Below are 72,089 nucleotides of genomic sequence, written 5' to 3'. Positions count from 1 at the left end.
TGTCAAAGAGTATGAACAATTTAATAATATTTCTCATGATTCCAAATGGTTTTCTTGACCAGTTGTAGTAATTCACAATTCAACCAGCATTGAATGTGCATTAACAAACAAAAATTGACTGATATGTTGACAATGACAAGGTAAAGATTTGACAATTATGAATATTGCTTCTTCACTGAATAATTTCTTCACATTTTCAGTAAAATTCCTATATTTTTGGTTTTCACTCTCTTTTGCTCAATGATCATGCATGCTTTTCCATAATCTAAGATTCATAATTTTTGTTAAAATATCCTTTAGCTTTTGTTTTATTTTATACTTCCTTTTTTTAATTAGAAGATAATATACTCACAAAGCAACATTTATGCTCTGGTAATAATAATATTCATTGGCCAGTTGTGAACCACTGTGTGGTTTATGAATAATAAATGAATTCATACTGAATTCAATTCACTAAGCATTATTAAGCACCTATTCTATGCCAGACTCTGTGTAATTCATTGGTGAAATATGGACAAAAACAGACCCTAACCTTCAAGGGGCTTATATTTTAATGAAAGCCATCTTTCTCTACAAAGATCGTTAAAATCTTGCTCCATTTTTTTTGGTTTTTTTCCCAAAAAATACTTAATACCTTCTTCAGGTTTTGAACAAAAAGATATCACATAATTTGGGTCTCTCAGACATTGTTGGAAGATTTCTGACCATTGAATATTTTCATGCCCATTTGACTTCTTATTTGTTTTGTTTTCTTTTAAATGCCATTTGGAGGTATACAAATTTCTAAAAATAAAGGTGCTTAAAATAAATTTATGGTATATATCAAATCAGAAAAATAAATGGGTTGTGGGTTCATCATTTAAGGCAAGAGATCTGTGAAGACATTTTTAAAATGGCTGCCAATACATAAATACATTGTAGAAAGGGAACTTCTTTAATGGGGAAATCCCCACTACTAACATCACCCAGAAATCTTTGAATAATTTAGAGTCTTACAGAGTTGTCTGGGAGCACTGAGATGTTAATACATTTTGGGAGTCACATAGCCAATATGGGTCAGGGGAAAGACTTAAAGCCAAGCCTACGTGATTCCAACACAACCTCTATCCACTATGCTGGGCTACCTCTAGTGTATTATCTTACACATAACAATCCTTTGGATATAACAGATTTGTCCTCTAGTTGGAATAAACCATTGCTACGTAAATATTTTCCAAATATCTGATCCATCGGAACCTATGTCTACAAAACATCAGCATGCTAGTTTTGATATTTAACCCGTCTCTCTGGTCACTCTACAACATATATACAGATTGCTTCATTCAGCTAATGTTTCCACTGTCTGATGTTGGTTCTTTTGTGTCTATTGCTTCTAGAACTACTCTGTCCTGGATATGAGACCACCTCCTACAGTAATCCCTCTGAATAATTCCATGTACTGGCAGGAATTCGAAGATACTTGTGTCTATGAGTGTCTGGATGGCAAAGACTGTCAAAGCTTCTTCTGTTGCTATGAAGAGTGTAAATCGGGCTCCTGGCGGAAAGGACGGATTCACATAGACATCTCAGAGCTGGACTCGTATTCCCGAGTCTTTTTCCCAACCTCTTTCCTGCTCTTTAACCTCGTCTACTGGGTTGGATACCTCTATCTTTAAATATAACCAGTAGTGGTGAAGACTGAAGGGTTTTCACTCTTTTTCTTTCTTCAGCATTGGCAAATATTCAGTAGCAAAGGAGGACTCTGGTCAGTTTCATTCCTAATTACAAAAAAACTCATTATCTATGATTATTACAGGACCTCACCAAGGTTTTATTATGTACGTGCCTGGGGTATGTGTGTGTGTGTGTGTGTGTGTGTGTGTGTGTGTTGGAGAATACCTAGTTACTTTTCAACATCCAGTTCTCACCAAATTCTATTCAGTTTCGTATCATTTTTAGAGATTGGGATAGCTGTTGATTCATCTCAACAGAGAAATCTCTAAGACCTACAGGCAGATACATTTATAGATTCCTCCAGAATTTCCTTATCTGTCTTTTCTCCTTGCATCTCCAAGCACTAGCATTCACTGGTGCCGAACCACATTTCTGGGTTAGAAGTGTTTGAAAAGCTGGAAGGACCGACTCTGCAACTGGACCTTTATTGTGAGTTGCAGTGTGGTTGGGGTCCTGGGATTTCTCTTTATAACCATTGAAAAAGCCAACCAAGCTTCTGTAATCCTAATAACTGTTCAGTAACTATGAAACCTTAAAGAGGTGGCAGAACTGGGAAGGGTATATATATATATATATATATATATATATATATATATATATATGAGTATGTGTACATGTGTGTCTGCCCTGGTGTACATGAGTTGGGGATATTATTTTGAGAAGGAAAAAATATAGTTTTCTTAATCCTTTATTTGTTGAAATCAAAGAAGTAGATAATCTAAATGTATTTTAAAGGCTTTGTTTTCCTTTTTGAACTAAAGGAATACCAGTTTATCACAAAGACAAAAGTTTTATTGAAATTGGCCTGTACTCTTCCACAGAGCAAAGAGTCACTATCATAAGTTAGCACAAGGTACCTTCTTCATCTTGCTAAAACAGGGCACACACCCACATACACACATCCCTTTCAAATTTTATTTTATAATGGGTGGGAAATAAGGGTTCCATCTCCAAATATGCTCAATCACTACTGAATATTTTTTTTAATTAAAATATTACCTATTCAAAAAACAAAACTAAACTAAAACAAAGATGTGTAATTGCTAAGCATCAAACAAGTATATTCTTTGGCTAAGAAAAAGTATTTTATACTTTTGAAACAGTCAAGCAGCAACATCCCAAAGAGAATTCTAGTATTTGTAACTGTTTTGTACAAGATAAACAACTTTATTTTGGCATTGTTATCTAACTCTTTCTTTGTTTCTGACCACCAGTATTTCTCAAGACACTTTTCAAGTGTTCTCTTTTCAAAAAGAAAGTCTTGTCAGTTGGTAATGATCTCCTAAATAAAACAGTATATCCCCAAAACACTGTGGGCCTACCCTAATCACCTGAGATGTGAATTAAAACCAGTGTAAAAGCATGAGATATTTTAAAAGAAACTGGAGGGAAATAGCTGTCAACAGGACAAATCTGGTCAGTAAAACAGCCCAGGTAGCATAGGTCAGTAAAAATAAAATGTCTGGGCTGGTAAAAGTTTGATTCTTATTTGCATGTCTGCTTAGAAACATCAGAGATATTTCTAGTATAATGCAAGATGGGTATGTAGATAAAGCATGAATGTTTTTCAGGAATTGGTTAACTAGTTTGAAGAATTTTCGGGAATATTGTTTTTCTTCCCTTTTCCAGTTTCTTCCCTCATGGCTTTCTAGTTGTTTGTAAGCAAAGCATACAATTTGTAATTTGTTTTTTATTCTAATAGAAAGTTTGGTGGAAAGTAGGCTATATATTGGTTTAAGTGAAGCTTATTAATTTTCTGTTTAATTCCCTTATCTATATTATCACTCCCTCCCAAAATCTAGAATAGTAGAGATGTAATTCTACATAAAGGACAATGCTAATTTGATTTTAGGATATCATGATTCAAGATTTGCTTTATTACATTAACATAGACTTTCATAAAGTAAGTGGTTCCTTCTTAGCAACTCATCAAACCACTGTTTCCACTGATGAGAGCTCACTCTTTATAACGAGAAGAGAAATACCAAGTCTGCTCTAGTTGAAAAGGAATCTTGTGATGTTAGGATTCCGAGGTGGAGTTCTCCACTGTGGAAAAACACTTACCTGAAAACTCTTTAACCTAGAAATCAAGAATTTTTTCCCAGAATCCTACCCTATCATCAACATGATTTGAATTAATGATCATATTTCATAATATGAAGTAGTTTGGTAGAATCTTATCGTAAAATGGGACTGAAGAGGAAGGGATGCCAAGAAAATAAACAACTAATGGATGATGAATAGATGAGATGATGTATATTCACGGTAACTTTACAAAGTCCTGCCAGTTGATCTAAGATCCAGAAAAAGGTTGTCACATGATAAGCCCCCTTTTCTGGGAGGTGAGTCTAAAGAATGATTAGATTTTCAATAGGTGAAAGCACTGGTAGATTTTACACCACACACATCTGCTTCTACTATCTTCTTCATTTAATTTTTATTTTCAACTTTTCCCAGCTGTAAGCATCTAGTACCCTCAGTACCCTCAAGCTTCTCTTTGAAAGATTGATTATACATTTATAAATTTGTTCCCTTTACCTTTATTTACTGAGAACATAAACAGATCTCAACCATCTAAAACATTTTTTCCTTTCCTCATATGACCATGAGTCTCCAGACCAAATCACAGTGTTAATATCTTTGAATGAGCCACTAATCTCTCTTGCAAAATATAATTCTAGTCACAGAGTTACCAATCTCTAGACTAGTTAAAATGCGTCTTACTCCTGAATCAAAACAGCTACGTGAATCCTTTAAGCCAGACTTTGTCCATCTGTCTCCAGTCCTCTATGGAGTTTACTATACAGTACATATGAGTTGTTTCATGTGTTGAAATTAGTCTTGTGTTTTTTGTTATTACAGAGGCCTATGGAATACACAATTAAGCTTCTAGCTGTCCTTTCGGATGACAAATAATGGGTGAGGGAAAGCTGAGAGTGGGATAAAGTCCCACTCAATTGAATTATTCACTTTTGCTCGGTTAAGATTGACTGTTGAATTGATCTATTGTACATGCAGCTGCAAGATAGTAGCTCCCAGAATAGATTTTCCTTACTGCAGTCTCCTGATCTCCAAAGCCCAAAGGCTACAGTTGGAAGGAAGTATGTTAGGTGGCAGTCCTGCACTTGTTAAGACATTTCCTAGGTGCTTGGCATCATAAAGATACACTGTCTTTATCTCTCTTTCAGAGTCAGCCTTACTGCCTAGACCAGGTTTTGCCATTGCTATTGCCACTGCCTTAAGCAACTAGGGGGAGAGGTAAAGAGAGAAGATGGAACACACAGGCCAAAGTTTAACTAAACTAAGACCACTACTACACATGACATCATTGGCAACTGCTAAGTGCTCACTTAAGTAGACTATAGGAAGAAACTTTCAAATGGATAAAATATTTCTTTAATGACTAAGAAGTAAAACTTCTACATAGTTCCACTGTCAGTAACCAGAATAATATAGACCTTTTGGAAACTGACCTGCTAATGGTTGCTATGAAGCAACACCATTTCTAAATCTATTCAAAAGTTTTACTTAAGACTATAGCTCTATAGAATTTAGGACTAGAAAGTAGCAGATACATATTGATCACAACCTCTACCACCCTTGAACAGATGAGGAAACTGAGGCTCAGAAAGGAGAAATAACTTGCCTATAATTGACCATTTATTAAGTGACAAACCCTAGATTTGAACCCAATTTTTCTGACTCTAAATGATGTTTCTTTCTCCCTTAAAATAATTAACTACCAAAGGCAAGTATTGTTTCCTAAAGAAACAACCTTGATTCCATTTTCAAGATACCAGTCTAAACACACACACACTCTTATATACATGCATCTTATGGATGTCAAGGTTTAATTCAATCAATCAAACATTATGTACTTCATGTAATAGGACATGGGAATACAAAATCATTTTTTAAACCCTTGCCCTCAAGGAGCTTACATTCGATTTTATTGCAAAATAGATCTAAATCAGTCTTCATTTGCCATAAAAATCAGTTATAAATAATATGTCCCATTAGTTGCCAGACAAGGAAAAATAAAGATTCTTCTATCATCTATGTTGCACTAAAAGCAATTGGTTGGTTGGGGGTGGGGGGGGCGGGGAGGGGAGAGATTCAATAGCTAATGGTCTAGAAAACAAGTGTTTTGATAACGTTTCTCCTTTAAAGCAAGCAAAGACTTCAGATTTTCAGGCCACATTGGGGGAAATTTGGTGTTATAAAAGACAAACCAGCCAACAAAATTGATCCACATCCTGCAGATGATATGCAGACTGATACGGAGTGTTTACCTTGACGCTATATTAATCTGAATAATCTTGCAGCCTTGATACAAATCAAATATCTCAAGTCTTTTTCTTTTCCAAAAATTCAAGACAAATTCAATGGAGTGTTGGGAGAGTTTTCCAGCTTGAGTTTCATGATATCCTCAGGAGATTCACACCCACGACGAAGTCTGTAAGAATAGGGGGATCAAAAAGTGAGTAGACAAACCGAACCGAAAAGGCAAAATAATAAGATTTAGTAAATACCGAAAAGAAGTACTCAGAATGACAACAATTTCAGCTTCTCAGGATGCAGACCTGGGTCTTGTTGCTTTTTTATGATTGCTCGAGGCGTATAACCAATCACAGTCAATCAGCGGCATCTTTGGCCAAAAAAGAAATGGGGGAAGTGTACAAGTCTTGGGGTTCCAGGAGTTGATAAAGATGAGATGGGAGCCTCCTGTAGAGCAACATATTCCTCTGTAGTTAACAATCTCTAAGACAGGGAGACACTTCTTCTAAATATTATTAATCAGGCTTATTTTGTTTCCACTAAAGAAAGGAATAAAGTACAGCCTGAGCAACTCTTACTAATGGAGAAGAATATTGCTATTTCTTTGTCCTGGATGTTTCTTTATCTGGGAAGAAGATGGTTCCCCAAAACCCTAATACTCAGTACTCATAAGATGAGTTCATCATCCTCTGCCACAATAGTTTATTAAACAGTAGGAAATATACAACAGCCAAACCTTTCACAGCTTGAAGATGGACTGCAATTCCACTAATAATGTTTCACCCTAGAATGGTCAGCCCATTTTAAGTGCTCAAACAAAATAGAAAAGGGCTAAGTTAATATTGACTCAATGATTAATTATATCTAAATTTGTGACAAAAAAGAAAACATTATATTCTATTGTAGAGAAGTGCTGAAATAGAGGGTCTTTAAATCAAGTAGTACCAGCCTTAGAAGTTAATGTTCCATGTTTGTGTGGTCTTAGCTTAATGAACTTGACACAGTGTTCTGTTGTTATGATTTTCTGAGAGTTTGCTGACAATGTCATAGTGAAAATTTATCTTGGAGACTGGGAATAAGGAGTGAGTAAATGATTTCAGATGTGTAGTCAGATATAGATTTATGTCTGCAAATCTGAGGCTACTTTTACATTAAAATTCCTAAATTTACTCTTTAGGTCCCAAATTCAATGCCCTGTTTGTAGCAGGGCATTGAAAACTTGGGTTTTATGTCATGTTCAAGGTGACTTGAATCTTGAAGAAAACAGAAAGAAATATGATTCCTGGAGGAGAAATGGCCATGGTGTAATATGCCAAATACTTCCAGAGACTTGGTGTCTATTTAAACATTTTTGAAATCAAGGAAGCAAGTTCAGATTTCCAGGACTGTTTTTGGCAAATCAGAAACAACCCCCATGCCCTTCAAATGGCATAGAAGATCACAGGATCTTAACATGACAGTTTGAAGAGACCTTAGGAATTACCTAGTATTCTTTCAATTCAAGCTAAATAAGCAAGCACCTTAAAATATGAACAAATAAAAATATGAAAGTCAGTGTGCTAAATCTTAGGAGTACAAAGATACACCCACATCCTACACCACTAACTCTAATGGTCCCTGTTCACCCCTTCCCCCAACTCTCTTTGTGTTTCTCTCTCCTCCCCTCACACACACACACACACACACACACACACACACACACACAAAATAATTATAACCAAAATGAATATAAGGTAATTGGAGGAGAAAGCTCTAATACCTAGGGATGGGATTTTCCAGAAAGATCTAATGCAGACGGTCATAGTTGAACTGAACATTTAAGAAACCAAGAGATTCTAAGAAGTAGAGATGAGACAAGAAGGGTATATTCCAGAATTGGGGGGGGGGGTGCGCAACCTGTAGAAAGGCACACGGATAATGATAATGGTACCAGACCATATGACCTTCTATCCCAAATCTTAAAACTCTATAGAAAAGGGATTGTTGTTTATGTTTTTATTTATTTGAGGAGTATTAATTTCAAGGAAAAATTTTTTATACCCCAGAAAAATATTTTGGTCGATGTTTGCTTTTGTGCTGTTGTTCATTTGTTTCACTTGTGTCTGATTTTTTTTTTTTTTTGCTACCCCATTTGGGATTTTCTTGGCAATGATACTGGAGCAGTTTGTCATTTTATTCTCCGGATGAGGAAGTTGAGCAAACAGGGTTAAGTGACTTGTCCAGGGTCACACAGCTATGAAGCGTCTGAGGCCAGATTTGAAGTCAGCGCTCTTAGTGACTGTGCCACCTCGCTGCCCTAACTTACTTTAGCAGCTCTTTACAAAGTCGTATCTTATTATCTAAGACTGATAGGTGAAAATTGTTTATTTTTCTTAGTCTAGCTCTCGGAAAATAAAAAGTTAAACAGTGAACATTAACTGCTAACTGTGTCATATAGCAAATCTAACATTCTTCTGTGATTGATTGTGCAGTTTCTTCCATGGAACTCACAAGAATGGTTATTAGTTTAGGGCACTGATTTCCTCATCTCAATTTGGCTGATCTTTCATCATAGGAATATATTTCTATCAGCAGAAGAGAAAAGCATGTTTGCCTTGATATCCTTGCTCAGGCTCTGGGATGATAGACAGGAGACAAAGAAGTCAGGTATTTCATTATTTCTGGTAGAAATATAAACACAGATAACTCTTTAAAAAAAAAAACTTCTATTACTTGTAAAGGTTCTGACATTTTCACTCATTCATTCTTGATTATAAGAGATCATGTGTTTCAGATTGTATGGTCTTAATAGGACTTGGTTTCATGCCATATTCTTTGTAAAATTTCCTCTATGGTGTTCTCATATATAGAATGATAGAAAAAGACCATTTGTTTTCTATTGTCATTAAAAAAAAACTGCTATTACGTGTATTTATACTCTTTCCCGACCAGGGCCTTCCTCCTCAACCTCACCAGTTAAAAGAACCAAACAAACAAAAAACACATTGTCTTATGAAAAATAATCATTATTATTGTGTCCTTAGGACACTTAGACTGCATACAAACCATTTAAATAATTGCAGTAACAAAACAGTGGTAAAGCTCAGAATACTAGTTACTACCAAGTATAATGGATTAAGAGCTTGAAGAAATTTAGACAAAATCTAATCCCATCATTTAACAGTTGAAGAAACTGAGGCACAGGTGTCAGGCACCATAATTCATTCTATTAATGCAATGACCTAATGAAACAGGTCTTGTCTTCAAGGAAATTATGTGCCCATAAAACTTAATGAACAAAGAAAAGTCACTAAATGATCTTAGATGTCAACACTGAAGTCCCACCAAAAGGAGCCAGGAAAATAAGGGAACAAATCCCTCTTAGGCTTTAACTTCTATCCTACAGTACTTTTTTTAAATTTTATTTTATTTCTCAATTAGTAAGCATTCCTTTATTCTACCTCCTACCTTCACCCAAATTAAAAGAAAAAAAATATGCACAATGGATCTCCACATTGGCCATGCCCCCAAAATCTGTGTTTCAGTCTGCAGCTTGAATCTATCCCTTTTTGGTCAGAAGGAGGACAGCAGAAATCATTATCAGTTCTCTAGAATCACAGTCATTGCATTGATCAGAAATCTTGTTTTATTGTTGTATCTTTCCAGTATTGTTGGTATTATGTAAACCGACCTTGCTCTGCTCACACAGCCTTTGTTTCCCCTTAACTTTTCCTTGAGCACTGTTTTCTTTGTATTTTGGTGTTGTCTTTGTGTTCTTGAAGTTTCCTGCACAAAACAGACTTTCTGTCTTACACAGTATAGCAGTCCATTTTGTTCTCAGTTCCTCAAGTTGTAAATGAAAAGAAATCTATAGATCGTTTTTTTTTTTTGAGAAATCCAAACCTAGTAATTGTCATCTGTGTGGACTCAATTTGAAACATTCTAATCCTATAGCCTGAAGCAAACTATTTTCCATCAGCAAACTGGAACGCCCTTAACTCTAAAGTAGCTAGTATTTTAATTTTCTTGCCAAGTAGCAAATATACTCATTTTGCCATGGTTTGCCACTTAGAGGGGGCTTATCTTTCAAGCTAGGGATGGAAGGAAAGAGTCACAAATTTCCATCAAAGATTCCTTGAATTCTATCTGCTAATAATAGTGATAAAGCTTTCCCCAAAGTAAGCCATGGAAAAGTCATAGTTTGAGACCCTTCTGCATAAGCATCATTTCAAAAAGTTGGAAATTAATCAGGCTTCCTGACTCTCCTATTAGGTACAGTGGCTCCAGAGCATATTAAACCAAAAGGTCAACATTCCAGGGTCATAAATAAATATGTACATTTACATTGAAAGGAAAACTTGAATGCTTTACCAAAGAGACTTTTTCATAGAAAACAAATCTAATCTTTAGTAAGCTCCCATATAGCTATCAGACTCTGAAAGACCAGTTTTTAACTCCCATTAACTTAACTGTCACCATAGATATTCCCAAAGGTAGATTGCTGTCCTTTGCAAGAATTTTACTTCACAGGCCAGCAATAGCCTTCAGGGGAATAAATGATTGGAACAGATTGAAACATGCTGTGACCATCGTGTAATTCACTTTTCAACTAAGTAGCACATGTACATTTCATGACAGGAGTGTGACCCTCCACTGTGCATTTCAGATTATTAAAAACTTGGAGTTTACTATTCCAAAAAGCTCTACTTAAAAGAATACAGATGTTATGAATTTTATTTTATTTTTGAGATATGGCTCATAATTTTGAACACACATACAACCAGCACAGATTTCAATATTAGCCATGTTAACAAAAAATGAAAGAAAAAATATGTTTTGATTGGTACCCAGAGTCTATGAGTTCTCTCTCTGGAGGTGAATAGTATGTTTCATAATGAGTCCTTTGGAATTCCGTTGTTATTTAGTCGTTCACAGTTGATTAGCCTTACACCATTGCTATCGGTGGACAGATCGTTCTCATGGTTCTGCTCACTACAATTTAGAACACTTCATATAGGTCTTCCCAGGTTTCTCTGGAATCTTCCCCTTCATCATTTGTTATAGCACAATAAAGCTCCATCACATTCTTATATCATAATTTATTTAGCCATTCCCCAGTTGATGGGCATCCCCTAAATTTCCAATTCTTTTCGACTGAAAAATCGCTGCTTCAATCATTTTTTGTGCATTACGCCTTTTCTTTTTTCTTTGATCTCTTTAAGGCATAGGCCCAGTAGTAACATTGCTAGGTCAAAGCGGATTTACTAGCCTTTTGGTGATAGTTTAAATTGCTTCCCAGAAAGATTGGAGGAGTTCATAGCCCCGCCAACAGCGCATTAGTGTGTTTGTTTTCCCACATCCACATCCTTTCCAGCACTTGTCATATTCCTTTTTTTGTCATCTCAGCCATTGATGGGTATGAGTTAGAACCTCAGAGATTTTTAATATGCATTTCTCTAATTATTAGTGATATCAAAGATTTTTATGTGGCTACTGATTGCTTTGATTTCTCCCTCTGAATCGCAGCAATTAACGTCCTTTAACTACATCAATTGGGGGATGATTCTTATTCTTGTAAATTTGACTCAGTTCCCCATCTATTTTATCTATTATATCAGAGAAACTTGCTGTAAAGATTTTTTCTCATTTCCTACCTTTTCTTCTAAGTTTTAGTGCATTTGTTTTGCTTATGAAAAAGAAAAACAACTTTTCATGCAATCATAACTAACCTTTTTTCCTCCTATAAACTTCCCTATCTCTTCTTTGATCTTGAACTCTTCTTCTATCCATAGATCTGACATGCAGCTAGGTGAATAAAGGAAGAGAGTACTGATTCTGAACTCAGGAAGACCGGAATTCAAATCCAGCTTCTGATATCTATTAGCTCTGTGTCTCTAGTCATCTCCCTTAAGTTTTGTCTCTCTCAGTTTCTTCAATGGTAAAATGGGGATAATAGCATCTACCTCACGTTTGTTGTGAGACATTTGCTGAGCACTTAGCAGTGTCCAGAAAATAATAAATGCTACATAAGTGTTTATTCTCTTCCTCTAATTTCTTACCTGCTTCACTAATTTGCTTATGATGTTACTTCTTAAATCATGCACCCATTTTGATCTATCTTGGAATATAGTGTGAGATGTCAGTCTATGCCCAGATTCTGCCAGACCACTGTATAGTTTACCTAACAATGTTTGTCAAATACTGAGTTCTTCTTCCTCCAATAGCTGACACCTTTCAGTTTAGCATCAAGAATTTTATAAAGGATTTAGTGAGGGAGGATATTGTAAATAAAAGCCCCTGATTTGAATTGGGATTTTTTCCTTTTAGCAGTAAGTGTTTATAGGATTATATAGTTAGAGCTGGAAGGGAATTCAAAGGCTATCTACTAAAACTCCATCATTTATAGGTGAAGAAACTAAAGCTTGAGAGGCTAAGTGACCTCCTTATAGCCACAAAGCTAATAAGTGTCAGACATCTGTGGCACCTGGACCCAGGTCTATCTGACCCTAAGTCCAGTGCTCTGAATACTATTATTGCTGTCATTGTTAAATCAAATACTAGGTTTCAGAGTCATAGATTGAAGAATAATAAATGAATAGTTCTTAATATGGCATCCATGGACCTCGGATGAAAAAAAATTAATCTTTATTTTCAGTAAACTCCAGCTGATATTTAGTATTTTCTTCAATTATTTAAAAAGCATTCTGAGAAAAGTTCACTAGGATTCACTAGACTACCAGAGGGGTCCATTATATTAAGAGAATCCTTGATCTAGTAGTCCAATGCCTCCTCTTTTTAAAGACACAGACCCAGAGAGATTAAATGATTTGCCCAAATTCACATTTCCTTTGTTATTTCAAGAGTTCAATTTGGTATTGTCAGGACTCATGAATTTTCATACAGATCAAAACATGAAGAAAATTCCATCTAAGAATTTTCTTCAGCATAAAGAAAGAATTGTTTTCACGCCTCCTTTTACCACTATTCTCAAAAACTTCATCTATTTATATAATTAGATAACTTGGAAAATTTGATGAAGAAAGAACAATCAAACCAGCTATTTAATTGTGTGTAGACAAGGTAAAGGAGGCAGCGGTGGCTCAATGCGTAGAGCACTGGGCCTGGTATCAGTAAGATCTGAGTTCAAATTTGTCCTCAGACATTTACTTATTAGCTATGTGGCTCTAAGCAAGTCACTTAATCTTTGTTTGCCTTAATTCACTGAAGAAGAAAATGGCAAACCGCTCCAGCCTCTTTGCCAAGAAAACCTCGATATGGTCCACGAAGTCAGGAGGAATGTGACATGACTGAATGAATGAACAAGAGACAATGTAGACCTACCGAGGAGTACTTATTGAAGACTTGCTTTATGAAAAGAAACATATTCAGTACTACAGAGCAGAGATGTCAGACATGCCACTGGCTACTGAATGCTGCCTGAACCATGTCAAAATACAGTTGGGAAAAAAGTTTAAATCGACATAAATAATGTTAATATGTAGTTTTCTACTTCAACATTTGGCCTGCAGGGACCCTTGTGTATGGTTCAGTGGCCCCATTTCTGTTTAACACTACTACTGTAAAGATTATTAAAACATATATAAATATTTTCTCTTGCCCCAAGGACCTTATAATCTTACTGGAGACAGAAACCATAACACATAAAAAAAAATACTTAACAATTCAAACAAATGGCTGATTCAATTTTAAAATTTTCAACCAGCTCTTGTGGCAATGCTCTGTAGAAATAATCCCCTTCTTTTTTCATGCAAGGACCCAGACCAGGCTTAGTACACAGTAAGTGCATAATAAATGTCAGTTGAATTGAATCCTAAAAATTACTTCCTCTTCTCTTATCACCTGAATAAATTTATTGTCTTTAATTTTTAATTCAACCAATTTTTTAGTTCCCTTTTTAAGTAACATTTTGAATGAGCCATAGATCTGTCTGTTTTCTTTCTGTGAATAGTCATAAGTCCTTTAGCTTTTATTCAAGTAGAGTTCAGTTCAGTTTAACTGATCAACCCCAACTTTCACCTCCAGCCATTTCCTCACCCTCCCAAGAGGCATAATACTCAGTACCTGGTTTGTGCTTGTTATTTTAGGGAAAGAGCCATGGTGATCTTTGAATAAGATACTAAAATTTTCTTCTGGTCCCAAACGTCCCATTCTAAAATTGCTGGCTATGTTTTTCCTTTTTAATTCTAAGTAATTCTACTCATATACTAAGGCACCCTTCAACTCTGATTTCTCTGGTGTTTACTACTTTCTTCCCAGACTAGATATCTGCTTTCCTGTCATTTCAAGGGAGAAGAAAAGGTCAGAGAAATGGCTGTCACCTTAATAGAATAATTGCCTTTCTATTTATGACAATGCTTTCCTTCTTTAAGTCATTCCTCTTTCCCCCTTCGGCAAATTTCCTTAACTTTTCCATAAACATTTGATCTGTTTAATCTTACTCTGCTTAAAAGAAATCATTGAATTTAGGAGGTTTGACTTTTGATTTTCCTTTGTCACGCTCTAATCCCATTTTTTATTTACTTTTATTTGGAGACTGGGTGCTCAATCACCTGTTTATTTCCACTTTTGCTGTTTTCCCATTTTGTTTTTCAACTTCTTGAGTTCATTGTCTTACTAAGGGTATATGATAATAACAATGATAGCTCACATTTATATTATATGCTAGGTTACAAACTCTATGAGTGGAGATACTATGTCTTTTAAAATATTCACATCTTCTCCCACACTTGGACCATCAACTTACACTCAGCAAGAAATCAGTCAGTGCTTGTTGGATTGAACTGAATATGTAGTATTTCACAGTTTCAGAATGACTTTCTTTATGATACTCCTGTAAGTAATGAAATTATCTTCATTTTACACATGGGGAACCTGAGGTTCACAGAGATTAATTGACTAATACAATCACACAGATACTGAATTTAAACTTGAATTCTCACCCAATGCAAAACCACTCTGATTTTACATTTAATTTTACTTCTTCTGTGCCTTGTGGTCATTTTTCATCCTTCTTTTAGTTCTAGTTTACTAATTTAGGTCTTTTCTTTTTATTTAAGAATAAATAGGCCCTATGCAGGGGGTAACTCACATTTGTAATATGTGTTACATCAATGCACCTATAGGGATTAATTTTCTCTTGGAAGCTTTTGCCCAATTTTGGGGGGCATTCCTTATATTAAATGATTCTTTTTGTCTTAGTGCCAACCAGTTCATTTAGTTTGGCTGTGCTACATCGTATTTGTTAGTAAACAAGCTAGCCACCTACCTTTGAATTCTTGGGCTTCTAGGAGAGTCAATAACCCAGTAGTAAACCTTTCATCTAAGTTACACTAGTTCCAAAAAATATATATATTTTTTTCTTTCTCTGCCAGAGTTATAAGGCAAGGAACAAAGGAGAAAATGACCTATTGCTGCTTATTTTACAGCAGTATTTCACTGATATAGGAGAGGAAATAAATAAAAATAAAGGTCAAACAAACTATGCCATCCAGGTTTTGAGAATATAATTTCGTGTTTCCCAGAATGTATGATGAAAAATATAGGACTATCTAGTGGCTTGGTACCTCCTCCACTATCTGCCCTCCCTTACTTTAGGAACTCAGTGGTAATGGTAGAGTAAGCAGCAAAAGTACCAGGGTTTGCTAGAAGAAACCAACTTACCTGTGGTAACATAACTCCTGAAACATACAGTTCCAGATAACCCTCCAAGAGAACATCCACTGTGTTGAGAATTTTCCTTAAGGTAGTATTTAAGCTCAAAAAGCATTTTATATCACATTCACAGGCAGTAATCTGTTAATTTCACTAGAAAAAAAATTCAAACATAATTTTAATATATTTAGGTCTTTGTCCACTTGTTAAGGGCTAGGGAAAAACATTTAGTCAATTTTCAGGTTAGTATGGCTAGACTAATTGGGAGGTCCATCACCCACACTGGCAACAGGTTAGTATAGTTCACTGGTGAAGAGGAACTGCAGCTCTCAAGAGTTCGTTTTTACACCTTCCTACAAGAAAGAGGCCATCTCCTCTTTGTATTTGCCATTATGTCTATGAGTTCGCTATTATAGGACCTTAAGTCCTGTCTCTCAGATTCTAGTGATTACTGAAAGAAACCCCCTCGGTAGAATAAAAATTTGATCCCTCATTGAAAATGAATACATTCACATGCAAAAGTTGAAAGTTTCCTTCTGACAGCTTATTGTTGAGCTACTTTTAGGACTGTTAAGAAAGCAGTTTATTCACTGAGATTTCTCAGCCATTGATAATTTTATTTGTTGGGGAGGGTAGGTTCTGGACAGGTCATTTCATCACAGGATGAAACTCCCTCCAATGCTACAGTCTCGAACCTGGGGCACTTAAGTGGTTTATATCACAGCTAATATGAGCAGGACTAAAACTCGGGTCTTCTTGACTATAAGGCCAATCTGAATTGTTCTTTTGTCTGCATTGCCCAATTAAGGTAAAAATTATTCCTATTACCAAAAAAATAAGTCATTTTTTTCTGAGAAAGCACATAAAACTATTATTTTCTGCTTTAGAAGTATTTTCTGGGAAGCCCTAAAAGTGTACATTCCCATCAGGAACACTCAAGTAAGATCAACATAGAGCTCATTATTATATTGGTAATTGGTCCTCTGAGAGACTATTTAGATAGGAACTTTCAGGCAAAAGCTGACAAAAAATCCAGTCTACTCAGTCCCATTGAACCATGGAGACTGGTCGTAGAAGGCAAATGGTTGCATGATAAAGGACTTTTTGCTTATACCTGAGGTGATGCAGTTAAGTAAAATATTGTGATATCCTAGAGAGAATTTTTTTTAATCTCAAAGCTGAGAAGAAAAATCAACCAGCAAGCAGTTACTAAGTGTTTACCATCCAGCGGGCACTGTGCCAAGCATCCTGGTGCAAGACCTGTCCATGTCAATGTTCTCCTCACAGTATCCTCTAGTGCATTAACATGAAACTAGTGATGACTGGGAACAGATTAAGAAAAATTCGAGTAGTTGTATAAGAAGAATGGGGGGAAGGGGATCATAGAACTTGAAAGCTTGGAGGGACACGAAAAATCACCTGGTTCAACCCCCTCATTTTAGAGATGAGGAAACTGAAATCTACAGTGGTAAAATGACTTATCTGAGGTCATACTAGTTAGTTAATGGCCTAGAACCCAGGTTGGCTAACCCCTGGGCCAGTGTTCTATCCCCGACACCATGCTGCCTCAAATAACATCTTTCTTATCCTTCACTGTATGTGAGGGATGTATGACTTCTTTGCTATGAGTCAAGTCTGGGTCATGAAACAAATTCTGTTGTTGATGATGCCAGATGGAACTTTTTCAAAGGATACCAATTATAATCTTCTTTTCCTTTCTGTTCTTTTGAGGATGTATGATTCCTTAGCTAGCAGTACAGCTTGTGGTGTTGTAGTAAAAATGGAAGTAAAATCCTGTGCCCAATGTGCCTTGACAATACAGGTAGTGCTAGTATGCCATTCTAGCCTAGATGCCCACCCTTGTAAAGCCCACTGCTCACTGCCCACCAAGTGATCCAGAAAACTCTCCTGCGTCACCCGCTTCATCTGCTCAACTTCTCCAAACTGCAACTTTCTCCCTTTGAAGAGATCTAGATTTCCACATGACTCTGTGTTAAGGAATAGGGCTGTACTCTAGGCCAATATTTGTATTTGTATTTTGATTCTAACATTTGTATTTCTGAATACAAATAAATGCACATGTTATCAGAAACTGTGTGGGTCTGAGTGGATATCTGGCTGATTTCTTGTTAAATAATGAGCACATACAGACATTCTCCACTTCCTAAAGTTGTGTTTAAAGGCCCATCAAGGGTGTCCACATGCACATACTCCCTCTTCCCCTTCCCTCATATGCCATACCTTTTTCTAATTCAGACAACCTGAGGAGTTAGCGTTTGACCTACAGAGGTACCTTCTGTGCAGATGTGGAAAGGTACCAGCTCTTCTGCAAGGTTAGAAAGTTACTTTCTCTTATGCACAAAAAAAAACAAAACATCAACAACAACAACAAAAAAAAACAGAATGAACAAATCACCACAGTGCCCAAGATAGACACCTCTTCTAGAACAAAGCCTCACTGCCCCTTACAGGTCAAAGTCACACCAAATGTCACCAATTAAATTGCTGCAAACCTGGTTCTCACTGTGATTTAGGGATGGGGGGTAGAGGAATAGGCAAAAGGAGGTATAAGGGGAGGAAGGTATGCTTGCTCAAGTGAGTTGGAAAACAAAACATGTGTTTCATACAATGCTATACCTCATATTTAGGGATTATTTTTATAGCTCACATTCATAGTATCTCAAGGTTTATGGAGGTTTATCTCACAACTCTTTGATATGGGAATTAATATTTTTCTCATTTTACAGAAGAGGAAACTGAGCTTAAAGGAATTAAGCAGTTTGCCCAGGGTCACATAGCTCAGAAATATAAGAAATAAGATTTACAGGATCATGGTATCATGATTTAGATCTGGATTTAGATGTGGAAAGGAATTATAGAGGTCATTTAGTCCTAGCCCATCAATTTACAGTTGAGAAACCTCAGGACCAGAAAAGTTAAATTGATGAGGATACAAATGATGTCCTAAGGTTTAAGAGTTGCTTTTCCCTAGTTTATTCTCTAATCTGAAGGCACCCTAAAGTCTCCTCCCCTTATCTTGAAATACCATAAAACTTCCCCCTCATGCTGGACCACAAAATTCCTCATCTCCCCCCATCCTGGGTCATACAATTTCCCTTGTCTTCTTTATCTTGGGTCTCCTATCCTATCATCCATCTTCCCCTTCCTGTCCCTAAACATTTAACCCCCCCAAAAAAAACCTCTAAAACTACATCACCATTCTTAAACCTCCAGATAAGTGTAACTCCCCAAAATATCCGGGTCTTACTTAGCTTTCTTGCTAGGAGACCCGTGCTGTTTTATGTAATAAAGCTCTCAATGTCTACAGGGAAGGTCTAAGTGAATTCTTTCACACCTGAACCTAGTTCTTCCAACTCTAAATATCAAAAAATGAGACTGGTTTTGAGTGTCGTTTGTGGTCTAAGTTTTCATTGCCACACCTTCAATTCTTTATTATGGCTAGTTAAAAGAAAGAGTTGTGGGGAGGAAGGGAAGGGGAAAAAGAGAGGTGAGGAGGGAGACAATGAAAATGAGGGGAAGAGGGAGAGGGGAAAAGGCAGAAGACCCAGATAAAGAAAAAGACTAGAAGGGAGGGTGACAGAGAAGCACAGAGAAGAGTGTTAATAAACCAAACATCTGTCAGCATACTGAACTCTTTATTCACCTCTCAACCTATTGAGTGCAATCACTTAGTATCACTGACTTTGAATTTCAAATTATCGACTCCAACACTATTTGCCCCACTTGACCCTAGAAATGTTGGAGCTGACCCCAGAATTGGACTGGCTGCACTGCTTAGGTTAAGATGTAACTACAATGATAAGAGTTTCCTGTAGGCAGGGACTGTTTAATTTCTTTGTCTTTTTACTCCCAGGATCAAGCATTGAACCTGACACTTGGTGCTACCTGTTTCCACAAAAGTCCTTAGAAGAAGCCCAAAATGACCTTAGCTTGCCTCCTTCTCAATGCCAAAAAATATTGAAAGGTCCCTCCTACTAAACACCATGATAGACCCATTCTCATAGATTATTGTGTACCTATGGCCTGATGGTCTTTTGATGAAAAAATCTATATAGTGAATAGAGGCTACCTTTTGTTATGCAGCTCCCACACATCCATCAGGTTAAATCTACTGCTGGTAGGCTTGAACTAAGTATGAGAGGTGGTGTGTAAGATTCCTTAGCTCTCTCAACTATAACTGCCCCACTGCTTGGTAAAGGATATGGCGAGCTAGCCCAATATCTTTGCCAAGAAAACCCTGAATGGATTCACAAAGAGGTGGACACCACTGAGATGCCTCAACAACAACACATCACTGCCATCATCCTGGGGAAACATTGCTATCCTCTCACTATAAAATACATCCCTCAAACATATAATGATGAGGACGCTTGGCACTTTAAAGTTTGCAAAGCACTGTACAAATATATATATTTTTAATTTAAACTCCCAATAACCATGGCAGGTAGATCCTATTATGATCACCATTTTACACATGAGGAAACTGAAGCAGATAGAGATTAAGTAATTTTCCCAGGATCATACAGTTACAAAATGTTAGAGACTGGATTTGAACTCTGGTTTTCCTGATACCAAATCCAGCACACTATCCACTGTACAATCTAGTTGCCTATATCAAATGTCAAAAATAAGAGAACCATAATGTCCACAATGTTCACAAAAAAGTCTTTCTGTATGTAAGAGACAGCATACCCTTACAGTCATATTGTAGGGATATTAACATATTATTAAGTAGTCTACAGTGTTTCCACTCTATTCTGCAAAACCACATCAGATATTCTCTAATTAAATCATCTAATTCAAGGGTTCTTAACTTAGTGTCCACATGAACTTCAGGGAGCTCATTTGTGTTTTCTTGGCAAAGATAATAGAATGGTTTGCCATTTCCTTCTCTAGCTCATTTTACAGATAAGGAAACTGAGGCAAGCAGGATTAAGTGATTTTCCTGAGGTCACACAGCTAGTAAGTGTCCTTGGCCATATTTGAACTCAGGAAAGGTAAGTCTTTCTGACCCCAGGTCTAGCACACTAGATGGCCTTCCAAAGAGAGACCTGATTGGGGGGCAGGGGAAGGGGATAAATATACATATTTCTATGTTCACTAATTTTTTTATATCCTTTGTAATCCAATATATTGTATTTTATGCATTTAAGGACATTATACTGAGAAGGTCACTAAACTGCCAAAATAAGCCATGACACACAAAGAAGTTAAGAACTCCAAATATAATTTATAGGTACTGCACATTGAGGTTTGACCTCAGGCCTGGGGTCAAAAAAAACTTATCTTACTGAGATCAAATCTTGTCTCAGATACTTACTATCATTGTGACCCTGGTCAAGTCACTTAACCCTGTCTCCTTGAGTTTCCTCATCTGTAAATTGAGTTGGAGAAGGAATTGGTAAACTACTCTTGTATCTCTGCCAAGAAAACACCAAAATGGGGTTACAAAGTGTCAGACATGACTGAAATATGACTGAACAATATAAAAATTATTATTAGGAAGCACTTTTGGGGGCAGGTAGGTGGCATAAGTGGTTAGAATGTCAGGGTTTGTCAGGAAGATTCATTTTCCTGAGTTCAAATTTGGCCTCAGATAGCTGTGTGACCCAGGGCAAATCACTTAACCCTGTTTGCCTCGATTTCCTCATATGTAAAATGAGCTGGAGAAGGAAATGGCAACCCACTCAAATATCGTTGCCAAGAAAACCTAACAACTGAATGTGACAGAACTGAAAATGATCAGAAAAGAGAAAAACAAAAGATTGTATTTGTGTGGGGAATTCCAGGTGAGAAAACTCAACCAATACAGATTGTAACCTTCCCTGCAACATAAATTCCTAAAGAGTAGCCTAATGCTGTAAGGGATTAAGTGATGCCCAAAGTCACATGGCCAGAGCATCACAGAGATGAGTTTGAATCTATCTTCCTGATTCCATAGCTAGCCCTCTAGGTACCATGCCAACCCTCCTCTTTGCTGATAGATATTAGAGAAAATGACATGGTCAAATAGTGTTTTATGCCTTCCACTGAGTGAAATCATAAGAACATTATAGAATGTGGAAGCTGGAAGGAACCATATAGTCTAACCTCCTTCTTTTAAAGAAACTGAAGCCTAAAGGTTTGAAGTGACTTGTCTCATTTCACAGAACTAGCTCATGGTAAAATGGAACTAGAAGCTGTGTTTTCTAAGTCTTAGTCCCTTGCTTTCCCCACAGCATCAGGTGGAAAGGTTTCCAATAGGTATTGTCTGCAATTTACTGATAGCCAGGCAATAAGGAAAATAGAAAAGAGAGTAAGAAATATAGGACACTAGAAATAATGAAGTTATTAAAATATGGCCAGATGGAAAATTAAGAAGATTGATTAATCAAGATGTCACAGGGGGGATTTTCAGATAACAAACTGCTTGTCAAAGGAACTCGACCCACTTCCACATCTCAGGGCTGAAAAAGAGACCCAAATGAACCAGAATGTACCCTCAGCAGACATAGATATGCAACGAGAGGGAGAGGGTGTGAAACCCTTGGACCCAATAAAACAATAGAACCTGAAATCAAAAGGCTAGCAAAAATAACTGTAAAAACCAAATCAAGAAACAAGTAAGAAGGAAAACAGCAAGGAGTCAAAACAGAAAAGTAATTGGGAAATGGTTCAATTATAGAAAGTCCAATGCTCAAGGCAAATTTTGATATAATCAGTCAGTATAACTAAAGGGAGAAAAAGGATAACGGAAAAAAATCAAAAGTCTTTTTTCAAAAGGAGAGTACAGTGAAGATAACTTCCTTCTAGTTCTTTAACTCTGGATGTGTCCTGACTAACTCAGAGGTGACCTAGAGAAAGAGTAGCAGGGCAGGGCGGGGCATCCGAAATTCAGTAATAGAAGAAAAAAAACCATTAACAATAGAAGGAAAAGGGACACCGAGCCAAACCAATTTAAAAGTGGGGAATTGTGGACAGAAAGCAAATGAAAAAGGACATTCAAATGCAAGCCTGATTCCTGCTGTCAGCACAAACATAGAACAGGAAGTGAATGATCCTAGTGAGTGTCCCACGAGGTCCTCAGTACCTGCCAATCTGAACAATTCCTGAAGTTGAAAAGACCAAATTCAGTCATGGGTGATTGCTTAGGCAGTTTCACAGATGAATTAAGAGCAGGTTTAAGCTACACAAGTAAGCAAATCGACTACAAGGAAAGCATAAAGTTGAGTGAGAATAGAAATATAAATAATTATAAAAGCAGTTAAATAGTCATTTTACTAATGCAATAATAGTAAATTACAAATCCTGGTTGCTTCTGAGAAATTTCCATTTGATGCCTTATGTCCTGACTGAGTTCTATTCTAAGAGCTGTATAAAATAGAAAATTAGGAATAAGTCTGTGGACAAATGATGTTTTCCATATAAGGTATACATATATTTATACACACATATATGCAGACACATATACCTTTATATGCATGTGTACGTATGTCTGTATGTGCATATATGCATTTGCCCATAGTTAATGTGTGTATATGGGCATATGCATGCACACTACCTGGAAGACTATTTTGTGTGTGTGTGTGTGTGTATTTTCTATATGCTATACATACTTTTACTATATTATATACAGTATATATTTACTTAGACTATACTAATATAATCAAATTAATCTAGGATTTTATTGATTTATAAACATCATCCAAAGGGAAGTTTATATGTTTGTGTATATACACATATGTATATACGCCCGTACATATATACACACATACATGCCTATTTTTTTTCAGGGCAGCTAAGTGGTGAATAAAGTACCGCCCCTGGAGTAAGGAGGACCTAAGTTCAAATTCGGCCTCAGACACTTGACACACTTACTACCTGTGTGACCTTGGACAAGTTACTTAACCCCAACTGTCTTGCCTTCCCCCTCTCCAAAATAAAAGATATATATATATTTTATAGGTATATTTGTTTATTAAGAATTTCTTGCCTGGATTACATCTATTATGAATTTAAGTGACAAGAGCTTTGTTTGGGATAAAATGAAATGTATATTACATTTCCATTTGTTATTCTAAAGCAATTGATATAGCTAACTTCTAATAGTAAGAACAATAATAATAGGTAACATATATGTTTTATTTACATAGCACTTTCTTCATAAAAACCTTATTGGGAATTATTACTATAGTACTATACTATAGTGTACTGTACTATACTATACTGTAATATACTATATATATAACATAATATATAACATACTGTAGTATGAATGAGAAGTCTATCTCACTGAATAAATTCTTAATCATAAATTATTATATATCTTCTAGTGCAGAAAGAGCTATAGGTGGAAAATAGCTTGACTGCACCACCCCCAAACCCTTCTGCCATTCCCTTCTGTTTAAGGACCCACCCAACTTGTGCAAATAACTATGTACAAGCAAGTTATAAGCAGGTTAAACTGGAAATAATCAACAGAAGAAGGCACTAGAAGGGTGGAGCCAATATGGCAGCATAGAAGCAGGAAAAGTCCCTGTGCTCCCCCCATAACGACCTCAAATACCCATAAAAATGATGCTAAAACAACCTTAAGACTACAGAACCCACAAAGTGACAGAGAGAAACCAATCTCCCATTGAAAACAGCCCAGCAGGTGGACAGGAAGGGCTCATCACAGTCCACTGAGAGCAGAGACCAGGCCTGTGTGAGCTGGTGGTTTTAGCCTCAGGGTGGCCCAACCAGATTTTGTTAGAGGGATGTTGGGAGAGTAGATCACCAGCAGTTGTGGCAGTTTCTGGAATTATCGACCCATAAATAGAAAGACAAAGTTAGAGGTCAGTGTAGACTTTGGGAACAGGGAGTCCAGGAGTGCAGTCTGGCCTCTTCCCCCATAGGGAGAAGTGGTTGAGATGTGGCCGCCAGTGCATGGCTGCTTCAAAGCTCCTGGCCTGCAGATTGTAGGGGGACCAAACAACCATTCTGAGAGGTGATCACTCTTGCTCTAAACTGCTTGGATCTGAAATGATGTTGAGGGTGGAGGTCCTGGGGTGGGTGACCAGTGAACAAGAACCTATGGAGACTTCAGAGAGGGCAGTTAACTAATAGCTCCTGCAGCTGTGAAAACTGCAGCAATTTGGGACAAAGCTCTTCTCTCTGGAAGCAGAGTTCTACTGTGGCAAAAAGCTCAAAAGTCAAGTAATTGAGGGGCAATGTGAGCAAGCAAAGGAAGCAAAGCAAGCATTGCAATCCAACTTTGTATTCCTTTTTGGGGACAAAAAAAGGATCAAAGCATGGAATGGCAGGAAGACAATGAAGTCAGAACTCCTTCACCAAAAGCTTCCAAGAAAAATATGAACTGATTACAGGCCATAGAGAAACTTAAGAAGGATTTTGAAAACCAAATAAGAGAAGTGGAGGAAAAATTGGGAAGAGAAATGAGAGTGATACAAGAAAATCATGAAAAGAGAGTCAATAACCTGACTGAAGAAAATAACACCTTAAAAAATAGACTAACTCAAATGGCAAAAGAGGCTCAAAAAGCCAATGAGGAGAAGAATGCCTTAAAAAGCCGAATTTGCCTGATGGAAAAAGAATCTCAAAAGCTCGCTGAAGAGAATCATTCCTTCAGAATTAGATTGAAACAAATGGAAGTTAGTGACTTTATGAGAAAGCAAGATATTATTAAACAGATGCAAACAAATGAAAAAAAGATAAGGCAATGTGAAATATCTCACTGGGAAAACCACTGACCTGGAAAATGGATTCAGGAGATATAATTTAAAAATTATCAGACTACCTGAAAGCCATGATCAAAAAAAGAACCTAGAAATCATCCTTCAAGAAATTCTCAAGGAAAATTGCCCTGATGTTTTAGAACCAGAGGGAAAAATAGAGGTTGAAAGAATCCTCTGATCACCTCTTGAAAAATATCCAAAAAATATCCTAGTAATATTATAGCCAGGATCAGAGTTCCCAGATCAAGGAGAAAATATTACAAGCAGCCAGGAAGAAATAATTTGAATATTGTGAAAACACAATCAGGATAACACAGGACCTGGCAGCTTCTACACTAAGGGATTGAAGGGATTGGAATATGATATTCTGGAGGTCAAAGGAGCTGGGATTAAAACCAAGAATCACCTACCCAGCAAACTGAGTATAATGTTTCAAGGAAAAATATGGTCATTCAATGAAACAGAGGACTTTCACGTATTCTTGATGACAAAAACAGAGTTGAATAGAAAATTTGACATTCATATATAAGAAGCAGGAGAAGCAAGAAAATCAAAGCAAAACATTGACAGAAAATCAAGGTACAGCATTCACAATATCCCAACTTATCACAGAAAATCACAATATAGTCTTCACAATAAATTATCATTAAAATGGCTACATAGTTTTCACCAAAGTGGTCACAATATTTAGAACAAAGAACAATCATCTCAAAGTACAATAGTCAAAGTCTTCCAGTCATGGGGAAAAGTCTTAAGTTAAGTTAATCAGTCACTTATTCAGCAATAAATTATTAAGTATCATTAATCACTAAGTACAATAGAAAACACACACCCTTCACCCCTAGGTCACTAATAAACTACAATTTCATCATTACTCTGTACCCAAGGAGAGGTCTCTTCATCTTGACTTGAGGCCTGCGTTCTCAGATTCCCTGGATCCCCTTCCATGGTCCCAGATTCTACCTGGATTCATCAGACTGTCACCTGCGTTCAAAGGCAGACAGATCCCAGTTCCTTGTCCAGCTCTTTGGGCAGGTCCTGCTCCACACTGAAGTTCTCAGGGTCTGGTCCATCTCAAGTCCTTCACCATTTCTGCTCCAGGGAATTCAAGGCTCAACCAAGCCACAAACAAAGTCCCTGCATCCTGATCATGCTTCCTCAGTCTTCTCTAGGGCTCTTGGGCTCCTGGGTTCCTTTGTCACCTGGGTTCCTGGGCTCCTGCTTCCTGGGCTCCTGTTCAGAAGAAGCTCTACCACCACAAGTTGTCAGGAAATTCTGGCTCAGTTCTAGATTCTCTCTTCTGTAGCTGCTCTGCCACCAGATGCTGGTCCCAAGGAATTCTCACTGTGCCTCTCTGGGGCTTTTTTTATATACACAGTTTAGCTACTTCCCGTTTCAGCCAATCCCTTCCTGTTATGTCAGATAGGAGCTCATACCTTCTGTTTCCCCAACAGAGGCTTGATCAATTATTAGGTGCTAAGTACCTGCTACCTTTGCCAACACAAAGGGATCTTCAAATTCAAATTACATTACTATTACAGAAGGGATGATACCTAAAAGATGAAACTGATACATGAGAGAGGAATATAATGAGAAGAGATGGGGAGAGACAGAATGGGGTAAATTATCTCATATAGAAGAGGTAAGGGAAAACTTACAATGCAGGGGAAGAACAGGAAGGCAAAAAAGAATAGGTCAACCTTACTCTCACTGAATTTGTCTTAGGGAGGGAATGACATACACACTATATAGGGTATCTCTCCCTATAGGAGAGTAGGAAGGAAAAGGATGAGAGGGGGGATGATGGAGGGGAGGGCAAGCTGGGGGAAGGGTAGTTAGAAGCACACACTTTTGAAAAGGGACAGGGTCAAAGTAGAGAATAGAACAAATGGGGGGGGTGGAATAGGATCTAGGGAAATATAGTCCATCTTTCACAATATATCCACTATGGAAATGTTTTGCATAGCTACACATGTACAACCTATATTGACTTGCTTATCTTCCCAGTAAGGTTGGGTGACAAGGGAGGAAGGGAAAGAATCTGGAATTCAAAGTTTTAAAATCAAATGTTTACATATATATATACATATACATATATACACACACATTATATATATATTTACATGCAACTGGGAAATAAGATATAGAGACACTGGGGTATAGAGATCGATCTTGCTCTACTGGAAAGTGAGAGGGGGAATGGGGGAGGATATAGGAGAGAACATATTGGGGGATGGGGTATACAGTGGGATCACTGTTTTGGGGTGGTGGGTAGGGGAAAGACAGGGAGAAAATTTGTAACTCAAAATCTTGTGGAAATGAATGATGTAAGCTAAAAATAAACATGAAATTTAATTTAAAAAAAAAAGAAGGCATTAGAATTAAGGAGGATTGGGAAAGGTTTCCGAAGCCAGAAAATAAGTATTCATTTAAAAAAAATAACAAAATTCTGACCCCTCTCCTAGGAGAGGAGCACTTTGTCTTTTTCTTTGTTTTGGGTGTTGTGCTGGACCTAAGTTTCATCTCTAAGGAGCCAATAACTTTGTGAGGAGTCTTTCCATGCTTTGAAGAGAAATGAAATCTGTGATTTGAGCTTGACTGGAGCTTTTTCAGTTTCATAGAATTCAGCAGAACTTGGGTCTTCTAGGGCACAGCATTTAAAACCCAGTCACCTCACACCACACTGAAATATCAGGTGATGAAACAATTTAGTAATATTAATTCAGGTGCGGGAGTGTGGGGGGGCAGAGGGAGAGGGAGAAAATTTGAAACTCAACGGACTGTGCAATTGAATATTGTAAACTAAAAGCAAATAAATTAATTATTTAAAAAAATATTAGTTCAGGTAGTGTGGGAGCCAACTCCAAAAATTTACATTCCATTATAGCAAATCTTAAAGAAATTTTAATAGCAAAACTCTGTTGTAATGATCATAGCACATTTCCATAAATCACATTCTGTGTGGGGTTACCAGTGATGAAGGTTTGATGCCTACATGCTCTCTGATAACCTGGTACCAACCTTCCCTTCTCCAGCTGTTGGTGCCCTGCCTCACAAAACCATCCTGTATTTGTGCGATCCGCCCCCCCCAATATATATATATATATATACATATATATATATATATATAGTATGTGCCTAGATGTGTACATATTGTCTCCCACTTTAGAATGTAAGGTACAGTCAGTTCTGTTATTACTCGACATATGCCCTCCCCCAAAGCCCACCCCCATGCAAAAAAAAAAAATGCGCACACACAAAATAGTTAAAAAAAAAAGATAGCACCCATTTTTTTAAGAGGAGGGAGATAACAGTTTTCTGCATGTTATGTGGTTAAGAATTCACGGGCACCCAGGTTTTAACAGGGTCCCTCGAGGGCAAATTCTCTCTCAATTTGGTCAGGACCGGACTCTGCTGGAGGCAGTAAAGGATGGCAGAAGGGCACCAGGAGAGCGTTGGGTGGTAAGATGCAACCTTTCTTCATCCACACCACCTACTGCACCCGAAGATGTTAATATATGTGTGTGTGTGTATGTGTGTATGTATGTGTATATGTATATGCATATGTATGTATGTATATACCGTTTTACCTCGATGGAGACCTGAAGTTTGTGTGTGGCAGTGTGCTTCAGAAAGATGAGTCATTGGGGCGGCCAGGTAGCACAGCGAGTAAGAGCACCGGCTCCAGTGTTGAGAAGACCTGGAGATCGAATCCAGGGCTCAGACACTTAGCACCCACCCAGAAACACCTGGCCGTGTAACCTTGAGCAAGTTACTTAACCCCAGTTGCTTAGGGGCGGCCAGGTGGCTCAGCGAGTAACAGCACCGGCTCCAGTGTCAGGATGACCTGGATCAAATCCGGGCTCAGATACTCAGCACCACACCCAGAAATAACTGGCCGTGTAACCTTGAGCAAGTTACTTAACCCCGATTGCTTTAAAAAAAAAAAAAAGAAAGAAAGGTGAGTCATTAGGAGTGGTGCCGTTTCTGCATTCTCCCAGTTTCTCTCAGAAAAAAAATAAAGTTTCCTAATAGATCAATCCCATTGGAACAAATTCGAGTTTTTCAAACATGAATTATAATAGAACTTATTACTTAAGGACAAGATTGGTCTCACTTTCGGTCTTTGTAGCTTTGGCACTTAACATAATAACTGGCAAGCAGTAGGCATTTAGTCATTTTTACTTGACTAATTTATAGGAAATAAGAGTTGGAAAAGATACTTAGAAGCAAGTCACCTAGTAGTAACAATCTATTTATTTTAAAAATGAGGAAAGTGAGGCCAGGGAATCTTAGAGATTTCTCAGAATTAAAGGGGTCCTCAGAGATCATTCTAGTGCAGCATAGATAAGAATCCCCTTTCAGTCATACTTGAGAAGTGATTAACTACTTTCAATGACCCTAATACAAAATATGACTTCTAGAAGACAATAGACTTGTTTTCTTCTTTATCCAACCCAGATAAGAGTGTAGTTTCTAATCCTCAATACTCTCTCTATTTCCTACCCCGTTCTTGGAAAGACCTCTATTATTTATTGATTGATTAAAATTTTTTATTGATTTAAATAATATATTTAAAATGTTATATTAAAATTTATTTATTATTTTATATTAATTTTATTCATATTTATCATAGCAATTAATTTAATGTAAATATAATTAATTTATACATATCATTTGACATATAATAATAAACAGCAAATTAATGTAAACATAACTGATGATATATTTACATTGATTCTCATAAATATTCTTTAAATATTTAAATTTAAATGTTTATGTAAATAAATGGATTAATTTACAAAAGAGGCATCTCGGTGCAGTGGAAAGAAGGCTGCCTGTGCCGCGCATCCCTTCTAGGACCCAGAGAAGCAGTTCCTTGCCCTTCCCTCAGGGGGCCCTGAGGGCCATTTCTGTGATACTGCAAAGGTATTTTAATCTTCAATATCCAAGTCCTTTGATGTCTCCTTAATAATTAAGAGCACAGAGGGGTCCAGAGACCAAAAAGTTTGAGAACCAGTGTGGTTCAGCAAGCACTAGTAAGCCTCACCTCCAAACACACTCCAGAGAGGAAAAAGATTTAACTATGTCTCCACAACCCTTTCCTTCTTCCTATGATCTTATTCACTTCTTTACCCTTTTCAGTCTCTTCCTCTCTAAATATATTTCCTGAGTCTATTCTTTGGGTTTCAGCCATAGGGAGTCTCTCTTTTTTTTAATGCTTTATGTTCTTCAAAGTAAGACTTGTGAAAGGTACAATAAAACAAGTACTGACCGTAGAGTCAGAGGACCTGGGCTCATAACATCTTTCTCTGCTGTTTACTGTGTGACCTTGGGGGCCCCCAAATCTTAATTTCCTCATGTATAAAATGAGGGTTTTGAACTAAATTGATAATGAGATCACTTCTTGTTCTGGATTTAAAAATCCTGTGGTCTTTAGGATCTGCTCAAGAAAGATATATTTCTTATTCCTCTTAACTTTGCTTCCCTACCTCTTGGTTTGAGTGATCTTCATTTGGGACATAGTATTCTAAAAAATATTATCTCAATTCTCCCCTCCCCTTACTCCTTCCTCTATTCTTCCAATCAGGGACATTTATTTGATTCACTTCATGCGCTTCAACCATACATGTTCCAATCAAGTCTTTTAGAAGACTTCAGACTAGGGCAGCTAGGTGGAGGAGTGGATTAAGTGCTGGGCCTGGGGTCAGGAGGGCTCATCTTTCTGAGTTCAATTCCGGCCTCAGACATGCACTAGCTGTGTGACCCTGAGCAAGTCACTTGACCCAGTTTTCTTCAGTTTCCTCATCTGTAAAATGAGCTGGAGAAGAAAATAGCAAACCACATCTCTGCCAAGAAAACCCCCATTGGGGTCACAAAGAGTCTTACACTAAATGAATCTTTTAAAAGACACTGAACTTATTTCTTCCTTCCAGCTTTGATTTATCTGCTTATTTTTTTATGCTATATAGACTTTTAAAAGTTTCTTAAGTTACTTTCACTGAATGAATTTGCATTTCAAATGCACTGCTTACATTTGATTTCCTCAGCAAGCATGATTCAAACTCCTCCCTTCTTTAGAAAATCCATCTTTTTTTTGTTTTAATTAGTCAGGCTCAGTCTTGTAGGATATGCTATTTTGAGGGTGCCAAGTGATTTCCTTTGCTGCTTTTGAGAATAACATATTCTAGCCTTATCTTACATTTCTCATGGTTTTGTATAATATGTATTTTATTTCCTTAGTAGGTTAAGGGCTTCTTTCTGACTGCAAGAATTTTTAATATTTCAGCTCAACAATTACAATTTTCAGTAAGTTTTACTTAGTACTTTACTGTGACAATGTCCTGTGGATTCTATGAAGCAGTACTTTGCCATTTGTTTCTAATATGTTTTGACAACTTCCTTATGTAGCTTCCTGATATATAGCATTCTGGGTTAGGGGTTTTTTTCATCATTTTTCTTGGAAACCATTAATTCTTGAATTGTCTCACCAGCTTCAAGATAAGTTCTGGCTTTTAAAAATATCAAATGTTTCATCATCCTTCTCTGCAAAATTTTACAAATGAGTTTATATTCTAAGCCAATGTTTTCTTTGGTTGCCATATCTCTCCATTTAGCAACTATTATTATTTAGAACTTGATTAGGATTTGAAGTCAAGCTTCTGGGCTTAATTTGAGGAAGCCACCCACCCCACCACCCTTTTGAGGACAGTAAATGGTACAGCTGTCCTTTTTCAATCCTGTGACAGCATTTTTTTTTATTTTCTGAAGAAAAACTACTAATATGAACACAGTATCTATCTGCATTTGGACACCAGTCTCTCAGAATCAGTTTTGCTTAATTTATCCTTAATGTAGACACTTACCATTTCTAGGTTGGAGAGTGATGTCCAAGTTGGCACGTATTCCAACATGACTCTGCTCCAACACAATGTTAGGTAACATTTATAGTAATCTTGAACAAGGAAAAGAAAGTTTAAAATGCAGCATGGGTTCCATAATTGAACAAATATATCTATCCTTTTTTTTTTTCAGGTTCACTCTCCCAGAGGGATCAATAAGGTTTTTCCCACAGATCTCTATACAGAATCCAAATTGTATCGGAGTCAGTTTGAGTGTATCCATTTGAGCATGCTTCGTATCGGGTAGACCCTCATCTAATCCTTCAGCAGAGAGGGAAGAGTTTGCCCTTAGATGGTTAAAATCAGGGGTGTGTTGTAGCCAGTTTGGGGCTCAGGAGAACTGATTGCTAGAATTTTAAATATGAGCATTTACACATTGGAAAAAGGCAAATGTTATAAACTTGAGCAAAAATTATTACCTAAACTGAATAAAATGATGGAGAAAATGTTTAAAATGCAGAATGAACTGAAAATTGTATTATACACACATTTGTTGTTGTTTTTGGAAAGCCAGTTGTGGAGTGTTTGCTAGTACACCCCTGGTCAACTGCAGTTCTTATCTAAGGAAGATATATTTTTATTGAGTTTCTGGTTATCATCTAAGAGTTATTCATCTATTAAAAGGCCCTTTTATCCTCAACAGTGGTTGAGTTTCTACCCCCAGGAATCTACAAAGGGCTTTTAGAAAAATCATTATTTCTTAATCTTTCTGGAGAAACTATAAAGGAGATTTTTAATATGCTTCCATGTAGTGATCCTCACATTTCAAAGATAACTGATGATAGTGGCTCAGCAAATACATCTGCCAGTACTTCCTGGCCCCTGGGATGCAGTTTTCCTGTAATACTCGAGGGAAGCAAGATGTTCTCTTACTCTGTCGTTTCTTACCTCATTCCCCATTAACCATCTTTGATCCATCCTTTCCAGTTTTTTCCCCTTCATCTATCATCATCATCCTAACCATCAAAGCGATATTACCATCTCTTCTTTATTCTTCCTGCATTCCCTAGTATAACTAAAGAAAACTCTTCAAATTGCCCTTTGCATAACTCATCAGGCTCAACTCATTCTGAGCTTTAGAACTCGTGACACAGTTCTTGGAAGATGATTTGTCACATTTTGGTACTCAGTCTCCATGGCATGTGCCTGCTTCCATTTTCCCTATGTGGTTTTAAAATCCAAGGTGGTTAAGTCTCCTTTGTTTGCACACTGTTGTCTTCAAATGACTTTTCCCTTTCCTCCTCATCAGAAGTATTTCTCTTTGTGACTTCAGAATTATGATCTTGTAAACTTCCCACTCCTCCAGAACAGATATTATTTGTACAGTTTGGAAGGTACCATGGAAGAAAACTTGGATTTGGAATCAGAGGACTTGTGTTCAGATCTTCTTATTACATATATAACCTTGGACAAGTTCTGTAAGTTCTTTAGATGTCAGTTGATTCATTGGTAAAATGAAAGACTAGATGACATCTAAGTTCCTCTAATCTGAACCATGTGATCTCTAGCCTTTCTTTGAATGTTTGAAATTTATTATGATAAATTTAACTTTCATGTTAAACTAAGAACACCTTTCTCCTCCTCTATCATATATTCTAAGATGGAGTACTTACTTCACTCCATCCCTCTCAAGATCCCACAAAAATATTCTCCTGTAATCAGGGCTTCTTTTGTGAGAATCAGAAGGGGAGGGCAAGATGGGGAACAAAGACTTTTTAGGCACCTACTCTGTATCAGGTACTGTGCTAAGAGCTTCATAAATATTATATTTTTTAATTCTCAAAGCAACCTTGGGAGGTAGGTACCATTATCATCCCAATTATACATACAGTTGAGGAAGCTCATGCAAACAGAAGTCAAGTGACTTGCCAGGGGTCACACAGATAGTAAGTTGAAGAGACTAGATGTAATATCAGGTTTTCTATGCTTCAGGCCTAGTGCTCTATCCACTGTACCAGCTAATAAAGAATAGACATTCACTTCCGTGGTTGTTCCACCTTTAAAAATATGACAATTAAGATAAGGAATTATTTTATGGTATGCCTTTGATTGAAAGGGATTTCTAACAGTTAGAAGATTGATGTTCTTTGGAGTCACAGTTTCCATATTAGTTGGATGAGAAGAACAATAGTTATGCTATGTATTTCACAAGGTTATTGTGAACATTAACTGGGAAAATGCATATAAAGCATGATAAAAATGCATTATGTTGACAACATGAAAGCTCATCTTCTTTCCAACCTTTAATTCACCTCTTCAGCTGCAGATTTCAGAAAGTACAAAAAAAAAAAAAACAAGCCTGCTAAACTGTTATAAATGTGGCAGAAATCTTGGATGGTGCATTACATGAAATTTTATTTTCCTGCTGTATGTGATTTGCATATTTAATTGTATCTGCATAAATTACTGTCAGAGAAGAAAACTAGTAAAAATCTAGCAGAAGCCAAGTTTATTCCCAGAAAACAGGTTTGCAATTTTCTCAATCATTCATTAGCTGGAGAAAAAAAATTTGAATACGTTGACAATGTATGAAGTCAACATGAATAATATGAACTGTTTCCTTACCACAAGACCAGTATCTCCCCATCAGTAAGATAATCTTAATTCAAAGTTCTTATAATAATGAAAATTTAGAAGATAGATGGCTACATCATATAATATTTTAAAGAATTGACAAATTGACTAATTTGAAGAAGAAAATCATATGTAAAGCCTTTCCAGAGAGGTTTTATTAGGGCTATCTATTCTCATGCTTTCAGGAGTTTTATTTTCACAAATTTAAAAAGCAAGTAAAAATAATGTTTGGAGAGCAATCTAATCCCTGGGACAGAAATTCTCTAATTAAATGGTCAAGAAGGGAGGGAGAATCTGCTCTCCAACTGAATCTCCTTGAGTTCCTTCTCATAGAGTAGCAATTCTCTGTCAGCTTGGCCTCAACTTGACATACAAGAAATTGTACATGAAGAAAGGGGAAAAAAAAATAGGTAAATGTAAGACTATTCAATGTGTGGGCCAGAGTTCAATGATAGACCTGATAAAAGTTTTAAGATACCCATGAACATGGTGCTGCTAAGTGGTGCAGTGAATAGAGCACTGGCCCTAGAATCAGGAGGACCTGAGTTCAAATTTGACCTCAGACACTTAACATTTACTAGCCATGTGACCTTGAGCAAGGCACTTAACCCCAGTTGTCTAATCCTCCCCATTCCAAGAAGCAAAAAAAAAAAGAAAGATAGAAAGGAAGGAAGAAAGGAAGGAAGGAAGGAAGGAAGAAAGAAAGAAAGAAAGAAAGAAAGAAAGAAAGAAAGAAAGAAAGAAAGAAAGAAAGAAAGAAAGAAAGAAAGAAAGAAAGAAAGAAAGAAAGAAAGAAAGAAAGAAAGAAAGAAAGAAAGACAGGAAGACACCCCTGAGATAAAGACAGGAAGAAACCCATGAGTACATACACAAATTTATAAATTAAGAGTATTTACCTTAGGGGTCTAGATTTAAAGATGAAAGGGACCTCAGAGTAAAACTATTCCAACCTCCTTATTTTTTTAAAACAAAATAGGAATATGAAGCATATGGAGAGTAAATGAGTGTTACACAGTAACTATCATAGGTGTTATTTGAAACCCTGTCCTCTGATTCTAAATCCAATGAATTTTTCATCATGCTACATGCATCTATGTAGCAGGAATTACAGATATTTCTTTTCAAGGCATAGTTTCTCATGCAAGAAGGAGCCAATACTGCCTCCTTCCCTTTTCTAGATGTAACCCCTAAGAGGCTATAATTGCTCCTTGAGAAGAGAGGAGTAAGAGGACAACAGGAAGAGAATTAGGGATTCCTGAAGGCAGTAGAAAGCACTGACATGAATGAGAAATACAGGGAAGAGAGGAAGCAAATTATAATGAGTCACTTAGTGATTATAAGGTGTTCAAGACAAAGACTGGCTTATTTGCAAGAATAAATTCTCATAGACTTATGAGATGTCTCTTCTATGACACTTGAGGTTATGCAAAAGAGGGATTAAGAATAACAGAGGTGAACTTATTTGAATTGCAAAACATACTCAAACTGTTACTTCTTAACAAGTCAATGTTAGTAGTCTTTCCCCTAGAAAAATTGACAAACTCCTTCTATGGGAGTAAAGAAAAACTGCCCAACTGCTGAACTCTAGAGGGCAGCATCTAAAGGAGTTGAAAAGAGTAGATAGAGCTTGGTGGCTGGAAGAAGGAGCTATGGAAGGCAGCGTAACAAACAATTGGACAGCTCTGAAAATAGAGGCAAGCTGTAGGAACTATGCTGAACAGTGACCAGGGACACTCATGTAGACGGAACATCCTCAACTGTTCCTTACTGATAGGCTTACCCAGGGTCGTACTGAGGGGAGGACTGCTGCCTGGAAGTCATTGTTACTCCTTGTTGTTTCAAATGTGAGTTCTTTCCAGTTCTATACACTTGCAAATAATATTATCCATGTGTAGAGACTTTAAGACAAACTCTTGGTCCTTGGTGGGAATGAATGAATGAAAACTAATTTATTAACAATACATGAAACACTATACTAAGCACTGAGCTGTTCAGTCATTTTTCAGTCTGAACTCAGGAAGATGTAAATCTTATTAAGTCCAGGCTAGCCACTCTATTCACCAGGCTACCTAGCTGTCCAGAGCATTAAGCATACAAATGCAAAAGTAAGAAAGTTCCTGCCCTCAAGGAGCTTACATTTTTAAAATGCATAGACAAAAGAAATATGGGAGTGGTGGCAAGATCCCTGGAAAAACTAGTGGAACTACAGGGCAGTCTACTGACATGCCCTTTCTATAAGCAATGGTAGTATTAATTTGATTACATTTCTGAGACCAACAATTAGAAAATGAGGTCCACATGGGACTATTGAGAAGAAATGACTGGAGGCAAGAAGCTTGGTTCTAGAGCAGGAATTAGAGCTGAATTATGTCCTCTTAAGTACCTAAGTATAGGTAGTAGATAGAATCCTAAATGTGGAATCAGAAAGATTTCAGTTAAAATCATTCCTTAGGCCCCTAAAGTTTATGATCCTCCATCAGCCTCACTTTTTTTTTCAGCTGTAAAATGAGGGAGTCAGATTGATGGCCTCTAAGGTGACTTCCAAGTCTATATGTTTATGATCTATGAACCAACAGTGATAATGAGCTAGCAAAATGAGAGTTATCAAGTGTATAGCCAGGTGGTTTTTGACAGGAAAGCGCCTTTTGCCACAAGGAATACTTAGAAGATTTTACTATTTTTCAAATGTATGTGGATATGCTTATGATGAACATAATAGACATTCTTTTAAGAGCATCCATAAATATTGTTACTGATCATTGTCCTCATGTATTTTCTTTATGTATAACTTTTATTTCATTTTGTTTTTTTCAATTAAAATAAGCATTCCTACTTTCCCACCTTCTTACCCACTGAATACAGAACAAATAATCCTTGTACAAATGTACCTAGCGAAGTAAACATATTCCTGCATTGTGCTTCCAGAGATGCATTGTTCATTCTGCCTCTTCATTGGAAGGTGGACAGTATGCTTCATCATCATCCCTTTGGAAATGTGGTTGGTCATTTCATTGTTCAGAGTTTTTAAGTCTTTTGGAGTTGTTTATCTTAACAATGTCGTTTTTATTCTGTAAATTGTTCTGATTCTGCTCACCTCGCTTTGCATCATTTGTGATGTCTTCTCTCAAAGGTATATTAACAGCACAATGGCTATCTTTTGGGAACTGTGAAATTTGTTCATGTTATAAATGTATCCCTTTCATTCAAAGGATTGAGAGTCACAGAGTTAAAGGCCAGGCTATTTTCATTTCCAGGATTGTTTATTTCTCTCTTCCATCTCTCTAGAACTCCCCTTCTCTTCACTTTCTCCTCTCAGAAGTTTTTCTATCTTATTCCATTGTCATGGTTGAGCCTTCTCTCACCCAACCAAGAGTTATATCTCTCTCCACGTATTGGGCTACACAGCTGCTCTTCAGGAAGCGTGGGTTGGGTGTTGGGTTACCTGGATAAAGACTGAGGGGTAATGAGATGAATTCTGTGCTGGATACTAGGTTCATGTATTTAGAATTGGGGCAAACAGCCACAACAACCTTAAGAGACTAAGAGACTTGGCCAAGGTTTCTCAGGCAGCAAATAGTAGAGTTGGGGTTTTGATATAGTTCCTCCAATTCCAATGTCAGTGTTCTTTCTGCTCTTTACCACTCTACTTTGTGCATAGAGACTTTATAACACCATACTGTTGTACCTACTGCTTCAAAGATTCAATTAATATAGATTGAATAGGGAAGCGTCGTTAAATTGTCATTTCCATTGGCAAAATTTTAGTTGCTATTGGAGAGGAGTACCTGGGGGACACAAGGGGTTAGTAGAAGGTGTCATTGACCTAGAGAGACTTAAAACCTGGCTAAGGAGATAGGTATAAATAGATATAGATATATTTTAAAAGACCTCATATGCCAAATGCCAACTGAGTAGCCTAAATAATGAGTGCTAGAAGATTTATTTCTGGGAGAGATCAGATATATAGATATATATATTGTAAAGCTGTATCTTTGAGATAATTTTATGTGCATAGGGTCTTTAAAAGAATTGTATTTGCCAGAATGCAATGATAATAATAACAAAAAGTGACTAGCATTTATGCAGCACTTGAAGTTGTTCAGATCAATTTACAGACATCACTTCCCACTTGATCCTCTTAGCAGTATTGTGAAGTAGGTAATACAGTACTAAGAGTGCTGGATCAGTAGTCAACAGACATGAGCTGTAATCTTAAGCTCTTCTTTGAACCTGTATAACCTTGAGCAGGTACTTAACTTTTCCTCATCAGTGAAAGGAGGGGGTTGAACTAGGTGATCCCGAAGGTCCTTTCCAGCTCTGGATCCTAATATGTACTGCTATTAGAGTCAGTAAAGCCTCTTAGAATTTGGAAGAAGAATACAAATTTGATGGTGGGAGTCACTTTATTACTCTGTTTCCCTGAGTTCCACAAATTTGTTGGAAATACCTTATGTTGTATAAAACATAAATATTCCAGCAATCGATGATTTTACTGGTGAGAGTATTTTCTGTACTTACACAAATTAAAAGCCTCCTGATTTGCTGTAGCTGAAAGTTCATGATTTTGTAATAAACTTCCTAATAATTAGCTTCTTTGAAATGAATTATGGAAGATTCTTGACTAACAAACACACCAGACCAATACTCAAAGCCACTCTAGCTAGACAGGCCTGACCAGAGCTTATTTTCCTTTGACCAAGATGTGGAGAACCTAAGGCTCTCTCATCTCCTCTTGAGGCTTTGGAATAAGATTTTAGTGAATAATAAAACAGAAATAAGAACACAGTAAGATCTGTGACTGCAGAGTCTAATGAAAGTGTTTCAGATAGCTCATTTTTATGATCATATTTGCTTTGGTCATTAGCAAATAAAATATTCATCAAATGATCAGAGACCAATTTCATTCTTCTACATCCCCTCCCACTCTCCTCCCAAAGGGAACTTTTTTTTTTACTATATCTACCCACACAATTCGCAATAGATAATTAACACCATTTCCTGAATTCCCCATGATAATTCATACCACGAAGTTTGCATTTGCCTCAGTTATCTGTGCTTTTCAGGCAGAAGTATTTTTCACCTAAATTTTTACATGCTGTTTTAAGCACAGGCATTGTTCAAGAGCTGAATTCCTGTGGATAATCGCCTCAATTTCCCACTTTGCATACACAAAGATGACCTGAGAGGGTTCCTGTTCTTTCAGCACAGTCCTCTCTAGACTGAAGAAGATTCATTCCCTTAGGAGAAAAGGAATGATGAGCTCCAACTATTCACACTTCCTGCTGTCTACAGAGAATACAGATTTATGCACTGATTTATGCAAGCATTCCCAAATGGGACATTGTATCACAACTGTCCTTCCCCATTTTGGTCTTCACTATGCATGGAATTCTTGGACAAGATTTATGTATTGCTTGAATGCTGAGTAACTGAGCTACAATACATTAAAAGATTTAGCTGGGGAAAGAGCTGATATTAGAAGTAGAGAAGTGGGATTGTTGCTGACCTAACTTTGCTTATACTTGAAGAGATTCTCAAAGGCAAGCCCCCCCCCAAAAAAAAAAGAAAAAAAGAAAAAAGGCTTTGAATACTTGGTTAACAGGTTACATGTATGAGTGTATGCATGCGCAGATGTACATGTGTATATATGTATGTGTGTATTAACATATATACATACATAGTAAAATGCTTAGCTTTCCCTCTATATTTAATTTTTTATATTATTTTCTTCTCTTACTTCTACCCTTCTTTACTTCTCCTTTACCTCCCCACCCCTCTTAAGAAATGAGCTCTATTTCTGTTTTTTATTTGCTACTGCTGTCAAAGAATCAGACTGAGATGTAGTGCTATACGGCAAAAATGTTACTTGTTTAAACAAGGAGAGAGAAGAGTGCTTCTGAGCACTTCTGGCTGAATGCTGTTCTGAATTCCAATTCTACATGGCATCAGCTGTACATTTTTATATGTTTAAAAGAGGGAGGGAGATGTCTGTTAAGCAGTAGTGGAAACATTTCAGTGATGTTAGTACATACCATAATATCTGTATTATTCTAAAGAATTTTGCCTCATAAACATCCTTACGATTTAGTAAGAATGTGCTGGCTGTGCTGACTCTTTATTCCAGGCAGAATCAGTCCAGCTCCAAGATAAAATCAGTTTTGTTCCTCCTCATTTGACAAGTCATTTCAACAAATGTCTATTCAGTGTCTGCTCAGTGTGCATAGAATTGTGCTATGAGCTGCAGGGCGTTCAAAGACTGAATAACATGCAGGGCCTACCCATGTGGAGCTTACGATTCTGATCTGATCATATACAAACATAGCCATAATACAAAAAGACATTTTATAAATTCACAAAAGAGGTGTAAAAAAACTATTATCTGAAATATTAGAGTAGAAAGGAAGGATTAGGACTGAAGGGACAAGGGAAAATTTCATGGAGGAGATAGCATTGGATCAGGGCCTGAAAGGATGAATAAGAAATTCATCCTCTGGAGATAGTGGAGGAATACTCAAGGCATAAGAACAGTCTGAGGAAAAATAGAGAAAGGGAGGGGCGGCTAGGTGGTGCAGTGAGTAGAGGGCCTACCCTGGAGTCAGGAGGACCCGAGTTGGGTTCTGGCCTCAGTCACTTAACACCCACACAAAAAAACTAGACGTATAACCTTGGGCAAGTTACTTAATCCCAATTGCCCTCCAAAAGGAAAAAAAAAATAGAGAAAGTGTAAATGGAATATGGCCAGGGAACAGGAAGTGCTCTGTTTGGATAGAGAATACCACATTTAGACAAGAAAGGTTTTAAAAAAACCTGGAAAGGTAGAGGTCAGCCCTGCATCATGCAGTATGTGAATGTCTGGCTAAGTAACTCTTAGTTTATTCTGTGGTGAATAAGGAGCTAGTGAAGTGATTTAAGCAGAGGAGTGTGACATGATCAGATCCCTGAATAAAGATTAATCTGGCAACCGTGTAATGAGTATTTACGAAAGGAGCACAAGAGCTGGAAGAGTAGGAGAACTGGTTCGGCAATAACTGTAATAATCAAAGCTGGGTGGTAATGAGGTCCTGTACTATAGAGGTGCCAGTGGGAGGTGGGGGAAAAGGGGGCAAATATGGAGGAGATGTTCTCAGAAGGAAAGCTCTTTCAGGACAGGCCTTGCTTTTTCCTTTGTATCCTTCACACTACGCACAGACACACAGTGCTCATTTTAGGAAGGCTCGTATGCTGATTAATTAATTTCAATAATAAAAATTACACTACTTGAAAAGTAATGATTTAAGGGTGGTGGTCAAGATGACTTAGCCCATAGCAAAACTTATGGGGCTCAGAGGAGGATTTTACAAAACAATCACAGAGACCAGTAATGAAGAAAGCAATGGACCTTTATCATTGTGTATTATAACTCATGCAGTAGAGAGAGATGGGGTATAAAAGGATCTGAAAGGGGCATGGACAATGGGGAGGAACAGCAACAAGGGAAGAGGGGTTTGTGGGAAAGGACACAGCCAAGTATCAGTAGGTAAAGGAGATGAAAGGTGTATAGAATTCTCAGTCCAGAAGAGTATATATGCAATTGGATTAGAGTATGTTATTCCCTCCTTAAGCCAAATTCAATGAGAGTAAAGTTGTCCCTTTCCCTTTCATCTTCCTGATCTTCCCCTCCATTATAACAGTTTTCTCTTGCCTCTTTTATATGAGATAATTTACCCTAATCTATCTCTTTCTTTCTCCTCCCAATATAGTCCTCTCTCACCTCTTAATTTTATCTTTTAGATATCGTCCCTTCATATTCAACTCATCCTGTGCCCTCTGTCTATGTATACATATACATACATATGCCCACACTCACATATGTATTTATACACACCTACACCCTCCTATACATACATATATATATATATATATATTCCCTTCAACTGTCCTCATACAGAGAAAAGTATTATGAGTTACAATTATCATTTTTCCATGTAGGAATGTAAATAGTTCAACTTTAATAAGTTCCTTATGATTTCCTTTCCCTGTTTACCTTCTCATGCTTCTCTTGGTTCTTGTATTTGCAAGTCAAATTTTCTGTTCAGCTCTGGGTTTTTCATCAGGAATACTTGAAAATCCTCTATTTCATTGAACGACCATATTTTCCCCTGAACCATTATGCTCAGTTTTTCTGGGTAGGTGATTCTTGGTTTTAATCATAGCTTCTTTGACCTCCAGAATATCATATTCCAAGCTCTTCAATCCCTTAGTGTAGAAACTGCTAGTTTCTGTGTTATTCTGATTATGTTTCCACAATACTCAAATTGTTTCTTCCTGACTGCTTGCAGTATTTTCTACTTGACCCAGGAATTCTGGAATTTGGCTACAATATTCCTAGGAGTTTTATTTTGGGCATCTTTTTCAAGAGGTGATCAGTTAATTCTTTCAATTTCTATTTTGCCCTCTGGTTCTAGAATATCAGGGCAATTTTGCTTGATAATTTCTTGAAAGATGGTGTCTAGGCTCTTTTTTTGATTACAGCTTTCAGGTAGTCCAATAATTTTAAAATTATCTCTCCTGGATCTATTTTCCAAGTCAGTGGTTTTACTAATGAGATATTTCACATTGCCTTCTAGTCTTTCATTTGTTTGGATCTGTTTTATAGTACCTTGATTTCTCATGAAATCATTAGATTCTATTTTTCCCATTCTAAATTTGAAGGAATTATTCTCTTCAGTGAGTTTTTGAAATTCCTTTTCCATCTGGGCAATTCACCTTTTTAAGGCATTCTTCTCCTCATTGGCTTTTGGGGCCTCTTTTGCCATTTGAGTTAGTCTATTTTTTAAGGTGTTATTTTCTTCAATCATACTGTTCACTCGCTTTTCTTGATTTTCTTGCATTATTCTCATTTCTTTTCCCAATTTTTCCTCCACTTCTCTTACTTAGTTTTCAAAATCCTTCTTAAGCTCCCCCATGGCCTATAACCAATTCATATTTTTCTTGGGAGCTTTTGATGCAGGAGTTCTGACATCATTGTCTTCCTCCTCTTCCATGTTTTGATCCTTTTCATCCCCCAAAAAAGGCGTCTATGGTAGGATTGTGTTTCCTTTGCTTGCTCATGCCAGTCAACTATTTGACTTTTAAAGTCTTTGCCATGGTAAAACTCTGCTTTCAGAATGGAGAGTGCTATGTCCCAAATTTCTGGGGTTTTCACAGCTGCTGGAGCAATTAGGAGGGCACCCTCTCTGAAACCCCCACAGGCTCTGACACCTGGCCACACACCTCAGGTCCACCACCCAAGACCACAATGCAGATCCAAGAAGGTTAAAGCAAAAGTGATTAACCTCTGAATGGCCACTTGGTCCCCCTACAATATGTAGGCCAGGAGCTCCTGATACAGCCATGCAGGACAGCTAACATTCCTCCAGCTGCTTCTCACTGTGGTGGCAGGGACTGGACCAAGTTCTTCCATCCACCCCTGTTCCAAAGGAATTCCACAATGACCTCTGACTTTGTCTTTGGTGTTTATGGGCTGAAAAGTCTGGAAACCACCACAGCTGCTGGTGCTTCACTCTCCTGAAGTCTGCTCTGGCTGCTGCTTGATGGGGCTGCCCTGGGTCCAAAATTACATGGCTCATGCGGGACTGGACTCAGCCCCCAGTGCAGGGCTATAGCCCCTTCCTACCAACCTGCTGGGCTGTCTTCAGGGGGAGATTTGTTTCTCTCTGTAACTTTATGTTTCTGTAACTCTGAATTTTTGTTTAGAGTCATTTTTTACATGTATTGGAGTAGTTGGAAGCTGGAACCAAGTGGAAGTCCTGTTTCTACTATTTCCCTGGCTCATGACTTATAAACATCTCAACCACTCTTATACAATGAGATATAGGGATGACATAAGTAATATTTACTATGCTTGTGCTGAATGACAATATTGCTAAAGTTAATCTGTGAGCGTAATGTTGGCAAGAAGCTTTCTTTGTCTGTTGCCCTGTAAAGCAAGTGGGAATGGTCAGTAAGTGGAGCACCCATGGGGGATTTGGGATTTGGGTAATTCATAGAAGAATGCATGTACCTGCCTTAATTGACCCCTATTGAGACTTGCGGGGATTTAGGGGAGTGCACAAACTAGAATTCTATTCCTGTCTCTACTGGCCCCATGGAGATGTAGGGGTAGCTGCCCTTCCCTTCTTGCCAGCCTCTGTGAGAAGGGAGATAAGAAATACTGTAGGTGTTGGTGCTGCCATTATCAGCAACTCTCTTTTGTGAGAAGACTAGACTAGAATAAAGTAAGCCAACTTATTTAACCCCTTACTGTGTCTCCATTCCTGTCTTCCTGTCTGCCTGGATCAAGAGTGAACCTATGCTAGGACACCTGCTAGCAGTGCTAGTGTGTTCTGCCCAACAATTTACTGTGAATCAATGTTTTTCACTCAGGTGCATCTGTTTGGTCACCCACCTACTAGAAATGTTATGGATTGGCCAAGAAATATATAGGATAAGAAAGCACAGGATAAGTTTCCAAAAGAAATAGGAAAAGGAGGACATGCCCAGTGTCCAATGTTCAGAGAAGAGAAGAGGCAGGCTTTCATAAGTTAACCTTGTATGTCTTAGAGAGGCCTCTAGAACACAGAAAGCACTTAGAATATGAAAGGAAAAGGCTTTAAACATGTGACTTTAGGTAAATAGTTCTTCCAGTGGAAAAAATGGGAAAGTAAGAAAGGGAGAGGTGGTTTTCATGGGGATAAATTCAGTTTTGACATTTTTTATTTAGGTTATAGGGGTAATTGATATTGAGGTGGAGGTGCCCTATACATAAAAGGAGATGTGGATCTGCAGCTCAAGAGAGAGGTTGAAGGTGAAGCTATAATTTAGAAATTTATGAAAAGATGAGATTTAACCCTTTCAAGTCTAATTTTCCTTTTCTGTAAAATAAGAATAATGATTCTTGCCCTGCTTACTGTCATGGTTTTGATGCCTATCTCAATTAGGAATTAAGCAATGGAAATCCATTGGATATACATATGTGTTTATGGGAGTGGGGAGGTGAGATCTTAAGAATCCTCTGTCTATTCCAAAGACATACTCAAGTCTTCTGACTCAAAGGACTCTGCAGCAGATATCGTGCATAGTATCACAGAATCATAAGATGTGAATTGGAAGTTATAAATGATGAAAATGAGTTTCAGAATGATTCTGACTTGGAATCAGAAAGATCTGCATTGGAATACTGCCTCAGACACTTACTAGCTGCTATCTCATTTCCTCAACTTAAGAGTGGGAATAATGATAGCATCAACCTTCAGGGTTGCTGTGAGGATGAAATGAAATAGTACATTCAAAGTGCCATACAAACGCTTTACAAATTCTGGCTCTATTTCCCCCCTGCACTTTATCCTGTTTACCACACCCTTGACTCATATGCCACTTTGTCTTAACCTACAACTACTGAAAAATTGATTCCCTTCCCAAAGCTCTCAGATAGGTGGTCATTGCTCCTTGTTTTACTCTTTTCAATCACCTATCACCCAGTGGTATTTACTTTGGAATTTTCATTCTGAAGATACAATGCCTCAACAGAAAGGAGTGGTACAATTTCTGACATTGTAAGAGGTCAATAAGGAGGAAAATATGATTGGTTGGGGAGTTGGGGAGGTTTGATAGGAGAAGATTTCAGTAAATGGCACTCTAATCTCACCATGTAGGGAATAATTCACTCTGCTTTGAAAAAAGTAGGCCTGATGTGCTCTGGGTCATCAGCTCATCTGATATATTAGTATTTTAGATATTTTTCTCTCAAACTCTTTCCAACTAAAATTAATGCCTTTTCTACCACAGAGATACTTGAAAATCCACCAAAATACAAATTAATAAAGTAAATTATCCATTCAAGTCCTTGCCATCGCCAAAGTTCTTTAAAAGTATAAAATTCTGGAGACAATGATTTGGAAAAAAAGCAATAAATGCATAATTGATTTTCAATTACAGTCATAGTGTAGGAAAAAAAAATTTCATTTTGTTTTTCAGGAATTTTCCTCATTGATGAACTGTAAAATGTAGCTTGAATCAACAGCAATCAGTCCCAGAATGATTTTTTTTTTCCTTTTCTATTATCACCAATTTGAGTTGGCCTGGCATATGTTTTTCCAACTTGTATTCTCTCACTGGGGCCATAGCTGTTTGTAATGGATTGATTTTTCTTCTTTCTCCTTACTTTTTATGTCTATGGAAATAAAAATTTTGTTAAACTCTTAAAAATAGAAGAGGTTGAGCCTCTTCTGAGAAATGATTCCTGGACAATCAGCAGAAGTTCATGTGGAAAATACTTCAATATGGCAAAAAAAAATGCTTATGTGTGGTCCCATGTTTAAAAATTTAGGAAAATAAAGATAGGATTATAGATCTGGAGCTAGAAACAGCCTCCATGGCCATCTTGTCTAACACTCTCATTTAAAAAATTAAGAAACTGAGGCCAGAAGATATTAAGTGAATTGACTAAGATCATTACTATTAAGTTATTATTATTATTATTATTATTATTATTATGTCATAAGTAACACAGGAAGACCTCTAATTTCTGAGTTAATGTCATACTACCTTTGTTCACCAGGTGAAATGATTCACAGATTTTTAAGTTCAGGAACAACTTGAGAGAAATTTATATTATAGTATTATATTAATAACTCATTGATTTTTTTTTATCAACCCTTTTCTTTCTATTTTGGTTGAGACCCAATTTCCTGAAAAGGTCAGTCAATCTCTGAAAGGCAAGGCTGAGTGATGAGATTACCCCTAGCCTCCAAGGTATATGCTCATTAACTAGGTGGGGCAGTACCTCATCCAGCTAGCTGATAAATCTATTATCTGTTTAGAGTACAAACAGAATCCAATCTGAGTAAGCTTTTGCCTAGGTGAGGATCCCCCTGTCCTTGAGCCCCTCCATTAGAGTTCAGGCAGAACAAGCCAGCTCATGAAAGAGAAAACTAGCTGGAGAGGTCTGCATAGAAATAGCTTCTTCTGCCCACATGCCTTGAGGCTGCTGAGTCTCATGATCAAGCCACTTTCTCAAGCCTACCTCCTTGTTAAACATCCATCAATCAGGGTTGAGTTTCACTTGTCATGAGAATTCCTTTTCAGAAGGGATTTAAGGTGTTTTTGAGTCTCCCTTGGTATTTTTGGTTACCTAGAAAAATAACAGACCATCAATTTATTGGTTATAGGCTGACGTAATTAATAAATTTATTATTAATTATCCAGAAATTCTGTCTCTCAGGGTTTTTCATTTGTCACACGTTAGAGATCATTTAGTAAAAAAACACTTTTTTTTGGGGGGGGGGGAGGAATTGAGATTCTTGGATGTCAGATGACTTATCAAGAGCCAACTAACTAGTTACAAAGCTGAGACTAGAACCTAGGTCTTTTGATACCTCAGTCCAAGTCCAAGATCCTTTTTCCTGTAACACTCAGCTCAAAAGATGCTTGACTTGCCATTCCTTTAGCTCTATTCAGTGAATGTATTACTCCTTTTATTAATTCTTCCATATGCCCCCAACTATTGCGGGGGAGTAGCCCAAGCTTTTGAATATTCTTTCAGGTGATACTCCATGACCCCAGTCCTTTTCCTCAACCCTTTTGCCCATCTCCACCTCACTCAGCCTCCCAGTGAAAACTAATAATAAGATAATAGCTAGTACTTATATAGGACTTTGCAAGACTTACAAAGAATTGTGTTATATTTTATTTTCACAATAATCTTGTGAAGTAGGCATAATTGTTTTCTCCATTTTACAGATGATGGAACTGAGACTACGTTAAGTTAAATGATTTTTGTAAAGATATGCAATTAACAAAGTGTCTGAGGTAGGTTTCAAACTCAGCTCTTCCAAGTTCAGAACCATCTGCCTACCAGAAACATCTTGTTGTGGGTCCTTTTCCTGTGGAGCCCTGGCTTCTGCTGGTTAATCTGATGAATTTACGCTAAGGTATTCATGACTGATAATGATGCACCACATTATTTCTCCCTATTCAAATGTCTGCAAGGGCCTTCAGCATGGGCTTGTGATGGAATCAATCCTGCTACCATCTAGGCCACTGTAATGGAGAGCAAAGTAGTACTTAGCTGCTAGTTTCAGCTATTCAAGTGCTTCTGAGCCTCCCCTTTAATTGTATCAAGTCTCTGTTGGAAACAGTATACGTTGTGTGGCCCTTAATAGACCTAAGGGAGCTTGGAGACCTTGCTGCCTTTAATAGGTCATCACATTGAACCCATGGTAGGAGAAGCTTGCTGAAAGAGTGGAACAGGAAGGAGAAGAGTAGAGAAAAACTCAAGCATGAGCTGGGACCAAGAAGAACTGAGAGGGACAATGCTTGTGATTCTGGCACTCTGCCCATCTGTTCTGTCTGTGTGGATGTTGCTTTGTCAGAATGAAGCATTCTGTCTGTTGAAAGAGAACTTTACCAGAAGCCCTGAAAGAGGACTATATGCTAATACAGAAGTCCTAAAAGAGGACTTTACTGCTGTTTACAGAAGTCCTGGGACTTTACTGTTGATTTGTGTTTGATTTCTCAGACAGAAACTTTGTCTGTTGGTTTGTGTTAGTCAGACAGAAAGTGAATTAAGATGATAGTGCCAGCAATGTATGTAAATATTGCTGTAGCTCTTCCTAGAAAAGGGCTTGGAATAGAATAGTTCCTCTGGATTGAGATAAAGGACTGGAGCAGAGAGCTGCCTATGTGTGAATGTAGGCAAGAGTCAGGTGAATTCAGGCAAGAGCTGGGAGTATGAAAGAGGATTCATGGGGTTTGGAAGTTAGCCTTGAGTTAAGATGAAAGAAGTCTTTACTTGGATACTCAGTGCTGACTTATTGTGACCTAGGGGTGTAGCAGCAAGCACCCCAAGCGTCCTCAGGGTTTGCTACCCATACAGATTCTTGGATCTGCTTTGTTAAAGGAAAGCAACTCAAAATGGGTTAACAAGCTTACTTTAATCAGTCAGACATATATCGTTTACCTTGTTCAGGAGAAAAGGTCAGCACCCCGAACCTCAAAGTATACAGGCATAATCATCAAGACAGAAACATCAAGTAGACAGATTTCCAAACTGTCCAACCATTACATCCATACCCAGTCAACATCTGGGTTTCCACATTCTGGGTTTTTCAAAGCCGGGGGACTCTCAAAAAACGGCTTCCCAGAATTCAGATCAAATCACAGAACACTTCTCAAAGTGAGTCCCAAAACAAAGCTACACATCAGGGCTTATATAGCCTTCTCCTGGCTCAGAGAATGTAACAACCTTATTGACCCACTGGCCAATCAAAAAGTATCCACTGAAAAACAAGCCTCCCTCCCCAGGCCTCCGGTGCACCCTAGCCTAGGGGCAGGGAAGATCTTCAAAATCTACATTCTCATTACAAGGGGTGGGTGGTGTTTGTACTTTCTGCTGTCCCTTAAGGATCATTGGAAGTCAGCCTGGAGTCAAGATGAAAGAAGACTTTACTTGGGTATTCTATATTGATTGAGGAGATTGTGACTTGATGAATGGTATGTTTTGTTTAATACTATGGCCACCTTAGTAAAAAGTTATGTTATATTGTTGTGAATGTTGTGCTTTAGTTTCTTGAATGTTTTGCTTTAGTTTATTGCTGAATAGAGAGTTCGCCATACTATACGATTAGATCCTTAGAGTTATTCATAGCAGCAGTCCTCAGGAGAGATGCTTGTAACTGACTTTACAGCCACTTAGGGGAAAGAGGGAAGTATTTTAATTTGGGTGAAGAGAATTAAGATAATCTTAACCATTTCAACTGCTTTAGCACTTTCTAGTACTACTTTAGTACTTTATAGTACAAAAAGTACTTTGACCCTGGGAAAAGTGTTCTCTCTTGCTTAGCCAGAGAAAACCTGTTTCTTCATTCATGGTATTGATCTAAGTGGTTATACTAAGTCACACTCATGTGTTGTTTTCCTTTGTTAAATTGATTCCTGTAAATGCTTAAATGAAATGAGGAAGTCCTAGAACGGTCCATGTTATTGGTTGCTATGTTATTGCTACATTTTCACAGTGGTTAAAAAAGCTGTTGTATGTCATGTACTCTCAGAGCTGCTACCTAAAGATCCATTCCATAAAAACTCACAAGGAAATACAATATAGGCTATCATTGTGACTGCAAGATATTGTATCCATTCTCCTTTACTAGAGGAATAAAGGTTTTCATAAAGTAGGCATGATAAAATTTTGAAGAAAAATAATTCAAAATACACTTCTTATCCCTTCAAACCAACTACAAAATTTGAATTACAGGCTTCTTCTCAAAAATTAAGTTACCTCAGGAAATTATAGATCTAAAGTGTAGTAGTGACTTAAAAGTCACTATGTCCAACCCCCTCATAGAGAGGAAACTGAGGCCCAAGGAGATTTAATTATTTGCCCAAGGATATATACTTCACAATATCTGTGGATTTGAATGCATGTCTTCTGAAATACAGAATGAGCACTCTTACTTCTATGTAATTATGGACCCATGAAAACAACAATCTTTATGATTCAAATTTAAATGATAGATTTCCTCAAGTCAGATCCCTTGGTGCAAGGAGTCTTCACCTGGGGCCCCAAAACTTGATCTTTTAATATTTTGATAACTACATTTTAATATAATTTCCTCTTTAGTTCTATGTATTTTATGTAATGTTATTCTAATGTAATCATAGATTTCACTAGACTGAGAATGAAAAAGGTCTATGGTACACAAAAAAAGTGAAGAGAGCATGGTTAAGCCAAGTCCTCAAAGGGAACACATAATCTTTGCTTCCTTGGAGAGCTGAGAAAGTAAGAGCAAAGGACATTAAAGGTAACCGTAACCCAAAGATTATACCAACTTAATGTGAACTTCTAAACATGGCATTCCCATACATGCTCTGGTAAATTTTAGCAAATTATTACCCTTAGGAAAATTTGAGACAAAATTGTAGAGTAAATGAAATTTTAAGAAGTCCTTTTGTGGGGTCTTATCATGGTATAGAGGGGACCCTTGTCATTCTTGGAGGCTAAAACAGATTTCAGCAGGTTCACGAAATTGGAAAAGCATTCAGAACATTAGGCTGTATCTATTGTCCAAGAACCAGTCTAAGAACAGAGGAGAAGGTGGAGTAGAAGCACAAACTTGATGTGTGTTCCCGGTCCAATCACTTCCAATACCTGTAAAAAATGACTCCAAACCCACTTCAGAGCTACAGAACCCACAGAGTGACAGAGAGAAACATATCTCCCACTGAAGGAAGCCCAGCAGGCAGACAGAAAGGGTATATCACAGTGTGCTGGGAGCTAGGCATAGACTGGAGTGAGCCAGTTCTGGCCCCAGGACAGCCCCAACCAGCAGCTGACTGAGCAGACTTCAGAATAGTGAAGCAATTGCACATGTGGCAGTTTCCGGACTTCTCTACTAAAGACAAAGTAAAAAGTCAGTGTGGAACTCTGCTGGAACAGGGGGGACTGGAGAACATGGTCCAGCCCCTGCCCCTTCCAGAGCTCTTGGCCTGCAGATCATAGGGGGACCAAGTGACCATTCAGAGGGTAATCACTCTTGCTTTACCTTACTTGGATCTGGATCGCGGTCTTGGGTGGTGGTCCTGGGGTGTGTGACCAGTGCGGGCTGTTGAGAGGGCACCCTCCTAATTGCTCTGGAAGCTGTGAAAACCCCACCAATTTGGGACATAGCTCTCTCATTCTAGAAGCAGAGTTCTGTGGTGGTAAAGAGATCAAAAGTCAAGGAATTGGCTGGTAATATGAGCAAGCAATGGAAGCACAAACAGATTATAGAATCCTTTTGGGGGGATAAAGAGGATTAAGGCACAGAGCAGGAGGAAAGCAGCAAAGTCAGAGCTCCTGCATCAAAAGCCTGCAAGAAAAATATGCACTGGTTACAGGCCATGGAGGCAAGATGGATTCTAAAAATCAAGTAACAGAAAGGGGCAGTGATAGTAACTAGATAATGGATTATTTGGCCTTACATTATTAGGCTGCTAGGTGTGGCACAGAGTATAGAGCACTGCACACAGGGTTAGGAGGACTTCAGTTCAAATCTGATCTCATAGAACTACTACCTGTCCAACCCTGTCTGATTCAAGTATTCTTATCTGCAAAATGGACACAATAATAATGAAGAAAAATAAAAAAAACACACATTGTGTATGTCTAATCAAAATGAAATAATATTTATAAAACAGTTTGCAAACCTCTCTTTATCTTCAAATCCAAAGACCAACAGAATAAACTGATCACCTGAAATCTCATCCCCACAGTGATACTCTTCACTTTCTCACCTCACCCAGAGTAGTCCTTCCCCTCTGGAGGGCTGGAGAGGTAGAGCAATCAATTCTTCCCAAAGCCTTCCTGTATACAGAGAGCACAACCTTCCTGGTTCCATTTTCTGTCAGTAGCTCTCCTTGGTTTGAACTCCACGCAAAAAAATGGCCATGCACTCGGTACCCTCTGGTTCTTCGCTCCCCCACCCCCTCATGCTTTTTAGCTCCCTTGTGTGTATTGACTTCCCCAATTAGATTATAAATTCCTTAAGGGCAATGACTCTATTTTTTCTTATTTGTATCCCCAGCGCTTTGCCGAATGCTTGTCCTATAGTAGGCACTTAAATGCTTATTGAATGCACTATTGAATTATTGAATTGAATAGTTAAAAAAAATTGCTAGCTATGATGATGCTGTAAGTCACAAAAGAAGAGAAAAATTAGAAGTTGCCCACAGTCCTTTTTGTCTCCCTTTTGTTTCTACTGTAATGGTGGCAGAGTGGTATAAAAGAAGAGAGAAGTCAAGGAGTAAAATCATAGGGATCTAGACCATTAATAGACATTAATCTAATGCTTAATAATCTAGGTTGATATATTACTGGAGGTACCAAAATATGTCAGCATTAGCCTTTGTGCTACAAATGAACCCAGATGATATAAGGCGCTAAATTAGAAGATGGCTTACAGTTTCACCTTAGCAATACAAATAATGGCGATGTGAAAACTGGTTTATCATGAGCCCAAAGGTGATAAGAAAAAAAAAAGCATTTCATAAGATCTTTGCTTATCCTCACCTACAGATGTCTTACTGTGTTTAAATAAATAGACAATTATGGATGTAAATGTGCCATACATGACAATATCTATGGCAGAGGTTACATTTTATAAAACCTTTCAAAAATAAATCAGCATAAACAGGAATAATCATTATAAACCCTTGGAATGATCAAAGTGAATAGAAGACCAGAATATAAAAGGTTAACTCATTAAAAATAAATCCAGAGGGACCAAGAAGAAGTCCTTTTCATAGCTGTGCCTAGGAAGACATTATCTTTCTTTAAATTTTTTATTAATATCCTATTTTTTAGCCCCTTCATGGACTGTGATGATAATTGTGCAATGGGAGAATTCACAGAGCTCATATGACAGTATGAGGCCCTGATATTCCTAAATTACAAGGAAGGGGTCAGTGGAGTCCTTGGGCTAGACTGGTTATGGAATGTTGAGTGAAGTTTAAAGTGTTTCACCCTCAGCAAGGTCAGTTCAGTTCTTCACTAGGACTAATGTCAATGTGAAGTACAATATCCATCATCCCAGGATAGAGTGGGAAGGGCACAGGTACTCTAAATTTGAATGTGGCCTATGTATTTAGGATAAATACCTATCATTGCACTATATATGCAAGTTAATATGGTCTATTGTGTAAATAAATATATATGTGTGCATGTATACATATATACATACACATATCTATACATGAATATATACATATACACATATATGTACATGTGTGTCTATTTGTGTATGTATATATATATATGAGAGACTAGCATGACTAAAAATTAATACATATTTTTACTGACGGGGTCATGTCTCCATATATATGAGGTAAAGGGATACATTTCCCATAAGGCCTCAGGGTTAATAGATAAGCCTGATAAATGGTCCTAACATTTTAATTCTTGTGGGATTGGGTGCTAGTAGCTGAGGGCCAGCAGTGGAGCTTTAGAGAAGATAGGAAGGGAGAAAATTTTTGTATGTGCATGTAACAATATTTTTGTATAATAATCAAAGGTAAATATGAGGAATTCAAAGAAACAGAAAGACCTGTATAAACTAATGCAGTGAAATAAGGAGAGTCAAAAGAATAGTACAGAATAATATTTCAACAAAACGAATGAAAAAAAATTAAACAAAACCAGAACTTGAGTTCTAATTACTAAACTAATAATGACTCTAGAGAATAGATAATGAAACACACCTTCCTCTACCTCTTAAGAATTAGGACAGGGGCTCCTAAGACAAAACGTTATATGCTTTGTCAGATCAAGTATCTCCTTTCAGTATTTTTGCTTAATTGTTTTGTTTTGTTCAATTATAGTAGTGGGAGTTTTCAGGAGGGAAGAAAGGGGAAATATATTTCCATAAGTGACAGAGAGAGATAATCAAAAAGACACAGTATTCTTGCTAAGTAGCAGAGACCTATAGTCACAGAACATGACTATGCAAGAAACAATTGCCATATCCTTCCTACCCAGAAATGTAAGTCTTAAGATTAATGAAACAGTCTCTTTCTACTATTTACTCAGAAGTGAGACCCTTATCCCCAATGTGAGGGGCAAGAGAAATTAGTGTCCCTATTCCTTAAATAGCTGTTTTTTGGTCTGATTAGATTTTTTTACTTTCCAAATACAAGCTGTTTGTCTGGTCTGCTAGCCCAGTGCAAACTGAATTTTGATAAACTGTAAAAATCCCCATTGAACTGAGATGGGGGTTTTGACCCTAGTTCCTAAATAGGAGGTTCTCTACCCCAATGAAATCACAAATCCTATGGAGGAAAAAAAATGATGCCCATTTTACAAGGAACAAAATCAGAGTTCAGAAATATTTAGTGAGTTGCCTCCAGTTATATAGGCAATGACTGTCAAAACCAGGATTTGAAACAATTAATACTAATATAAAACAACTAGTATTTATATACCACCTATTATGCACCTTTAAGCAAATATTATGTCATTTGATTCTCACAAAACACCTGAAGGCAGGTGCTATTATTATCTCTATTTTTTCATTAAGGAAACAGGCAAATATAAGTTGGCAAAGATCATAAAACTAAGTATCTGAGGCCATATTTGAAGTCCAGGTGTTCCTGACTCCAGGCTCACTGCTCTACCCTCTACACTACCTAACTGCCACAAAGCAGAGCTCTCTTGTTTTAAATTCTAGCATAAGAACATATAATCATGTATCTAGAGTTGGGAGAGCCTTAAAGGTCATTTAAGTCAACCTTATCTCTAATATGAGGACCAGAGAGAGTTAAATAACTTGCCTAGAAAGACACAAGAACTGAGTTTTTCAAACTCAGGGCATGTGACTCGAAATTTGGTGTGCTTTCTGTAGTACCACACCTCCTCTAGACTCTATGTAGTCTTGAAGGTGGATTAAAGGAGGTGGTTTAATACTAGACATTTTCTTCCACAATGTACTTTAACAAGCTTTAAAATACTGGTAATGCTGGTAAGGTCTTGGTTTACAAAAAGTGACAAAGATAAACAGAATTACTGCTTGTTCAATCATTTGTAAGCATTGGCTGCCCATTTTCCTTCAAGTTATTTGCTTATGGGCTAAAATGGTACTTAAAATATTGATATTAACTTTTCATAGACCCACATAGACTAAAATTCATCTTCTGCATATAAATTTGCCAGAGAAGCTATATTATGTCTTTAAAACTATAGTGGTTGACGATGTAATAAAAGATGAAAATGATTATTTGACTCTAAAAAGTCTGGCCATGCTATATTTTGTCCCTTGCTTCTCTTCAGCAACCCCACATTCAACAAGTAGAAATCATGTTCAGAAAACATATTGGTCTGGATTTTCTCACTCCCTTTCCTGCTTCCCCATGAAAGGCCCAAGAGTGAAAAGAGAAATGCATTAAAAAATCCCACTCGAGGATATTGTGCCTGAAATATCATAATAAAGACCCAATTTGTGCCTTAGCTTTCATATTATTTGCAGAAAATCTCTTTTTATCTCCAATACACTCTTCTTGTTCTCTGTTAATTTCTCATGGGAAGGCTAGACTGCAGTTCAAGGTAAGAGAGAAAATTGAGAATACTTGCAATACCCATGGCCAGCCTCACAGAACTGGATTCCCAAATATTTAAAAATACAAAAGAGAATGCTGAGCCCATTCCTTTGTATGAGGAACCTGAAGTCATTAGGACTCAATAGGATAGTCTGGGTCACTTTAGATAGTGTATAAAAGGGATAACACTAAAGCTGTTAAAGTGTTCTCAGAACCACCCTATGAAATAGTGCAATTATTATTATCTCCATTTTCTTGATGAGGAAACTGTATAGTTATGGCACATGGTCACTAGATATCAAATGTCAGAGAAGGTGTTCCAACTTAGGTCTCTTGGCTCCTTGACCACTGCACCATTGTTGTGCCCATCTCCTTCAATCCAATTTATTGATACTATTGCACTTCAGAGATCCCTCCAAATTAGGCTGGAGAGGAATCACTCTTATGTGAAACTAAAGCTTTTGTCATTGGACCTAGAAGTGAAATGAACATTAGAGGTGATCTGGGCTAACAGCATTTTATAGAGGAAGAAACTAAAACCTTGAGAAGTAAATTGATGTGGTGATAGGTACACAGCTAGGTAATTTACAGGTAGGAAATCTGGAGATGTCACTGAGGTGTTGTTTATTTTAGGGAGGTGTAATGTAATGCCAAGGAAAGGCAACTTCCCAAGGTTCAGAATACCAGCATAGCTGCTCTCCATTTTATTCAGTGACAAACCAAGAACAGAGAAGGTCAAAGCATGACATCATTCCAAATACAGCATTTACTAAGTGTGATTAAATAATCTCCAAGGAATACCCCACCCCAGGACCTTCCAATCATTCAATCAATTACAAAGTCCCTGTTCTAAATACCATTCCACCCCTAGGCTGTACCTTCATTTAGTCCACCACAAAGCCCCTCTTCTATCCAAACATAAGTAAAGTACCTTCATTTGTTCAATCACAGAACACAAAAAGGTCAAAAGTCCCCCACCCCTGGATCACAATTGAATCTACCCCAGAGTTACATCAAGTTTAAGCACAGCACTTAATACCCAAATGGAGGTCTTTTCTTCATCTTGACAGGAGGCAAGTTCTCAGCAATCTTAGTTCCTGGGGAGACAAGGCTTAGCAAGGCCACAAGATACATTGCCAGTCTCTTCATTAATTCATCCTCTGTCTGTAGAACAGTCCTAGAACCCCTGAAAACATTAGCAAAACCCTCTCCCAGGATTTCTGTAAACATACAACAAGAAAATCCTTCTTCAGGGCTTCTGAACCAACAGAAAGGTTCCCAGACCCCTGCAACAACAGCACTGCCCTTCACCAGTGGACAGTATTCACTCTCTGTCTGCAGGACAGTCTCAGGGCTTCTTAGCCAACAGCCAGGTTCCAGAACTTCTTCAACAACAGGACTGTCTTTCACCAGTGGACAAATCTGGCAAAACAACATCAAAACAGACAAAGTACCAGCAAAACAGCCATGTCTCCTCAGTCCTTGGCAGCTCAGGGGGCAGGTCTCAAAAGTCCAGGGCAATTCAAAATGGCCCCCAGCAATTCTCTCAGTCTCTCTCTGCCTCCACAAGGTGCTGCTTCCAAAAAGTTCTTCTGCCTCTCTCTCCTGTCTCTCCAAATCTACCTCACCAGCTCCTCCCAGTTCAGGCCTTTCTTTTCACATCAACAAGTCCATCCCACAGGTGGGATTAACAAGCTCTGGGTTTTAACACAATCAGTTTGAAAACCAAGCCAATACAGGGGAATCTTTAATTGCCATTACTATCACAGGAGGTAAAGTATTGTTAAAGTGGAACTAGAAAGAATAACACATGGCCCTCTTCTTTATGCATTGTCCCATGTAAGCCAGAAGCATTATAGTTCAGGAAGAAGAGCATGATCGTCATTTTCTATGAATTGACATTTCAGCACATAGATTGACATTTTGAGGTAAAAAAAAAATAATCAGGGTTAATTTATGCTCCGGCTAGGGCAGCAGTAGAGTCTTCTTCACCTCTGTTCTCAATAGTAACAGCAAATGGGCAGGAGAATCTCTCCACTAAAGTGAAGGGTCAGCAGGAAGTCAAAACTGGGGTCGTCCCTGCATATCATCTAATACAGATTCTTCACTCCATCAGCTCCAGTTGCTAAGAGCAGATTGGTTGGGATGAAAGTCAACTGCAACAGCAAGGATTTTGTCTGTATGGAAAAGTTCAGGCTAGCATCAACTGGCTAGTTGGGTATGCAGTGTTACAAGTTGCATTATAACCTCCTTTCCCACTGACCTTTCTAGTCTCAGTTCTCTTAAGGACAGTGTATGCTATCATATCACATCAATTCTTTATTATTCAGAAACTGATTTTCTAACTGCTAAGCTTTTTATTCTCTTTTGCTCTCTGCCCCACTTTTTTTTTTCACTTATTGGGCAATTTTTTCCTCTTCCTCAATGTTTCTTATTTTATTTTATTTTAAGCAATCAGGGTTAAGTAAGTTGCTCAAGGTTACATGGCCAATTATTTCTGGGTAAGGTGCTAAGTATCTGAGCCCAGATTTGATCCAGGTCATCCTGACACTGGATCCGGTGCTCTTGCTTGCTGTGCTACCTGGCCGCCCCCCTCAATGTTTATTAATGCAGAAAATCATCTGATTGATTTGACAATAACATATACTGAAATACTTTCTCTGAAATGCCAGATCTCTTTACCCTTTCCACCAGGGCATTAAATCTCCCCAACCAGCTGTTAATTCTCCTATATACTCATATTCACTCCTCAATAAGAAAAGAAGCAGCCCTCAGGAGCAAGGTCATTTCTGGGTTTGTGCTTTTGCTATTATTATCTTGATTTGCTTAGCATCAAATTTCTTTCTGGAGACACATCATAGTATAGTTTATACAGAGTTAGTCTTGAAGCTAAGAAGACCTAGCTTCACATTCTACTTATGATTTATCTTGCCTGTTTGACCCTGATAAGTCCCTTTACTTCTCAGTGCTCCAGATTCTGCTCTAACACTGGGAGTTGCAAAGAGGATGACGATGTGAGTTGGTAGAGTTTCTTCTGAGAGTTGATGATACTCATTAAATCATCTCAGTCCCTAACCTTTACTGGAACTCCGTACTTCAGGCTTTTCTAGACATCTGAGGTGTGTTGGCTTTTTGTTCCCATGGCTAACTTCCTGGCTTCAAAACCTCTGGCTTGTTTTTTTTTTTAAACTGACCCCATTACTGATTTCATCAGTGATTATCAGCTAAGAATGGTTTCAATTCTATTTCAACAAAAATATTGCCTTTCAGCACTACCCAGAAGAAGGTTCCATCTAGTGTTATTCTCAGTTTCCATTGTAACATTAAAGGGAAACTTTCCCAATGTCTGGAGCCTTTCATGTCTTGCAGATGATGGAGGAGGATTTTCTCAAATTCCTTGCTGCAGCAATCCATTTGGGTGGCACCAATTTGGACTTCCAGATGGAACAGTATTCTACAAAAGAAAGAGTAATGGCATCTACGTTATTAACTTGGAGAGAACTTGAGAAAAACTTCTACTGGCAGCTCGTGCCATTGTTGCCATTGAAAAACAAATTGATGTGAGTGTCATCTCATCCAAGAACAATGGTAAGTGAGATGTTCAAAATTTGCTACCGCCACTAGAACCACACCTATTTCTGGACACATCACACTGAGCACCTTCACTAACCAGATTCAGACAGCTTTCAGGGAGCCTTGCCTTTTGGTCTTCACTGATCCTTGGGCAGATCATCAGTATCTGACTGAAGCATCATATGTTAACCTCCCAACCATTGCACTGTGCAACACAGATTCCCCACTTCACTATGTGGACATTGCCATTCCATGTAACAAGAGAGCTCACTCAGTGACTCCAATATGGTGGATGTTGGCCATTGAAGTCCTGCATATGCACAGTACCATCTCCTGTGAACACCTATGGGATGATATTCCTGATCTTTACTGCTACAGCAATCCAGAGGAGATTGAAAAGGAAGAACAGGCCACAACTGAAAAGGCAGTGACAAAGGAGGAGTTTAAGGGTGAATGAACTGCACCTGACCCAGAATTTACTGCTCCTTAACCGGAGGTGGCTGATTGATCCAAGGGAATCCAGATGCCATCTGTGGCCATTCAGAACTTCCTTACTGAAGATTGGAGTGCTCAACTGGCTACTGAGGATTGGTCTGTGGATCCTAGTATTCAGGCCACTGAGGGGATAGGAACTACCACAAAGTGGTCTTAAAACCCAAAGGCTCTCATAGTGTTGGGAAAATACTGAAGAAAATAAGCATTGGTTTCTTACCAAAAAAAATTCACTTTAAAAAAGCCCTTTCTTCCTCTGAACAGTTATGTTGGCCAGCGATTTTGTCTGTGGCTTTTAATTTGGGTCATAAAATTTGGGTAAGCAGCTGCAATCACACTGGATACAAATGAAGTGTTTAAATTCTTGTCAGGATTTAAAGCCTATGGAAATGCAAAAATGACTTTGCTCCATCTTCAGTGATTTGTTATGGACTCTGATCTTTTGCAGGTTTTATTGCCCAGAACTGTCCCCAACTTTGATCCTATTATTTGCAGTCCCTTTTAAAAATCATATAGGAAGAATTACATTGAATTCCCAGACACTGCTGCTTCAAAGAAGTTTTGTCTTTCTTCTCAGAGAATATTTCTTTTTTTTTTTTTTACATTTTTTTCAGAGAATATTTCTAAGGACATATTGAGCAGTGACCCTCTGCAGGGCCATTCACATTTCCAATCCATTTAATATTTACAAGTTTCCTTCAAAAGGCTCCTCTCCCATTTTGGTAATTTTACATGCTAATTAAGTTATAAAGAAAACAAAAATAACAAACCAAATTTTTCTCTCATCTCTACTTTACTCTCCTACCAATTTAGAGTCAGTTCACTGCTCCCACTGACAACAGAGAACATGAGAGTCTCTAATGGTAGAAACTAGGAGAGTTTATCACTGCTTATGCCATTATCTAGGATGAAAGAGAGCTTGCAGTCTCCTTAGAGCTACAGGCTATACATATAGCACATTCTATCTACAAAGGAAAAGCCTAAACTTGATACTTCTGGAGTTGATCCCTCAGCAAATATGTTCGCTAGTCACCACATTTGGAAACTAGATCAGAGGGCTGCCATTAAAAGGCAGTAACTGAGATTGGAGATGAAATGCCTTGGGCAGGGAATAGTGAGCTTGGATAGAATCTTCAAGGATGTGAAGAGCAATAGTCAAGAAACCAGGAAAAAATAGTCTGGAACAAAGTTTTCAAAGGCTTTAGGGACTGAATTGAGGAGCTAGTATTTTATTCTAGAGCCAAGAAGGAGATCTCTGAGCAGAATAAAGCAGATAGACTTGCACTTTAAGAATATCAGTTTGCTAATTGTGAAGTTTCCTACCAGCTATACTGGACTTTTCTATTTTTTAACATCTCCCTTTTTCCCTGAGGAATCACATTAAGAAATCTCATCATCCTTCAACATGGAATCAGCCTTGGTATTTTCACCTCAGAAGTATCCTCTGCCCCTCTTATGTGAGAACAGTCATGAGCTCCAAAACCCCTACTTAAGGAGGGGGACCCAGCCAACCACCTGTTCATTTCCCATCCATTTATACTCTAAACTTCTTTAGATTTCTTTATCAGACCCTTTACCAGGTATCTTCTTCCCCTCTCCCTCTTTTCAGCTTCCTTTTGTATGTTGTTTTCCATTATTAGACTGTAAGTTCCTTGAGGTCAAGGACTGTCTGTCTCTTATTTCTATCCTCACTGCTTAGCATGTGCTTAGCATATATGTAGGAGCAAGCACCGTAGCATATCCAGGATGGCTGCTAGCACAGGTTCTTTGATCTGCTTTTCTAAAAGAAAGCAACTCAAAAAGAGGCTAACCATCTTACTTTAATCAAACATATATCATTTACCTAGTTCAGGGGGGAAAGTCAGTAAGCTGAACTTCAGAGAATACAAGCAGAAGTTATAAGCAGACAAAAATCATGGACAGAGAAACAGACCAACAGACAGGGCTTCTAGCTGACTGACCATTACATCCATACCTAGTTAGTTACCAGAGAGAGAAGCACCAACATCTGGGTTTTCAAAGCTGGGGGGCTCAGTGGCTGCCCAGAGTCTCATCTGGCCAAATCACACAACTCTTCCCATAAGTGAGCTCCAAAGCAAAACCTCACATCGGGGTATATATAGCCTTCTCTTGGGTCAGAGAACATCACAGCCCTTGTAACCCACTGCCCAATCACAAAGTAACAACACATGGGCTTTCCTGAAAAACAAGTTTCTCACCACAGGCTTCACGTGACCACATTCAGCCTATTAGGGGGAGAGTTTATTTTCCAATCAGGGAAGGTCATAAATTCACTTAAGCCTTTCAAGAGACAGGGAAGATCTTCAGATTACCATTACCATTACAACATAGTAGACACTTAATAAATGTTGATTGACTGATCAGCCCAGCAGGATAAAATAAAAATGTAATAGAGTATAAATAGGCAAGATATTCCTTGAAGAGCCAGAAAAGACTTATTATGATATAATATAAGCAGTAAAGGGTGAAGATGAGTGAGAATGACTTTGAGGAAACAATTATAAAACAATTAACTAGATTTCCTTAAAAAGTTATAAAGATGCTCACTGAGAAATATTGCCTACAAAGTTTGCCTAATCCCTTATGATATACCATCAGGATGCCCTAAGTACAGATATTTGCTACTGATGTGCCTACTGACAAAAGATCTGTTTTTTGGAGCACACTTTACCAAACATGTCTAATCACCCTACTGGCTGCAGTTCAATGAGAATTCAGAAACTGTATCTTTTACTATTTTAAATTGCAGCAAAAGAGCTGAAATTACTAAGAAAATGAAGTCAAAGCAAAGTGATTTATTGGCAAAGGCATGTAATCTCTGGATAAATCATGTCTTGGCCCTCAACAGGCATCCAAGACCTTATAAAGAGAATCCTCAAGAGTTTCATAATGAAGGTAGTACAAAAATGGAATAGGCATCATATAGAAGATGAAGATAGAACAAGATGTGGTTAAAGATAGAACCAGACATAAGATTGAATGATTCTGCTTTTATCAGGGTGAGGTCTGGGAATTTCCAAAGCTTGAGAATGTTGACCTTAAAGTTAGAGGTGCAATAAGAACTGATTTCTTTGAAATGGTATGCTTTATAGAAAAGAAATTGAACTTCAGTTCAGAAAAACAAAGGCTTAAACCAAAGCTTCCATATCAAATGTTGGCAATGATGCAAAATGGAGTTGGTTTCATTTGCTCAACTGCTCCCTGTGGTCCATGGGTAGTATAGCTTCCCAATGGATTACTATCTATATACTAATTCTATAACCTAAAACTATCAGCTAATTCTTTAGATGGACATGGTCAGCAGAATGCACTAACATGAGTCTCTCTGAAGTTACCCTGGGATAGGTTTTAATGCATTCACAAATGGAATCTAAAAATAATGTTAAGTTAAAGGCAATAAAGGCCTACTTACCAAGGTGTCTACCAGACCATTTCCCTGTATCCCAGAATCCTTTCCCCTAGTCTTGTTTGTTGCTTTTATTTTGTTTTTACAAAGTTTTTTTTTTATTAATTTGTTTGTTTACTTTTAGTTTACAGGATTCAATTCCACAATTCCTTGAGTTTCAAAATTTTTCCCCCTTTCTACCCCTCCCCCCACCATGGTGGCATACAATCAAGTAAAGGATCTGCAAATAGTTTCACATTAGACATTCGTCAGGTTATAAAGAAGGATTGTGTCAGATGGAATGAACAAAGGGAAAGAGGAAACAAAACCAAACAAGAAAAAGAAAGAGAGCAAGTAGTTTGCTTCAATCTGCATTCAAACTCCTTTCTTTCTAGTTCCTTCTCTGAATGTATACATCTCTCTCCATCATGAGTCTTTTGGAGTTCTCTTATACCCCTACATTGCTGAGAAGAGTCCACTCCATCAAAGTTGGTCATCACACATACATTGTGTCTGTAATTGGGTACAAATTTCTCCTGGTTCTCTGCTGTAAATTCTTGATCTAGACCTTATCTCTCAGGTGAATATCATGTAATGAAAACTTTAAAGGTCCAGTCTGTACTGCTGCTGTCATATTGTAGAGCTCTTGCAGCCTGGTTTGTAGTTCCTCTATATAAGAAGCAATTGAGGTATCTTCTGATAGAAATGTGTGTACTGAGAGAAAGGCTCTTACTTGGATAGGGGGTGTGCCCAAAAAGCATTTGAAAAGGATATATGTATAATTCTCTCATCCCCCATCTTGGTCTATAGACAGAATAAATTCAAAGGAAGTACATCAGACCATGTTAGATGGGTTTCAGCACACAACTAATGACTGTAAATTAGGCGACTGAAATTTACAACAGGAAAAAAATACTATGGTCTTTAGTATCACAAACCAAAATTCCATATTTCCTTCAATGTCCTAAAAGTTGAATGAACTTAGACAGAGTCACAATCTCATGTATCCTTTAAGGAGACAAATCATGTTGAATAGACTCTATAAATAAACTGGATCAGGTTACAGATTAAATCATTTAGAGTACTCACCATGTGCTAAATTAGAGAAGGGAGATTTGCATATTATCTAGGCCTCTGAGAACAACCAATAAACATAAAACCATGAAACAAAAGACCAAAGTAATACAATAATGATCATCAATTCTCCTTGTAACCTGGTAACCCATTCCCAATGTTCATTTAATCAGCATATTCCATCTTGAGTGCTAGATTTCCCATGCGGTTATCTCATCTCTGGAAATCTCTCCCCTTGGATGTTCTAGAATCAGGTACTTTCTTAGGGCAACTCTGAAAGAGGCTCTGCTTCTCAGGCTCCACATCACTTGTAGAGATACCTAGTTAATCCTGCTAAAATCTCCCGGTAACAAGACTCAATACAATTTCATTTAACTGCCTAAACTTGCTGTTCCAGTAACTAGCTCACATGGTAAAAACCAGTTCCAGCCTTATGATTCTAATCCTATTAGCACAGATCTGTGAGAACATAAAATTAGAAATCTAAAAACCTTAAGAACTATTAGCTTCATGACAATCATATCTGAAATCACAACTTAGAACAAAATCAGATTGCAATCCCACTTTCATCTCAAATAGGAAAATTTCACTAATCACAGCTCAGGGATACATTATTATTTTTTTTTTCATGTTCCAATAACAGTTAACAGTGAGCATAAATATAAGGACATTTTATATATCCATCATTTATAAGGCAAGAACAATCACATTCTGGAGTTTCACATATCCAGTGAATAGTTGACTCAAAACCCCCCAGAAAATATGCTTGCTATTATGTTTCCAGAGTAACATGTTTGTATTGCTTTTAACACCCAAGGCAATGTGATAGATGCAAATCTAAAGTCTTTTGTTACTAAGTTGGTCCAAAGATATAACCTCACTACATGCTAATTTTTAACACATACAATTTTATAATTTTCATAAGTGATAGCCAAATGATCTTGGATGAAACTTACTCTTTACTTTAAAAAAAAAGCTTGACATTTTCCCAGTTTGGCTGTGACCGGTCTTAGTTTATCAAACTCCAACATATGGTCAGCAGGACTGATTCAATCTTATGAATCTGGCCAAATAGAAAGTGCCCAAGGAAGCTCATAGATAAATATCACTTAAGGGGTCTGTGATACTTCTCTTCCAACAGTAAGCTATTATTATTATGATCTACCTTAAAACAAATGTACCCCCATTAAATCCTTAACAGTTTTCAAACATTTTGAATCACTTTCTTTTACCAGCTCAATTAGTAATCTAACAATATCCAGATTAAGCAAGAAGTCATTTTTCTACCAGCATTTCTGATACAAAAGTTTACCAAATTTCACAATATAAGAAAAATTTTTTTAGAAACAATAATAGCATGCACAGTATCATATGGCAAAACAAAACTTACCAGTCAGACTATATCAATGAAGTGGAATGCCATTCTACACATGAGAAAAACTGAGGCAAACAGATGAAGTGATCTGCTGAAGATTACAGAGCCAAGAAATTTCTGAGATTTATTTGAACTCAGGTTTTCTGATACATGTAGGTAATGCCAAATAGCAAATGTATTTGGCATTTAGCTCTGATTTGCCACAGTTATGCTAATAGGAAAACATGTCACACTGTAAATGAGACCACTTGATTTAGTTTCAGGACAAAATTTCAATCAAGTCAAGTTTGAGTTTACAATTTCAAATAATATTTTGAACCTCAACTTTTTTTTTTTCTGGGTCATTTACTGCTGGCAGTTCAAGTTATAGAAACCACTACTTTCACTTAGCCTATTACCAAAGATTTAAAGTGGCAGTCTTGTATTCTTCATTCCTTCTTTTAGTATCCATGAAGATTTTGTATTCTTCATATAAAGACTAAAATATATACTTGTAATGGTCCTTCAAGGACAGAATTTTGGAACGCTATCCTGACATAACTCAGTACTACCATTGTCTTTCTATACTCGCCATATGATAAGGAACAACTGCACACAGTTTCTCATATACTTATCTCAATAAAATCCAAACTTGCCTTAAATCTTTCTTTCCAAGATTCCAAAACCCTTTCACTTGCAAACCCTACTTACTTAAACTTTCTTCCTTCCTTTCTCTACATATCTCTATAGTGAACTTTGATTAAAAGCATTCAAAACTGGACCTTTCCTGCTCTTTTTTTCCATATTCTGATCTAGCACATTTCTTATTTTCTTATATCTTCTGGTTTTTATTTTCCAAACACATCCCAGACTATGTATAGGGTTTATCTTTACTCCAGTGAAATTTACCTTTACAAATTTAGCACACATTTTTTACTCAATATCAATGAAATATAATGTTTTTGCATTTGGGGTTTTAGAAAAAGTGTATTTCTGCTTTACCTAAACAATTAAGTTCTGTTATATCATTTACAGAAGAAAATAGAAAAGTAACATCCCAACATCCTTTCAAATTATTTTTTTTTCTTTTTGCAGTTGTTTCCTGATTTAAACAAACTCTCTTATCATAGAGAAAGAGTTCATTCACCTTCTTTCCCGACACTGCATTCTTCAGGGAAAGAATGTCAAAGTGTAGTTTCTATGTAACTTCCATAGTATTATTCATACTTTTCCTTAAAATAAATTGCACAGAGTGTAAAATACAGAGTATTGAAAAAACACTAAAATAGTTCAGCATTTATAAAAACATTCAAACCACAATTTGGAAATTCATAGTAGAAAAATTCTATTTGTCACAAATTTAGTCTCCTTTTAGTTTACAATGCCATTAATTTCTGCAATCTGGGAACAAAAATTACTTTCCCTTTTATTTGTGTTTTCTAGCTCTCCAACTTGGACAGAGTTTGGAAAGCAGAGAAGACAGACATTCTTTCTGAAGCTTTTAAAAATTCCACAAAAAAAAGGTTTTCACTCTTTTCCTGTGGTTGATGCTATCAGACTGATACATAGAACTGCTATCTAGAGAAGTTTTTCCTTCTTAATGAAAGTTTAATTTAAAAAAAAAAGTTAGTGCACACAATAACACAATACTCTGTAGTTTCAAAGCTTTTACTTTCAAATAATTAAAATCCCTTTAGGCCAAACCTGAGACCCATTGAGATTCTTAAATATCTCAGCCAATCTTTGAGAGTCCTCATTCTTAGTTACCACTTCTGAATGGGAAGTGTCCCTATTTCCAGGCTTATTAAGGACTTCCCTAAAGTGGCACCAATGCCTTTCATTTCCTACCAGCTTGAACTGAGAGCCTCATTTCAAGAAGAAGAAAGTTTTCCAGTTGGTTATTCCTTTAGGGATATTTCCAAGGTTTATTGCCAATTGTTGCCAAGAAGTTGCACTAAACACAGATACTAGACAATATACCGAGTCAGACACATAAAGTTGTAACTTCCCCTTAGAGTGTGGGGTTTTACCTTGGCTCAGAAGAGTTGAGATTGAGAGGGCAGTCCTCCATGGAGAAGCCCTCACTGAAAAAGATAAACCTGAGTGCTCTAGGGAGTTCTAAGAGGCTGTCCCAGGGGTCAGGATCCTTTCTATAATCTCCTGGCCCAAAGCTCATCAACTGTAATGAACAAGCTGAAATTACAGAGGAAATTAAATCTGAGCAAAGCAATTTATTGACAAAGGCATGCAGTCTGCCAGCAAATCAGGCCTTGGCACTCAGCAGGCACCCAAGACCTAAACATGGAAAAGTACAAAAACAGAACAGGCATTATATAGTAGACAAAAATAGAATAGCATGTCATTATACACTTGCTAAAATTACAACAGGATATAAGATTGAGTAATCGACCTATTGGTGGTAAGGACTATAATTTTTTAGGGCTAGAGGATGTTGTCTGGCTGTATCCACCTGCATTCTGCAGAACAGTTAGAGGTACAAGCTTAACTGATTTCCTTGACATGACATGATTTACAGGAAAACTCAACTAACTCAAGAAAACAAAGTTCAACTCAAGCAGCTATACAAAATGTCAATGATGATACAAAATGGAGTCAGCTTCCCTTCCTGAGAAATTACCAATTGTTAAAAATAATACAGCCTCAAATCTTTCAAATTTTCCCTCAAGTTTTCACCTCTTCCAGACTCCCTTCAAGTATCAACTTTGAGAAAGCAAATTGTAGATGCCACTACCATGAAGCCTTTTCTGATTCCCTCTCCCCAACTGAAAGTGTTTTCTATCTGATTTAGTTTTAGCTATTTTGTATTTATTATCTTTATATTCTATACACATTTATATAAATACTTCACCATTCAAATGTAAGCTCCATATGAGTAGAGCTGGCTTAATTTATTACTTTTTTAATTCTTTACACCTAGCACAGTGTCTGACACATAATTGAGAATGAAAACTTATTGATTGATTTAAACTGTAAACTCTCACTGTTCTGATATTATGAGAAAAAAAAACATGACAAGATGTTTGGTTACTTGCTAAAGCAAGAGGCTAAGTGCAATGATTGTTATGGATTTCTCTATGGGACAGTGAAGAAAAAGTACACTGCAGAGTTGAGCTGTTTATACTGATGATGCTTACATAGGAACAGAAAGGAAAATATTCAGTTATTTCAGATGAAAAATTCTGTGACTATGAAAGAGAAAGTTTTTCCAAACTCTTCTGCTTATGACTTTTATTCTGGTTTCACAGTCTTGTTAACCACCTCCCTAATCTACATTCTTCTCCCACAGCTCAGAGTCTGAAATAACCTTTTTGATCTAGAGAGCTATGAATATTCTGCTCTTTTCTATTCTCTTCCACTTTTCAGTTTTATGATTTGGGGTAAGGCACTTTAGCATTCCAGGTCTCAGTTTCCTCATCTATTCCTCTCACCTCCTGTAATGGGAATGTAAACTTAAAGATCTTCCCTGCCCCTAGCCTAAAGTGCACCTGGAGCCTGGGGTGGGAGCCTTGTTTTTCAGTAGATACTTTTTGATTGGCCAGTGAGTACATTATATATTATATATTACATCATATAGCCAGGAGAAGGCTATATAAGACCTGATGTGTAGCTTTGTTTTGGGGCTCACTTTGAGAAGTGTTCTGTGATTTGATCAGATAAACTATGGGAAGCTGTTGTTGAGAGTCCCCCGGCTTTGAAAAACCCAGATGTTGAAACCCAGATGTTGATTTGGTATGGATGTAATGGTTGGACAGTTTGGAAACTGTCTACTTGATCTGTTTCTCTGTCTTGATAATTCTGTCTGTGTATTCTGAAGTTCGGGGTGCTAACCTTTTTCCCCTGAACTAGGTAAATGATATATGTTTCACTGATTAAAGTAAGCTTGTTAACCCATTTTGAATTGCTTTCCTTTAACAGAGCAGATCTAAGAATCTGTGGTGGCAGCCACCCTAGGGATGCTGGGGTACTTGCTGCTACACCTCCAAAACTCAATTTTCCTCTAAAGCCAACTGAAATCCCATCTACTCCTTGAAGCTTTTACTGACTAGACAAAAGCTGAGCACATACATTTCCCCACTGACACCCTTAAATCTCCTTAAAAATCATATGTTTATGTCCTCATCTGCTCACATAACCATTATCACTAATTCAGCAAGTATTTATTAGTTACTTCCTTTATGTCTGCACAAGTGCTTTTTATAATAATGGAAACTGATAGGACTAAAGCAAATCAGAGATGAGAGATTTATAATTGGAAGAGACTTTCAAGATCATGTGGTACAACTCTTTTTATTTTACTGATCATGAAACCAAAGGCATGAAATTACTTGAACAAGGTAGTTAGTATATTTGAACCCCAGGTATTTTTCTATTACATAGGATAAAATAGAGTGAGAGAAATAAGATCTGAGGGGAAAGAACTGAGAGAATAACTACAATAGCAATATAAGCCATATTTGTTAAATGCTAAGTAAAAGAAAAGTAATACCAACCATGTGTCCTTTAGGAATGAAAAAGATACAGGACCACTATGGGCAACAATGGGAAAGTCTCACTGAGGAGGTGATACATAAGGAGTCATCATGTTAGAGAAGAGTACTAGATATTTTTAGTTAATGTCATATATGTTACTCTCTTTGATCTCTCAGTTCACCTAAAAACAGTATTTTCAAGGGCACATAGGAAGATAAGAAGTTAACAGAAGTTGCTTATGTAAACTGGGTATACTCAATAATACCCAGAGGTAGAATCCATGGTTTAAAATGATTTTTTAAAAAAATATATACTGTAGGCTGAACCACAAAGGAGTTACAGTTAATTAGAGTTTGCATTTACTCTTTAATCGTACAACTTTCAACATTATACTTTAGTTTCTTTTGGCTTATCTAATCTTGGAGAATTAGTATAATCTGGTAACTTAAAACCAGACAACATATCAACTGAATAGACATTATGTGTGATGTCGCACACTTATAATCCCTTGCCTCTGCAAGGAAATGAGGGAAGTACATTTTCTGCTCTCTTGTTTAGGGTTTGATCATCATAATTCCAGAGCATTAAATTTCACTTTGTTGTTATTGGTCTATATTTGTAATAGACATTGGGTATAATGTTTTCTTGGTTCAGCTAATCTCACTTTGCATCAATTCATGTGTCTTTTCATGCTTTTCTGTGAACTTCATACTCACCATTTCTTACAATATAGTAATTTTCATTTCACATATACCACACTTTAT

The 72,089-nt window shown here is 37.4% G+C and overlaps 1 protein-coding gene, 1 long non-coding RNA gene and 1 pseudogene across 4 annotated transcripts in view; 2 read left to right on the top strand and 1 right to left on the bottom strand.

Moving 5' to 3' along the window:
- The window catches only part of GABRG3 (gamma-aminobutyric acid type A receptor subunit gamma3), an 858,838-nt gene extending 857,078 nt beyond the window's left edge, over positions 1–1,760 (top strand). The window contains exon 10 of the mRNA XM_069072942.1: positions 1,377–1,760. Coding sequence (XP_068929043.1) covers positions 1,377–1,655 — 279 coding nt within the window. The 3' untranslated portion in view covers positions 1,656–1,760. The remainder of the gene's footprint in view (positions 1–1,376) is intronic.
- LOC138149728 (uncharacterized) overlaps positions 1–32,353 on the bottom strand; it is a 38,317-nt gene extending 5,964 nt beyond the window's left edge. Inside the window, exons 1-5 of one of the 3 annotated variants that reach the window (XR_011165409.1) lie at positions 32,246–32,316; positions 20,984–21,083; positions 15,652–15,795; positions 6,297–6,438; positions 5,533–6,169 (exon numbers count right to left, since the gene is read on the bottom strand). This is a non-coding gene — a long non-coding RNA (uncharacterized lncRNA). Of the gene's footprint in view, positions 1–5,532; positions 6,170–6,296; positions 6,439–15,651; positions 15,796–20,983; positions 21,084–32,245 lie in introns of those variants that run through there. The other 2 variants (XR_011165410.1, XR_011165408.1) reach the window with 2 other exon arrangements.
- A 27,893-nt stretch (positions 32,354–60,246) lies between these two features.
- Positions 60,247–61,160, top strand: LOC138149863 (small ribosomal subunit protein uS2-like; annotated as a pseudogene).
- The last annotated feature ends 10,929 nt before the right edge of the window (positions 61,161–72,089 follow it).

The sequence above is a fragment of the Petaurus breviceps genome, unplaced genomic scaffold (genome assembly GCF_028583685.1).
Source record: "Petaurus breviceps papuanus isolate PSGF00001 unplaced genomic scaffold, PetGlider_PUasm1.0 90849, whole genome shotgun sequence".
Lineage (NCBI taxonomy): Eukaryota > Metazoa > Chordata > Mammalia > Diprotodontia > Petauridae > Petaurus > Petaurus breviceps.
This window is presented reverse-complemented; position numbering and strand designations above follow the sequence as displayed.